This window comes from Girardinichthys multiradiatus, chromosome 24, assembly GCF_021462225.1.
Source record: "Girardinichthys multiradiatus isolate DD_20200921_A chromosome 24, DD_fGirMul_XY1, whole genome shotgun sequence".
NCBI classification, from domain to species: Eukaryota; Metazoa; Chordata; class Actinopteri; order Cyprinodontiformes; family Goodeidae; genus Girardinichthys; species Girardinichthys multiradiatus.
Genome location: NC_061816.1, coordinates 15,131,652 through 15,203,740, shown reverse-complemented (window position 1 = coordinate 15,203,740; position 72,089 = coordinate 15,131,652). Strand labels below are relative to the sequence as shown.

General features: G+C 39.7%; 1 pseudogene; it reads right to left on the bottom strand.

Moving 5' to 3' along the window:
- Positions 1 to 15,271: 15,271 nt before the first annotated feature.
- Positions 15,272 to 53,244, bottom strand: LOC124861194 (annotated as a pseudogene).
- Positions 53,245 to 72,089: the final 18,845 nt, after the last annotated feature.

The window sequence follows — 72,089 nt, the reverse complement described above, 5'->3', positions numbered from 1 at the left end:
CAAAATTAAAACCCCACAATATTTTTAATCAAAAGAAAGTCTGCCTCATGTCTTACGACTTGCTGTTAGCATGTGATTTCATCTGGTGAAGTCAGTGCAAGAAAATATTATTGACCTCAGATATATACAGGTGTGTGCTTAGAGCTTGACAACCTGTTTCTGTGTTAGACTCTTGTTTTGAAGTAAGAAGTCATGCTGTTATGTTGATCTAGTCAAAGCCCTATGTTCAGGGTAACTGACAACACTTGGTTAGGTAAGTAATGCAGAAGCTTTCACCTCTTTTTAAATAATGTATGTGGCAGCATGCTTGGGTTCTCTGTAGAAAGAAGAAGCAGTTTCAGAGTGACTGACAAGATGTGAAGGATTTGTAATCTTTAAGCCAATATCACATCCAGTTAACTGTTACCCACTATGGACGCCAAAGATAGCACCTAATTTGTAGCTTCACATTGGCACCAAACTAAACGACTGTTTCCCTGTATTTTTTTTCTGCAAATCTGAACTGTATTCACACATATCTAGTTCAAAAGTAAAGGTTCTTAGAGTGTTCATTGAACTTGGTAGAGCTACATGGAACAGAGATTATTTAAAATAAAGTTTGTGGATTATTTTAAACTTATACTTTGATTTCCTCACAAATATTGATAAAATTGTTCTCATAATATAATGGAGACTGGATGTATGATTGTAGCCCTACTTGGTTTTGTTCTGCTTTCAGTTAGTAAGTTTGTCAACTGGTTTCTGTTGTGCTCTCCATCACATTCTCTATGGAATATGCTACCAGTTTTCTTTAGCTTCTGGTAAATGTATTGTAAAATGTGATTGTTACTTTGCCCTCTGCAGCATAGTTGGTTGGTTAGAATCTTGTTTTATGTGAAGTTCACACACTAGATTTTTCATAGTACATTTAAAAATTTAAGTAGCTAATGATAAAATGGTACATGTACCCACAGTTTTACCAACTAATCGGTCTCACTGAAAATTGTAATGTTGCCAGTCTCACTAGCTGGCTACAGCATGTAGTAGTCACAGAAAGACCTGTACATTCTGCATTACTACATAACATTTGATTGATTCATCATTTAGTTGATTTGTCTTGGCTTGTACTTAGAATAGACTTCACTGTCATTCATCCATATGTTTCCTCACAACTAGATGCCATGAAATGGCAGGTTTTGATATTTAGTTGCAGTTACTTATGACATGTTCTTGCACAGGGCAAAGACACACAGTGGATGCAAGTCAGGTCTAATTAAGTCTGATTGCATCACATCGAATCATTGTGACATAATGACTTCACTTCTTGTGAATGGATTTATGTGTGTCCTAATTTGTGAAGATTCAGATAAGTTATTTGGTTACAACAGGCAGATTCAAATCAGTATTTTAATATTGTTAATCTGCTATTTACATCCTGCTCATTTACTGTTGTGTTTGGGGTTGCTGTTTTGTTAAACCACTTATTTCCTATTTGGTGTAAATGGCAGGTCCAACACCATAGTATGAGAAACATGCACATATTATGATGGCTAAACATGATTCACAATGGAGTGTGGTTGTAAACGTGTTTGATGGTCATCTGACAAACTGTCTTTGGCCATTAGACCTAAAAAGAACAGTCTTGTTTGTAACATGTTTTTTTTATTTTTCTTCAGGCCAGTCAGTGTGTCCTTTGGCAAGATGTAACCTCTTCCATATCTTTTATTTTATTTTTTTCAACAATTGGACTTTGCAACTGCTTCTTTTGCTTCCAGTGCCAGCAGGAAGCTATAGACCTTTGATCCCCCTGGAGCTGACTGTTGACTGACTGTGCCATTTAGACTATCCTTCAATCTCTTCAGATAGACGTTTTCTATTTTCTTCATGTATTTATTTGCCTTTATCCTTGAATAAGAGCCTTCTTTTTGACAAGAGTTTTCAAAAAGAATGCATGGACACACTGATTAAACTCCACATTGCTGGTATTATAAACAAGCCCTTATAAGTTTTTCAATAAATAAATTAGCTGCACAGAACATGCAGCATACATGTCATCAGTGTTGGTGTTGATTTGTATCTTGCTACACCAGAAACAATGATTTTTCTAGCTAGTGATGTTGGACTGTAATTATTTGTAACAGAACTATAGTTTTTTCACCTACTGCAAAGTATGTAGTCAGTTTTTCTATTTCACATAAGCTATAAGGTTATTTTTCATATAAATCAACCAATCTTTGCATCATTTTTAGAATAGGTCATTTAAATGTGTTTATTTGTATTCTGCACAGTTGAATCAAAACCTTTAAGCCTCATAAGAAAACATGGCATGAATTTCTGGAACATTTTTCAACAATTAAACACAGTGCAAAAGGGACCAAGACAGGAAGGAATACCCAGAGCTCATATTGGAAGATCTTCAGGGATCATTTTCCTCAAAGCAACAGAAAAACTTGATTATTTTCACATAAAGGCTTTTCAAGTACCAACAAGATTTCCGACAGAACAGCTGCATTTACTGCTACTCCTTTAAAAAATGACAGACAAACTGATGCACATGCAAGCAAACCTATCAGGTTGTAAAAAGGAGTACCGGTACATTAAAACAGGACCATTAACAGAGTACAAGTTAGGTTCTAAAGATGATCACTGTCCTTGTCTGTTTTTGTTTCAGCAACACCATCTACGCCAATCTCCATCAGGACTTTGACACCATCCGAGTCACATTTTTAGTCAAACATAAAAGTTTTGAATCCCTTCTAGCTCACTGCAACTTGAATGCTTCAGAATATATGATGAAATCTGTCAAATCTGTTTTTCTAAAGCCAGCTGATTAGCTTGATTATTGGGGCTCTTGTGATTTATAAACAAAGCCAAATTTGCAGGGTTTCTAAAAACCTCCAGTGGAAATCCAGACATCATTACCCAGTTGTACTTTTATTGTCGATACATTTGATAGTAAAAATACACCACTGGACAGTATCTCTAGGTAGGAAAGAATCAGTGGTATTGAATTTACATTTCTTTTGTTTATAGTTGTTACAGTTATTTTTGTTCAAATCCCAGTGGTCAAGTGATTTTCATAAATTATTTCCTTTCTCGGTAAAAGGTAGTTTTGAACACCAAGCAAGAGAGACCCGTAGATACTACTTCTACATTTATGTATTAGCAGTAGTCTTTAAACCTTCAAAGTAGCTCTCCAGTCCCTAATGACATGCCTGAGAAAGTGGTACAATCAACTCAAGTTAAATGATTCTTTCACAGTTAACACTTCACTTGTTAAAAGGGGCTTTTAGGGAACCTGTACACCACAAACATGAGAGCAAGAAGGTGAGACAACATCTCCACCTCACTTTAAGAAGGATTTGCTTTTTCCAGCACAGACTTCTTTTGGCTCGTGTTCAAAGAAACTCAGATGCTTTAGACTCCAAAGCAGTCCCCAGAGTGGAACAGCAGTTTCCTTGCTACTTGCTGTTATTCCATTTTTTATGTTTTCATCCCTATTCGATGTTTCATTGTTAGGTTTGGATCTTAATACAATATCAATGGCAAAGGAAGAAATTGTTATACAAAACTTAAGTTTTGAATAAAACAGTTTTTTAATAATCTTTAAATTGCAGTGAGCTGTATGTATTTTAAGGCAGAAGGGTCAGGGTGTTTTTTTCTTTCTCCTTCCTGTATTTGTTACTGAACTGCTATTTTGTTAATAAATGCTGCTGTGTGAGACATTACCAAATTCTAGACACACTTCCAACAACTCACACAGACAAGCAAACAGTGGTGGCTTGTGAAAAATATTCTTGGTGGGGCTGATGTAACAATACATTTCTCTACCTACTCCAATATATGAAATGGAATCAACAGTGAGACGACAAATACAATTGGACTGCATCCCTTTCATCATGCCCGTGTAATGCGAGTTCAAAAGCACCACCAAACTTAATCCAGTCAATGAGTTTAGATAAAATATGACGATTCTTCAACCTCTTCATTGTGCCTTCATACTGCAACGCGGTGTCCGTCATCTAGCTATATACTAATCATTCCGAGCACAGCTAGCTTGACAGTTTTCCATATGAACCCTTGATTGTTCATGCTTCTTAATGCATTCAGAGACATGATTCAAATCAATTTGTCCTAACTGTGTCCACGTTAAAATTACATTTGGCACTGATAAAAAAAAAATGCAGCGAAAACAGAAAGGTGCATTGGCTATTCCACAGCTGGCCAGCCACGACTTGCACTCAAACCAACTCTTGCAAAAACTCTGATTGCAGACTTTATTTTTTTCCTTAGTCTGCAGGTTGATGATAATGTTGGGCTTGTCGGGTCCCAGCTCCTTAACTTGGACACTCTGGACAGTGCCCCATGATGGAAACATACGAGTCAATCTGTGGGAATTCACTGGGGAATGAATATCAGTAGGTGTGAAATGTAGTTTATATATATATATTTCATAATGCATAGAGGCACACTTTAAAAAGTAAAAGTAAAACTGATATATAACAGGATTTGTAAAAATATATTTTACATTTCCCCCACTTTTATCAGGGAGGGCGGCGCCCTAGCGCCCCCTGTGGGCTGGCCACCACTGCAAGCAAATGTAAAAATCAACAAGAGAATGGCTTCACCAGAACATAATCAAAGTTTTGGAATGACCAAGCCAGATCCCAGAACTAAGAGCTAATCTGTGGAGTCACCTGAAGAGGGCTGTGGACAATAGAAGTCTTCACAATTTGACAGATTCTGAGATCTTTAGCAAGATATGCAAATATTGTCAAGTCATGATGTGGGATGCTGCCATACTCCAACTAAAGATTACTGAATGATGAGAATCAATGAAAATGTCATTTCTAACTTTAAGTAAAAGTGGTATGCCAACTTATGTAATCAGGTTGCAGCAGCTTCTTCATTATTAAAAAAATATGTAAAAAGGTTAAAAATGTTTTACCATGATCTGTGTTCTGTGTCACAACCTGGGATTTTAACATATGTGTAGACTATTAATATCCCTTGTGTGTGGGAGTTTGTGATTGGTTTGTGTGTATTTTAAATTTTTGTTTTGTTTATTGCTGTTATAGTTTATGACTGCTCTGAGGTTGTTTGATGACCCTGATGCCTACAAGCTAAGTAGTATTAACAGCATTGAGGACCAAAGCCTCAGTACATGGGTCTCGCGCTTAAACCCTTACACCACCAACGCCAAGCCCCATCTACAGATATCTTTAGTATAATGCCACAATAATCAGGTCATTAATACACACCTTCAACAAGAATAACATAATCAGAAATAGGAAGCACTTCATGTAACAAAAAAATACAGTTATTCACCTGTTGCCCCTGTAATAACCTCTGAAGATGGACCTACCTGCCCACTTAAAGAATTAGTGACCGTAAAGGTTCCATTAGACCCAACAACATCAACTATCCTGCAGTCAATCGCTTTAGAAACCACTCACATCCCATCTCCATTAGGGCTGAGGACAGAGAGCAAATTAGTCTTCATGCAGGGGGTAATGTTGAATGGAGGTTATGCCAGTAAGAGCTTTTTTCTATCAATTTATTATGAACATTGCAAGCATTGGGTCTAAACGTAAAACATAATCGGAGTGTTTTGTTATAAATGACATGCTTTCAAAAGGTATTTTTTGAAATAATGATGGTTTAAACCTAATCATTAAAGACTGTACACATTTTTCACAATGTAAAACCTTTTTTTTTCCAAGACTATTTTAAACAATCAGGTTTTGACCTTGATGCCAAGCCACATGTCCCACTGACTGATTATTTTTGCATTTATTGCTAGCTTTAATATGTTACGCTCATTTGTTCACTCATGTGCCACATATTAATTTGTCCAAATATACATTGCTCAAAAAATAAAGGGAACACTTAAACAACACAATATAACTCCAAGTAAAACAAATTTATGTGAAATCAAACTGTCCACTTAAAAAGCAACACTGATTCACAATCAATTTCACATGATGTTGTGCAAATGGAATAGACAACAGGGGGAAATCTTTGGTGATTAGCAAGACACACTCAATAAAGGAGTGGTTCTGCTGGTGGGGAACACAGACCACTTCTCAGTACCGATGCTTTCTGGCTGATGTTTTGGTCACTTTTGAATGTTGGTGGTGCTTTCACACTCGTGGTAGCATGAGACGGACTCTACAACCCACACAAGTGGTTCAGGTAGTGCAGCTCATCCAGGATGGTACATCAATGCGAGCTGTGGCAAGAAGGTTTGCTGTGTCTGTCAGCGTAGTGTCCAGAGCCTGGAGGCGCTACCAGGAGACAGGCCAGTACACCAGGAGACGTGGAGGAGGCCGTAGGAGGGCAACAATCCAGCAGCAGGACCGCTACCTCCGCCTTTGTGCAAGGAGGAACAGGAGGAGCACTTCCAGAGCCCTGCAAAATGACCTCCAGCAGTCCACAAATGTGCATGTGTCTGCACAAACGGTTAGAAACCGACTCCATGAGGATGGTATGAGGGCCTGACATCCACAAATGGGGGTTGTGCTCACAGCCCAACACCGTGCAGGACGCTTGGCATTTGCCAGAGAACACCAGGATTGGCAAATTCGCCACTGGCGCCCTGTGCTCTTCACAGATGAAAGCAGGTTCACACTGAGCACATGTGACAGATGTGACAGAGTCTGGAGACACCGTGGAGAGCAATCTGCTGCCTGCAACATCCTTCAGCATGACAGGTTTGGCAGTGGGTCAGTAATGGTGCGGGGTGGCATTTCTTTGGAGGGCTGCATGGTCCTCCATGTGCTCACCAGAGGTAGCCTGACTGCCATTAGGTACCGAGATGAGATCCTCAGACCCCTTGTGAGACCATATGCTGGTGAGGTTGGCCCTGGGTTCCTCCTAATGCAGGACAATGCTAGACCTCATGTGGCTGGAGTGTGTCAGCAGTTCCTGCAAGATGAAGACATTAAAGCTATGGACTGGCCCGCCCGTTCCTCAGACCTGAATCCGATTGAGCACATCTGGGACATCATGTCTCGCTCCACTTTAATTTTGTGTGTGACTCCGAAGCCAGGCCTCCATTGGTTAATAAATTTGATTTCCATTGACGATTTTTGTGTGATTTTGTTGTCAGCACATTCAACTTTGTACAGAACAAAGTATTCAATGAGAATATTTCATTCATTCAGATCTAGGATGTGATATTTGAGTGTTCCCTTTATTTTTTTGAGCAGTGTAGTTTGAATGAAAGCTTGAAAAATTTAAAACATTTTTTACTTGTAATAAGTCATCAGTCATCTTCTGCTATACCGCTTACTCCATAGTGGGTCATGTGGGAGCTGGTGCCTATCTCGTCAAGATACAAATTTGTGATATTATCTCATGCACTAGTGTGTGTCCTAAAATTGTATATGATCTACAATAAAAAGGCCTTAAGCGCTCACACTTCTACAACATAATCTGGAGACCCTGTATAAAATGCAATGTAATTGAGTTCATTTTGCTTATAGCTAAGCACGTAAATGAATTTGTGCTTTATTAAATTAGTTAAACCAATTACTTAAAGATATATAGTATATGTGCAATGCCCAAGAGGTGGGAAAAGCTGTTTTTGCTCCAGCCTCCAATAAAGGTTATTCCAGCGATGTGTAAAAATACTTTCTTACCTTAAGCAGGTTGGGTTATTTTCATTAAAAATAAAGTTTATCTTAGACTAACAGCCCATCTGAGTGAGGTTCATTGAGACCACGCATGTGCGGATACTTTGCAACAGAAAAATTGAACCTCTCACTGTTCCAACGTGACAAATTTCCTCACTAGGGGGCTCCCTGCGGGGTATACATCAAAGGAAGACCATGTACTAATGTGGAACGGAAAACACTCTGTGATGCTGCAGTTGGTGGGTTGAAAGTCAAGATAAGGGCAGTAGGAGTGCACACAGACATTAAGAAAGGAAAGCACCCCACAAGAACCTGGGAATGAAGGACATTTCACTTAATAGCATATGGGATATTTTTTTTTTAGTAAAGCACACAAGGACAACAAAAAATAGAAAAATGGATCAAGTATAGGCTTAGATTGTATTAAGATTTTTGTTTATCACAGATTGCACAGGTTAAGATGGTCATTTTAAATTCAGTTGAGCTGTGAATGACAAGGTGATGGATTCACTGGGTTAATAGCACTCAAATCCATCAATTGATAGAGATTTCACCTTTTTGGGCTAATAAAATGACAAAGTGTGGGGACAAATGCACTTGGTGTGATTATTACATTTTGCATTTAAACATAGAGTATGTCTTAAAAAATGAAGGCTGTGGCAGTTCTTGGAAGATAGAAGGAGAAGTTGCTCTTGGCAACCCCCTAATTCTGCCAACATACCCTCTCCCTGGTTTATGCCCATTTGGCAACAAAACAACAACCTTGTTACTGTGTAAGTTATTAGAAACATTAAACACAAACAGCCTGATTTGATACTAATTTGATGTAGGTTGACATATGTTTATTTTCTTAATTTAAGGTGCCCCATAAGAAATCTCTGAAAATGTCCCTTTATGTCTATTTCTATAATCAATTAACATTTTCTAAAACCTTAAGTTGTGGTTTAAAGAACTTATGGTCAGTGTGGAATAGTCCAGTTGAAGTTTGGTCAGTCTAAGTATAAATACTTTGTTTGAAACAGATTCCACAAGAAAACAGAAGAAGCCGTTTAATTTAACACTGAGCTGTACTCTGTAAAACAGACACCAACTTCAGTGTCTTTACCCACCCACAGTGTACAGCAAAATTCATTTTTTTAGGCCACCCTCCTGGACATGCCATGATTGGCAAAAAGCCATATAACCCTTATCAATAGCATTGTACATGTGTTTTATTCATTGCCACTGAGTACTCATTCTAACTCCTCTTAAATAAATTGGTTACTGAAAAAGAGCAGCCTGCGGTTTAATAAACAAAACTAAACAGGAACAAAACATAAAGTTGTAAATTGGTAGCTTGTTAGAGGCAAAACTAAGAGAATTGCAGCTCAATGTGTTACTAGTGTTAGTGAAAACCCTACGGTGGCCCAGCAGGTAAACAGATGCTCATCTCACCAGTGCCACGGAATAAGATTCAGACTGAAACAGGCCGAATTTGAAGCACAGAGGAGCACACATTACTAATTACTTATATTGTTCTCTGAGATGGGTGTACATGTCGCAGTCTGAATATGAGGTTTGGGTGGTATTCTGTAATTTGTGTAGAAACCAATGAACAGAAGTGCAATGCATATGATTGATTTAATTTTATTTAAGATCAGTTAAACAGCTTGGTTTACACATTCAAATACCATACTGACATAGAAAAATGGACTTTATCCAAACAATGAAAAAAGTTGGGCCATACAATAGAACTTCTTTGCTAGCACTGCTTTCTTTAATGTTAACAAGTGCATGCAATGGTTTGCCTGCGTACAGAAATTTATTATCTTACTCAGTGAACTGTTCAGACTTGGAGGGTAAAATTATACCACAAACATATGAGACCCTCAGTCCTTATGATTTTAAAACTTGACATTTAAGTCACTACATTCATTATACCAATCACAATGTTGGAAAAGACTGACCATACTCAGTTCTGACAAAATTTTATGTGAAAATAGCTTCTTATTTGCTTGAAAGGTCATTTTTACCTTTCACAAGGCAAGTACTCTCAGTACAAGGAACCTTAAGTAACCAGAACAGAAGCCTTGATTGGGACGCTATTTGGTACATTTGCAGACCAGTGTTGAGAATGTAAATGATTGTCCATTTAGAATACATACCAAAGAGAAACGATAAGTAATGACACTTAGAGTGGAGCTTATACCCGGGTATCAGGGTATTGCTAGAACATTTGACATTCAGTCAAAACAATGTTAAAGTCACTAGATACAGATTATGATATATTAGATGGCATTACCAGCAACTGACAATGGGTAAGGCTTAAACCTTTGGATTATATAAACCCATTTGATCACATTGTCTAATTACACAACATGTGGTGGCATACAGATGTCACAGTGGCCTGATGTTGGAACCAGTGGCTCACCCAAGTCAGACTACATTCAGAGAGAATCTTGAAAGGGGGTGGTGAACAAGCACCAGATACAAAAAAAAAACAAAAAAACATCTCTCTCAGTTGTGCCTCAAACAAGTTTTTTATTGTTTCTTATGCATCTGAGGAGATGCTGGCCCACTTGGTTGCTCCTGAAAACATGTAGACTATTTTACATAAATTTTTTGCGACTGCAATTGGTTAGTAGGGGCTTGCTCAAGGAGTCATTCATACAAGAACCGTGACTAAGTGGGATCAACTCACATGACAGGAATAATTTGCCATAGGTCAATGTGAACAGCCGTCAAAATCTCTTCTTGTGTCCCGTCTTGTGTCCCGTCAGAAAGAGGCATCACCTCCTACTGACAGTGGACCATCAGTGTGCTTGCACTGCCAAAACTGTTGTCTATTTGATCTGATACTGAATTATTGTATTATGACCTTTTGAAAGCATGGATGTTTTTGTTATTCACTGTGTAATTAACCTGGATGAAATATGGGGTAGTTACAGATAAAGCCTTAATCTTGTTCCTATCTTGAAAATCCTTAATGTGTTTTGATAATTCAAAGACTATAACCTTGGGCAGATTTTTCCTGATTTACATGATAACAGAGTGTTACATTTATCAGTTTGGCTACTGTAAGTCTCATGATTTTTCTTCACATCATACATTTGAACCATGCAGAAACACAATTACATTCCAAACAGAAATTATTTTAACATCTTTTGCTGCAATTATGTTCAATTTTACCACTTGGTACCAAGATGAGAGATCTTGTAAACTGTAAATCACAGTATGAAAGCCTGCAGCTTTTTATTAGAAAATGCAAGTCATATGTATCATTAGATGATGAGTGCAAGTGGTTGGTTTGATGGCCCCACCTTTTGAGTTGCTTAACTCATTCTAACAACCACTTAGTTTGGAGTATTGCCACTGCTCTGTTCACAAAATACAACTGACAGCTACTGGGATAATTGCATCAATGATCCAATTGTACGGCTGTATATTAGCGATGACGGTTGATAGAGTTACTAATAAAGCTAATTTGCTTCAACAGGCTCCCTGCAGGTATTCCTCCCACTTAATGGTCCCCGGCGTGTGTGCATATGAGGGCATGCATTCATAATGTGTCTTCAGGTTTGTTTCTGAGTGTGCTACTTCTTTTTTTTACATGTCTTTGCGATAATTTCATTTAAGTACTTGGTCATTGTTTGGTCAAGCGTCAGACACAATGATACAAAGGTCACTAAGTTCTTTTCAGATTTTGTACAACTAGTAATGATAGGTCTGACCTGGATGGAAAGTGATAAAAAAAAAAGTAAAGAAGTAATGTTTAAAAATATTCTGTAGAGGGCGTGGCTCGCGGCGCAGCGATAAAGTGTGTGACCCATATGAGGTTCTTGATGCAGCTGTTTGAGTCTCAGCCCAGTGACATGTGCCACATGTCCTCCCCATCTCTCCACCCTATTTCCTATCTGCCTACTGTCAGAAAAAAATAAAAAAATAAATGCCACTAGTGCTGCCAAAAAAAAGTCTGCAGAACAGTGATTTTACTGGGCAAATCCTAAAGGGGAGTCACTTTGTCCTTTCTTACTCTCTTTAACTGCATGCCAAAGCTGTCACAGCAAATACATGTTTTACCAGTCATGTCCCCTTCTTATTTAAACAGAGCATTTTATTACTATGTAAATAATATCCTACATTATTGTATACATGGTACATGTGTCTTGCTGCACCAAAAACTGTAATCACTGCTTCACTCGGTGTCCACTATTATTATAAGTATGCTCAGACTTGAAGGAAGACTTAAGTAAAATTCGTGTTTACATGGATGTCTGAAGGCAGGGTCATTGCTGGCACGCCGCCCCTGGGGTAAACGTTTCACTTCAAGTGCACATCAGTGAAGTTCACTTGAAACCTCCAGGCTTTCTAGTTCTTCCGGAGAGTCCCCTTTGGTGTTTGTTTCAAACAAGCGACCTTCAACACATGTTTCTAATGGCTGTACCCTGAGTTCAGCTCTTTTGCCCACATATGCAGCCTTAGGTCATCTGTAGAAAGAGAATACTTGGCTTTACAACTTCACAGCTGTTTGCAGTAAACAAATGAGATACATTTAAGTTCATTATAGCTAAAATTACAAGTTGTTTCCACAAAGTGGCACTTTTGATGACTACTGCTGTCTCAAAGCTACTCATCCCCTTTGTGTGGCTCAGAGTGAATAGTTGTCTTGCAATCTGAACATTGTGGGTTAAATTCTAGCTTCCTCTCTGCCATATGTTGTGCCCTTTGTGCAAGGCACTCAACCCCAATTTACCTACTGATCTCCGTATTGGTGCATGAATGTATGTGTTTGGGTGCGATTGGATGAATGCGGCTTTCGTGTTAAGCACTGTGAGTGATTGGTGTGACTAGAACAGTGCTAAATAGATTTGGTCAATTTATCATGAAAAGCATCTTTTCAACTTTGTACAGCATGTTTTTACTGATTTGAACTACTGCAAGTGATACATAGCCTGACATAAGAGAAATCTCACCCCACTCCACAAAGGCAAGGGCCAACAGTTCATTAACATTTATGGGTTTGCGTGCTGCCACCACCTTTTTCATATTCTGTCTGAGATTTTTAGTGGAGTTCCAGTAAGATGGCATTGTTACCCTTCCTCATATCTTCCAGGGTCAAGATTTGGTGGATTCTGAGAGATGCTTGTGAGCACTGTCTTGTTTGAAGGCCCAGTGACGCCCAAGCTTCAGTTTCCTTTATCTAAACTACATTTCTCTTAAGATGTCCTGGTTGAATCCATCTTGCCCTCCATACGCCTCAGGTTTCCAGTGCCAGAGAAATCAAAGCAGTCCCAAGGCACCGCTATGCCACTGCCATGCTTTACTATAGGCATAGTGTTCCTTTTAGCATATGATTTATTATGCTATTTCCAAACATAGCACTAATCCATAGATTTTAAAAGTTGCAATTTTTCTTAATTGCTCCACATAACTGAATCCAAAACATGTTTTGGGTTGTTTATAATGTTGTCAGCATATTGGAGCAGACAGTCCTTGTGCTTTTGGTTTTTGGAGTTAGAGTTCAGGCATGCAGTCCTTCATTGTTTTGCATTTACCTACTGTGAAAACTCCACCGAATCAGATGGCTGCAACACCCAGAGATCCAAGTTTATTTCTTGGAATATTGGGACTATTTTATCTTTTTTGTAGTATTTTCCTTGGATGTGCCAGGCGATATCTTCTTTACAACTTTTGGTCAATTGTCTTGAGTTTAAAAACATTGTTTGCTGAACATTACTAGCCTGATATGTCAAGGTCTGTTATCCAGAACCTTCTCAAAAGTGACTACTGTGATGTATGAGGTGAATGGGGAAGAATTTCAAAAATAATTGATAACAATGGCAACCTTCTGGTATAGAATAGAAATTGTTCTTGAATAAGTAAGCCATAAATAGACATGTGGAAACTTAAACTTGTAACTGCATACTCCACTGAATTAATCTGAGTACTTACAGTACTGTCCTAAGCACAAGGCTTCTTCAGTGCTCAACCTGAAACAAATACATCAGTACCAACTTGTTTCATCAAACTTTTCCATAAAAAAGTTGATAAGAAACAGGAAAGCTTTGACAAAAATACACTAACATACAGATGCATTTCAATAAATCAAACATACTTGAAAAGTTAATTTATTTCAGTAATTCAATTCAACAAGGGAAACTCAAATATACTGTAGACACAGAGTGAAATGTCAATAGTTTATTGGCTTGTGGCTCTGCTGAGGTGTCCAGGAAAGTCCAAGTTGCTTTTACAGCAACCATCATTTTTCGGTCAGATGTTGATTCATATTGACTGTAACCCATAGTCTGCTGGTCTGTCAAGCATGGGAATACCATTATCAATAAACCAAGTGTTTTGGTAGTATTGTTGGCAGTGGTAGCAGCTGCCAAATCCTACTGGAAACAAAATGAAATAAGCATTTTCATGAAGTTTGTCAGCAGAGGGAAGCATGAATGCCCTAAAATTTCCTGCTTGACCTCTGCACTGGCTTTGGACTTGATAGAACAAAGTGGACCAAGACAAGCAGTGTGCATGGCTCGCCAAATTATCGCTGCCCTTCAAAACTTCAGGCTGGATCTCCAACAGCTTGGATTCTTTGCCTCTCCACTCTTAAACTAGACTCTGTGACCCTCATTTTGAAATAAAATGCCAATTTTACTTTCACCTAAAAAGAGGACTTTGGACCAGAGAGCAAAATAAGACACTCCTGATTTTGTCCCAGACATGTCTCCAGTCACTCAGCTGGATTCCTGACCTTGTGAATCTCCCCCAAACTCTTAAATTGGCTTTGCATCACAATCTGATCAGGGTCATCCTTGTTGATAGTCTACGTTTTTCTCCAATTTTTGCCTTTGTACAGTAATATGCTTTAATACAGCACTGTGTTAAAAGCTAGCTTCTTTAGCAATTACTTTTTGTGACTTTCCCAACCTAAAGTGGACAGTAGTCCAGCCAGCGACACCAAGCAGTGAGCAGTCTTCCACCTGATTATATAGGTCATAACATTGCCATAGCATGATTTAATAGCTGGCTTACATTTAAAAGTTTGATTTCTGAATTAAAGAGCATTTTTTATTGGTTTTATGTTTTATCTTTTTTTTTAGACACTAAATTTGGGGTTTTATGTTAGCTGTAAGCTGTAATAATCAAAATTAACATAAACACTTGTTTCTATAAAGAATCTGCATGATGCAGAGGTTTCACTTTTTGAATTTAATTGCTGAAATAAATGAGCGTTTCATTGATATTCTAATGTATTGCACCTGTTTTGTTTGTGGTTTCTTTTTCAAACACCATTAATGCACATTTTCTGTGCTTGTATTGCTTCCAAATGTCACTTGTTAATCTTGGTCTCTGGGGTGTTTATTTTATTATGACGGTGCCCAGAATATTAATGGGTGCCCTTTATGATTCATGAGAACCTTGTTGTTAATGCATGGGGTTATTTAATGTCATTTTATGCAGCCACCCACAGTTCCAGCAGGTAAATGAGCCTTTTATTTCCTTGGTATTACTGGAGTTTGTTGACGTTGCCTTTCTTTGGATTGCTATGTCTATCACTACTAACCACCTCTCAACCACCACGGTGTCCTGTTGGTTAACAGGACATTGCTAACCAACTGTCTCAAGCATATCTGCTGAATCATGTGATTGGTTGCATCATGTGTGCCTGCTTGTCATTCTGGATCTTTTAGTACCACAGAGTCCTTTGCCACCACCTTGCCTTCCAGCAGGGGCGAACTGGCAATCTTTCCATTGGCGGCAGTTCTTGCTTGAATGGTGCCCTGGGTGAGCCCCTCTATGAGAAGAATTACATTCAGGATTCAGGATAGTTCTGCAGAAAGCATGTAAGCCAGTCTCCCTATTCTCAGCAGAAAGCTCAGCGTAGCAACTTCCCATTGACTATTCATGCATTAATGCAGTACAACTAATTTATATGTATATTTTCATCTGAAGCTCTTATTCCCCCTTTTCAATGCCACCTTGGCCAACTGCCAAAATCAAAACAGCTGTCCATTGTGGGGAAGTTCAGAATGGCCTTTCAGTCCAGGGTTATGGTTAATACACCCAAAATGTATACTAGGTTTGTTTACGCTTACGCATGCACGCACGGGCACAGGTGATTTCAGAGTGATGTGAGCAAGGCTGAGGTTAGTACTTAATTTGACAGCTAACTGAGGGTGGGCTGATAATAAATTACAGAAACAAAAGAAAGACATCAAAATTTAAGAGCTGATACCTGCGTGTTGTGATTATGAATCTGAATATATTATTTGATATTTAATATTAATATTTTAATATTTTATCAAATAATATTTTGGTCTGTTAAAGGTTGTCCTGTGAATACCAGCCTAGTAAGGCAGTGGTAATAGGACAAAATTGAAAGGGATGAACCGAGCTCTGACATTATTGAACAGCACAAGTCTGCACACACGGAATTAATTCACACAATTTCTTAAAATACTAGAATTTATTAACAAAAATAAGTCAACTCAAGTCAAACATACTACAATCAACAAACTCTTTACTATGCCAAAACAATCCAACTAAACTACCAAGCAGAATGAAAGAACAAGGTAGACTAATGGGCTATGTACAATATAAACAAGTTGATTAAAGATGATTGAAAATCATGACTGAAAGAGAGATGCAATATTACCATGCAATGTTATTTATGTTTGAGAACCAAGGATTATCTTGAAGAATCTGGAAGTGAAGTTAAGTTAGTATTGGAACCAACTTAGGCAGTAATCAGCATACCTTTAGACAACCCTTCACAATGCAAGATCAGATAAAATATTATTTTAATAAAATAATGTTTTAAAGAATGATCTGCTGAATAAAACCAACCTTCTGGATGACTAATTGTCAATGGTGTCTCATTAGCTGCCTCTATTTATTAAAATATTTAAAGAAATATTATTAAGGAAATGGTCAAATATTTAAGGGGGTATTTTGGAAATGAACCAAATCTTTCTGGAGAAATGGGCCTAAGTATGCAAGCACGTGTCCTTACCTGTTAGCAGTGAAAGCTAACAAAAGAAGCTTATAGCTTAGCACCAGAATCAAACACACACCTTTAAAATACCGTCAATAAAAGGGTTAAAATGCATAAGGGCAGACGGCGCGTTATGATCAATCTTCTGTGCTTAAAATCATTCCTTTAAATAAAGTTTGTCTTAACTTTAAAAACACACAAACATAGAACACAACCTGAGCATGTGTGCTGCAGATAGACTGCTTGCACTAAGATACCTGAGTTTCACAAACAAAACCAAACTTCATAAAATGAAAAACGTTCAGATCATAAATTTTTCTCTATTACTCTGCCCAAACCAAACCTCATATGAACCATGCTGAGGAGTTGTCCGGGCGACGTCAAAGTTTGAAGAAAGCTAACCTCCGTAGCTGTTTGATGGTGCGGCTCGCTCTGTCCGCTGACCAAACGGCAAGTTACTGGTGACCACGGTGATGCGTCCGTTGTTGTCCTTCGGAAAACTGCTCCACTCGGAGTCGTAGAGACAGCGTCTCTGCCGGGAACTCTCTATAACACAGCTTGATTCTGTAGGCCTCAGACAGAAAAGTCAAGCCAGGCTTGTACCTTAATTCCCGTTCATGAATGAATCTACCGGATACACGAACAGTGATTCATTTGTACTTATCTTAGTGCATATGATTGATGATCATATGACACTCTCGGATCCAGTTGAAGAGTTATGTGTTTTTGCCAGCAAAGAGACATTAGCACGATTTAGGCAGGTCATAAGGAGGGACAAAAACAGAGGGAATTTCATCTGAGCTACAATATTTTCTCATTCGACGCGTACCTGCCTGGCCAAATTAAAAGTAACTAAACATTTGAAAAAATCTACACATTGCTCTTGTTGCTATAGCTGGTTAATTTCTACAGCTCCACAAAACAAAGTGGAACTGATATAACCTGGAAAACAGTAGTCTGAACTTAAAGATTCTTTGTATTTTACCTAAAGCTCAAAACAGAGAATATTCTCCATAGACTTTAGAAAAAGCAAAGGATAAATGACTCTAAAAGCAAATACTATTTCTTACATAACCCTCTCAATATTTATTGTAAGAGCTGGATTGTGAGTAGGAGTTCTTTCTTTTTATCTCTGGCTCTGTGTAATTTTACCAAAAGTAACAGCTTTCTGCTTTGGCAGCAATATTGTTTCTATATAGTATGTATGTGTTTGCGTGCAAGGGAGACAAAGCGAGACAGTGGGAAAAGGAGCGTGCTTATTTCTTTTTTAGGTGTGTGGCGATACACTGCTAAATCACACCGGACATCAGGTTTCTGCACAGCTTTACACTTCTCAAGAAGTGGTAGAAAAATATTGAATGTTTTTTAGCCTTAAGGGCGACATTGCTTAGAAATTGTTTGGTGCTCATGGCTGTTTTTTAATTTAAATGTCAAGTGCAGTTACATATATCAATGTCAAGAATGAGCATTTTGTTTAACCTCCTTGCTGATCATTCGTAGGAAGCCACTGTGTAACCCTAAGCGTTAAACAAATAAATCTGTTATCAATACGGGCTTTAAGACATGTATGAAAGATGGCGGCACAATACTCTTCAATATTTGGCAGCTGTCTATTATTCTGTGTGTGTCTTTCTTTCACTTTTTAAATCAAGTGGCAGGCGTCCCTGTGCAGTACAGCCACACTGAACTTCTAAAATTCTTGGACTACAATAGTCACCGCACTTTTAACAAAACCTGTTGGGACTCCATACCATCGGATATTCTAAGGCAGTTGCCCACCACTAACCATTCCCTGCTGAAGTGGTGCAGAAGGCAGAAAAGGGGTTAAAGAGCAGAGCTAAAAGCTAGGCTGTTAACTAAACTGCACAAACCTGCTATTCCTAATTGTCTTCTAACCAACGCACAGTCACTCAACAATAGGATGGAGGAGTTAAATTGCGCTGTTTGGCTTACTGTGTGTTGGCAAAAAAAAGAAACTTGGTTGGACTCTTACATGCCATGTCGTGTTCAGCGCATGCAGAACCAAGTCTGATAAGAGACACAGTGTGTGCACATAAATAACAGCTGGTGCACTAATGTCACAGTCAAAGACATTTACTTCTATCTGGACATTGAGTATCTGATTTTACAGTGTAGACCTTTTTATCTGCTGAGAGAGCTCATGCCTTTCATTACAACAGTTGCTTATGGGGAGCCGCAATTTAACGCTAAGCTAGCTATGGAGCTGCTGCAGCAACTCCAGTAATAAACAGCTACTGGTGCACCCAAATTGCATTATAATTGTGACAGTAGACTTGAACCATTCAAACGGTGTTCTTGTATCAGAAGCCTTGGCTCAACAAAGAAGACCATGTTATTAAGCTTTCAAGTCAGGTGACCAGCCGGTTTACAGAGAAGCATGTCAGTCCCTGGTGACAGGTATCAAACAGGGAGAGCGAAAGTACAAACAACACATTGAGGGGCACTTTAAAAGCAATCACTCCAGGCACATGTGGGAGAGAATGAAGAACATTACTGGCTACAAAGACACCAGCACATCGTCAGACCATTCAACCAGCACATCATCTGACATCCTAAACCAGTTCTTTGCAACAGAGCCTATACTGATCCTGCTCTTCCAGAGGGAGACAATGTTGCCATCCATTTGCAGCAGCACCAGGTCACAGACATCCTTTGTGAAGTTCATGCAGAAAGAGCAGTTGGTCCAGGTGGCATCACAGGAAGGGTACTGAAGGCATACGCAGAACAGATAGCGGAGGTTTTCAATGTCATCTGCAACCTCTCGCTACTGCCATCCAAAGTCCCTTCCTGCCTCAACTCAGCCATTATTGTTTCAGTGCACAAGAAGAACACAGTGAGCTGCCTATATGTCTACTGCCCAGTTGCTTTAATCCCTATCATCACCAAGTGTTTTTAGAGACTCACTCTCTCACATTAAAACAGCCCTCCCTGTTGACCTCAGTCCTTACCAGTTTGCATATTGAGCAAACAAGTCAACAGTGAATACCATCATAACAGTCCTTCTACACAGCCCTCAAAAACCTGGACAACAGTAACACCTATATGAGGAAGCTGTTTGTGGACTTCAGCTCAGCCTTCAATGTATTTACACAGACTGATTCAGAAGCTGAGCAACCTGGGCCTTGGCAGCTCACTGTGCACTTGGATCCTGGATTTCCTTTACAAAACACCACGGTACGTCAGGCTGGGAGACCACATCTCCTCCACTCTCATCCTGAACACAGGCACACCGCAGGGTCGGGTCCTCAGCCCCCTCTTCTACTCCCTCTTCATACATGACTTTTCCCCCATCCACACCAGCAACATCATTGAACAGTACTACTACAGCAGTACTGATTTCAAAGAACAATGATGCAGCCTACAGAGAAGTCTGAGGCAATGGTGTGATAACATCCTGAACCTGAACACTTCCTGAACACTACCACAGAGATTATCTTGAACACTCCTCCCTCTCCATTGATAGAAAGGAGGTTGAGAGGGTGGAGAGCTGCTCCATCACTGAGAGCATCCTGACATACTGCTGTACAGTGTGATTGGGTTGGTATATGGCAGAAGACAAGAAGAACCTGTAGTGTAGTGAGAGCAGCAGGGGTGTGATCCAGACCACACTACCCCTCAGAGACATTTATACTGGTAGACTCCAGTGAAGAGCCAGCTGTATTATCAAAGACCCTTCACACCCTGAATACTTACTCTTCTCCCTCCTGTCCTCTGGTAGGTGCTTGCAGGTCACTTCTAGCAAAGACAGAAATAATGAACACGTTTCAACCCACAAGACTGGTGCACTTTGTCTTTGTGAACAGTTACTAAGACAGTTTTTCACTGTCCTTGCAACAGTGGCAAATATTTATTATAATGTATTGTATTCAACGTAGGATCTCTGTAAAAAGTGTTATTAGCGTTCCAAGGTCTTGTCTGATCGATCATTTCATCTGCCTGTGGTTTTCATACTACAGACAGTGTTATTTGTTTACCTACTGGGAGACTGGCACCATTACAACATGCTGAACTGGTGCCCGTGATTACATAGGGTTGTACAAGCAACTGTTAATGGATTACAATGACACAAAATAATTCTTACCAACACAATGATCCTTTGGCTTGTCTTGATGTTCTGAGGTTGCAAAGATAATTTCTATGAAATACTTCAAAAATACTTACAATTGATAAATGACAGAGATGATAAACAAGTATCCAAATGTTTGGAAACCCCAGATAAAATATTTTTTATTGTGAAAATAATAATGTTAAGAGTTGCTTCTGCATTTCAACCTGGAAAGACTCACAAAGAGAAGACAGGGATGCAATTAGAAAAGTTTATTAGTGCATGTTAATATCTTTGGCGCTCAGACCCCAGTGGAAGACGTGAATGCTGAGAATGACATGGCTTGAATGAACATCTTAGGGTTAGATTTAAAGATGTCCTCCCCCCTGGGATCCGATCCTGGTGGTGGAGTGGAGGCCTGAGGAGATTTGTAAAGAGTTTGGAAGCCAATTGGTGGAGATGGGGTGGAGGAGGGTCAAAGTTCAGCTGCAGAACGGGGGGTTCCATGTATGAAGATCTTTTTAAAGCGGACCCTTGAAAGATGATTGGCTGGGGAGAAATGCAAACTTGACGCTGATAGGTGAAGCAGAGCTGCATGGGGGAGTAATTAGACGAAGCTGGAGGTAATGGGGAGTCTTCTATGTTGAATTTTCGTTTAAACTCCGTTTCTGGGTTTCACAGTCTATAATAACATTGTTTAAGGTTAAGAGCATTATAGTTCTTGCTTTCAGTACAGTCACCATTTTAAACTGACAGCAGAACATTGGATGAACTGGTGGATGTGAGTCCTCCTTTCCACTTGACTAAGACTTTACCACAACATTCAAAATCAGCCAGAATGTGGATTATTACTGAAGAGTGTTAAAGATGTTTTCAGGGGTGCATCAAAAAAGCAAAAGGCCCTTGTAATCAGGATTAATCAGGCAAGAAAATGACCAGACTTTACTAATCATGCGCAAAACTTCCTTTGAGAGCTTTTGATGGTGATAAGTAAAAAACAAAAAAACAAAAAACACTTGGTAAATGGACTGAATTTATATTGCACTTTTCCACTTATAACAACCACTCAAAGGGCTTTACACTGGAGCCACATTTAACCAATCGCAGTCAAAAAAGGTCACATATTCTTTCACTGATAGACAGATCAATAGGCACCATGAAAATAACCCTCATTTTCTGTATACACCCTTTGTCCTCTGTGTCAAAATGACCCGTCTTCACTAAACCCCCAATATAAGCAGCTTAATTGAATTTTAAACACCAAATTTCATCTTGCATATTGTCATTGAGCTCAAAATGTGTGAATACTTGAGTTTTCCCTCTTCACTTGAATTTCTATTGCTTAAAAAAAAAAAAAAACGTGCAAAAAGGAGTTTTGAATACATTTTTATTCATCCCAATGACTCAGATTCATTTTTTTTTCTCCAGTGAACAATTTAAGACAATGTACAATACAAAAATATGAAAAATAGCATAACCCATTCAACTAATTAGCACATGTAGGGCAGTATACTAGTGCACAGCCCTTGCAGATATATATATTACACCTGCAGCACACAGTATGTGTTTTATAGTCCTTCTTTTGAGGGCATAACTGACATCTATTCCTCTTACATGCCCTAGCTGGGGAAGTGGCTGTGGTAGATGGATCCTCAGGTTGATCAGGAGCTCCTGCACTCTGAATAGCTTTCACAACTGCTGCTGAGGGTTCTGTGCAGGGGACATGCTTCCTTCTTTCAATGAGTGGAGTTACAAGTGCCTTTCCTAGCTGCTCCAGGAACAACCTCCTCTTGTTCTGCTTATGAGACATCCAAGTTGGGTTGATCTCTCTCCAAATCACAAAGGCATTGTAGGAGGAAACATCAATGATGTTGTGGAAGGTGACCAGGGCCCAGCGAACAGTCATTCTTCTGCAGCTATATGTTCCAATCAGCTTATCCAGGTTGTCCACACCTCCTTTGTTGCGGTTGTAGTCTAGGATGATGATTGGCTTCCTGTCCTCACGATCGCTAATGTTACCGTCTGTGTGCAGTCTGCTCAGAAGAACTACATTCTTGTTTTTCTTTGGGAGGTAGGAAACTAGAGTGGTGTTGGGCGTGAAGGCAAACTTTGAGGAGAAGACCTCTCTCTCCTTTGATGCAAGCAGTGCAGGTGGGAGCTCAGGCTTATTCTTTTGAACTGTACCAACCATGGTGATCTTCCTCTTCAGGAGCTGCTGCCCGAGTTCATTAGAGGTGAAGAAATTGTCACATGTCACATTGTGACCCCTCAGTCCCTCTGTCATATCAAGCACAACTCACATCCACTGGTTCTTCTCTGGGCATCCACTGGTCAGCTTCCCAGTATAGACTTGCATTTTCCAAGCATAGCTTGATTTGGCATCGCAAGCCACCCATGACTTGATCCCATATTTTGCTGGCTTGCTGGGCATATACTGCCGGAAAGGACAACGACCTTTAGACAAAAGACATTAGCATCAGTGATTAGTATCAGTGTCACAGAAAACAGTCAAACAAATCAATAGTGAAAATCACTTTTATTACAAATATGAAAACAGATTACCTCTAAATGGAACCAGTTGTTCATCCACTGTTACGTCAGGCCCTGGATTGTAGAGGTAGGGCAGCCGCTCCACCCACTTGTCCCATACCTCTCTTATGGCTGCAAGTTTGTCTGTCACACGTCTTGCTGGTCTTGACTCATGGTCATCAAATCGTAGCAGTCTTGAGTAGGTGTGAAAGACTTTGAGTGGCAATGTGGCTCGGAAAATTGTCCTTCCACTCTCAGCATCCCATAGACTAGCTGCAGCCTCACCTCAGGACCTGTATACACCTGCTAAGATTAGTAGCCCTAAGTAGGCCTGCAAGTCAATCTCATCCATCTTTTTCTAGCTGTCTCCAGATTTGTCATCCCCAGGATTATTTTTTCTATTCCTCTTGTGATAAACAGGTACAATGTAGAGACAATATCATGGGCATGAGAAATGGCATACCTTGTGGGTCATGGGGTCATCTTTATGATGTTTTTTTTTCTGCATGCCTGCCGTGTTGGTCATATGCTGCTGAGGACCATGTAATTTTGCCATTTTTTGAAAGGAAAGTCTCTCTTTCAGCTTCAGGGATTTCTTCTTCTTCTGAAGATGATTCATCATGCTCTGGGTTGTATTCCTCCCCATCTTTTTCTTTGGATACATCCTCCACTTCCTCTTCTGAATCAGAGTTGTCTTGCTGGACATCTGAGAAAATCAGCTCTACAGCGTCTTCAGCAGTATAACGCACACTCATGGCTTCAGCACAGACAGAATTTGGGGTCCTGTTATCTGCAGCACCTTTAGAACCTCTGGAAATAAACAGGTGGTCTTCTGAAGCCTACAAGAACACCACCTGATTTGCCTTGTTTACTTCTGCTACTGATTGATCTGCGACACATCCTTGAACCGTCACCTTAACGTGGTGGAGGGGTTTGAGTGCTCAAATGATCCTAGAGGCTATGTTGTCTGGGGCCTAAATGCCCCTGGTAGGGTCTCCCATGGCAAACAGGCTCTAGGTGATGAGTCAGACAAAGAATGGTTCAAGAACCCCTCATGAAGAACAAAATATTGAGGCCCGTGACGTCGCCCGGTACGGCGGAGCTGGGGTCCCACCCTGGAGCCAGGCCTGGGGTCGGGACTCGTCGGAGAGCGACTGGTGGCCGGGTTGCTCCTCGCGGGACCCGGCCGGGCCAAGCCCGAACGAGAGACGCGAGGCCATCCCCCAGTGGGCCCACCACCTGCAGGGGGAACCGTGAGGGACCGGTGCAAAGAGGATTGGGTGGCGGACGAAGGTGGAGACCTCAGCGGCCCGATCCCCGGATGCTTAGGCTGGCTCTAGGGACGTGGAATGTCACCTCGCTGGGGGGAAGGAGCCTGAGATTGTGCGGGAGGTTGAGAGATATCGACTAGAAATAGTCGGGCTCGCCTCCACGCACAGCGTGGGCTATGGAACCCATCTCCTTGAGAGGGGTTGGACTCTCTTCTACTCTGGAGTGGCCCACGGGGAGAGGCGGCGGGCTGGTGTGGGTTTGCTTGTTGCCCCCCAGCTCAGCCGTCTCGTGTTGGGGTTTACCCCAGTGGATGAGAGGGTTTTATCCCTGCGCCTTCGGGTTGGGGAGAGGTCTCTGACTATCATTTCAGCCTACGGGCCGAGTGGTAGTGCAGAGTACCCTGCCTTCTTGGCGTCCCTGTCGGGGATGCTGGATAGTGCCCCTCCCGGGGACTCCATTATTCTGCTGGGGGACTTCAACGCCGACGTGGGGAACGACAGTGACACCTGGAGAGGCGTGATCGGGAGGAATGGCCTCCCCGATCTGAATCCAAGTGGTGTTTTGTTATTGGACTTCTGTGCTAGTCACGGATTGTCCATAACGAACACCATGTTCAAACATAAGGGTGTCCATCAGTGCACTTGGCACCAGGACACCCTAGGCAGGAGGTCGATGATCGACTTTGTTGTCGTATCATCAGACCTTCGGCCGCATGTTTTGGACACTCGGGTGAAGAGAGGGGCTGAGCTGTCCACTGATCATCACCTGGTGGTGAGTTGGATCCGCTGGAGGAGGAGAAAGCCAGACAGACTTGGCAGGCCCAAGCGCATAGTGAGGGTCTGCTGGGAACGCCTGGCGGAGCCCTCGGCCAGGGATGTATTCAACTCCCACCTCCGCGAGAGCTTCGACCAGATCCCGGGGGATGTTGGAGACATAGAGTCCGAGTGGACCATGTTCTCTGCATGTATTGTCGATGCTGCTGCCCATAGCTGCGGCCGTAAGGTCTGCGGTGCCTGTCGTGGCGGCAATCCCAGAACCCGGTGGTGGACACCGGCAGTAAGGGATGCTGTTAAGCTGAAGAAGGAGTCCTATCGGCTGTGGTTGGCTTGTGGGACTCCTGAGGTGGCTGACGTGTACCGTGAGGCCAAGCGTGCTGCGGCCCGGGCTGTGTCAGAGGCAAAAACTCGGGCCTGGGAAGAGTTCGGTGAGGCCATGGAGAAGGACTACCGGTTGGCCTCGAAGCGATTCTGGCAAACCGTCCAGCGCCTCAGGAGGGGGAAGCAGTGCTTTGCCAACACTGTTTATAGTGGGGGCAGGAGACTGCTGACCTCGACTGAGGACATTATTGGGCGGTGGAAGGAGTACTTCGAGGATCTCCTCAATCCTGCCATCACGCATTCCGTGGTGGAAACAGAGGCTGGGGACTCGGGGTTGGACTCTTTCATCACCCAGGCTGAAGTCACCGAGGTGGTTAAAAAGCTCCGCGGTGGCAAGGTTTCGGGGGTGGATGAGATCCGCCCTGAGTACCTCAAGTCTCTGGATGTTGTAGGGCTGTCATGGTTGACATGCCTCTTCAACATTGCGTGGCGGTCGGGGACAGTGCCTCTGGACTGGCAGACTGGGGTGGTGGTCCCCCTTCATAAGAACGGTGAACGGAGAGTGTGTTCCAACTACAGGGGGATCACACTCCTCAGCCTCCCTGGTAAGGCCTACGCCAGGGTATTGGAGAGGAGAGTATGACCGATAGTCGAACCTCAGCTTCAGGAGGAACAGTGTGGTTTTCGTCCCAGCCGTGGAACACTGGACCAGCTCTATACCCTCTACAGGGTGCTCGAGGGTTCATGGGAGTTTGCCCAACCTGTTCACATGTGTTTTGTGGACCTGGAGAAGGCATTCGACTGTGTCCCTCGTGATGCCCTGTGGGGGGTGCTCCAGGAGTATGGAATCGGGGGCCCTTTATTAGGGGCCATCCGGTCCCTGTACGAGCGGAGCAGGAGTTTGGTCCGCATTGCCGGCACTAAGTCGGACCTGTTCCCAGTGCATGTTGGACTCCGGCAGGGCTGCCCTTTGTCGCCGGTCCTGTTCATAACTTTTATGGACAGGATTTCTAGATGCAGCCAAGGGCCGGAGGGGGTCTGGTTTGGGGACCAGTGGATTTCGTCTCTTCTTTTTGCGGATTACGTGGTCCTGCTGGCCCCCTCTAGCCAAGACCTACAGCATGCGCTGTGGCGGTTCGCAGCCGAGTGTGAAGCGGCTGGGATGAGGATCAGCTCCTCCAAGTCCGAGGCCATGGTACTCGACCGGAAAAGGGTGGGTTGTCCTCTTCAGGTTGGAGGGGAGTTCCTGCCTCAAGTGGAGGAGTTTAAGTATCTCGGGTCTTGTTCACGAGTGAGGGAAGAATGGAGCGGGAGATCGACAGACGGATCGGTGCGGCTGCCACAGTAATGGGGGCGCTGTGCCGGTCTATTGTGGTGAAGAGAGAGCTGAGCCGAAAAGCAAAGCTCTCAATTTACTGGTCGGTCTACGTTCCTACCCTCACCTATGGCCATGAACTTTGGGTCATGACCGAAAGAACGAGATCACGGATACAAGCGGCTGAAATGAGCTTCCTCCGTAGGGTGGCTGGGCACTCCCTTAGAGATAGGGTGAGGAGCTCGGCCATCCGGGAGGTGCTCGGAGTAGAGCCGCTGCTCCTCCACATCGAGAGGAGCCAGTTGAGGTGGCTCGGGCATCTATACCGGATGCCTCCTGGACGCCTTCCTCGGGAGGTGTTCCAGGCACGTCCCACCGTTTTTGCTTGGACTTATTTTTTTGTTTTTTGTCCCTACAATCAAACATCTTGTTAGTTACTCCAGTATTTGTGGGCTATCTGATGAAGCAATAAAGAAAACACTTAAATAAAATACATCTTTGCAATGTCAGGATACAATTGGTTTCAACCATTCAATTCTATGATTTCTTTACATGCAATTTGGACCTACAGGGGTTGGTCAATGAAACTGAAACACCTGGTTTTAGACCAAAATAGATTATTAGTATGGTGTAGGGCCTCCTTTTGCGGCCAAAATGTTCAATTTCACTTTCATGTTCATCAAACCAATCTTTCACCAGTCTTGCTGTGTGTATTGGTGCATTGTCATCCTGATACACGGCACCGCCTTCAGGATACAATATTTGAACCATTGGATGCACATGGTCCTCAAGAATGGTTCGGTAGTCTTTGGCAGTGACGCGCCCATCTAACACAAGTATTGGGTCAAGGGAATGCCATGATATGGCAGCCCAAACCATCACTGATCCACCCCCATGCTTCACTCTGGGCATGCAACAGTCTGGGTGGTACGCTTCTTTGGGGCTTCTCCACATCGTAACTCTCCCGGATGTGGGGAAATCAGTAAAGGTGGACTCATCAGAGAACAATACATGTTTCAAATTGTCCACAGCCCAAGATTTGAACTCCTTGCACCATTGAAACCGACGTTTGGCATTGGCATGAGTGACCAAAGGTTTGGCTATAGCAGCCCGACCGTGTATATTGACCGTGTGGAGCTCCCGACGGACAGTTCTGGTGGAAACAGGAGAGTTGAGGTGCACATTTAATTCTGCCATGATTTGGGCAGCCGTGGTTTTATGTTTTTTGGATACAATCCGGGTTAGCACCTGAACATCCCTTTCAGACAGCTTCCTCTTGCATCCACAGTTAATCCTGTTGGATGTGGTTCATCCTTCTTGGTGGTATGCTGACATTACCCTGGATACCGTGGCTCTTGATACATCACAAAGGCTTGCTGTCTTGGTCACAGATGTGCCAGCAAGACGTGCACCAACAATTTGTCCTCTTTTGAACTCTGGTATGTCACCCATAATGTTGTGTGCATTTCAATATTTTGAGCAAAACTGTGCTCTTACCCTGCTAATTGAACCTTCACACTCTGCTCTTACTGCTGCAATGTGCAATCAATTAAGACTGGCTACCAGGCTGGTCCAATTTAGCCATGAAACCTCCCACACTAAAATGACAGGTGTTTCAGTTTCATTGTCCAACCCCTGTATGTCCTTGGTATTAGATGATGTGCGTGGGCTATAAAAGGTAAAATAAAACGTTTTAAGTCATTTTTGGCAAGCCTTCGTTGCTTTGGCTGCTTATGAGGGGAGAGCTTTCTGTTTTGCTGAGTGTGATTTAGTAATTCCCTTTGCTGTGTTTTTTAACATCACAACCCTTCGCTGCTGATTCCTTTGAACACTGGTTTTAATATTGCTAAGCTGCTTTTGTCATCTGAAGTCACTCACATGTTTCAGCAGTCTAGGGCAACATGTCATGCTGCAGCAACCACCTTTTCTTTCACATTTATTGTGATGATTCAGTGCTGTTCCAGTCCAACTGTGTGGAGGAGGGGGAGCAGTGGCTTAGAATATTTTTGACCAGTGATCAGTTTTTACCATTAATTGCATTTGCATCCTTAATGCATTTTAATGGACACATTTTTCTGTTAGATAACTCTACTGTGGCACCATAACCACACTGCATATGACTCATGGACATGCTGTGGCCTCATTAAAACATACCTGTCATAAAAAGCTGTGAAATTATGTGTAGAGTCATTAAGACATAAAGCAAGAACATATTATTTATCCATATATGCTAAGTCATTCACTGCAGTGGCTGAGGAATATAGCCAGAAAATAACATGAAACTCTACAGCTAAGACAAAACAAATACAAACATTTGTAGAAATTTTGCTATGCAAAATTTTAGGTATAGGCAGACATCTAAATTGTTATATGTTTTCCTGAACAAAGACATACATGCAGACAAAAACATTTTAAATACAGCACTGGTAAAGGGAAAAAAAAACAACTGAAACTAAAGCAAGTCTTAACACTATAGTACAGCTAGCTGCAACAGGAAGATAGAACATTAACTACTTGAGTTTTAAGTTGTTTAAGATATTTTTCTGCTTTTTTTGTTCAAAGTTTTGAGATTGCTTATTCTTTGTTTAAGATTATTATTTGTGTGGCAATCACTTTGGCAAACAATTACTGTAGAGAGCAGGTTTTGTATTTTTCTATACCTATGGTACTCAGGAAATTTCTGTGATATTTATAATCATTGACCAGCAGATTTTTTTCTTCTGCCAGTGAATCATATCCTGCCATGGCAAGTTTAAAAACGTAAGCCTCTAACAAACTACTACACTACTTTAGCCATATTGAAACCTATTTTTATGTGATTTGATAAAAGTGTTGATTTAAACACATACCATCTTGTCTTTCAACATACCTTAAGCCTGTGAAAGGACAGTGTTTGGTAATGTTTTATCCTTGTTCTGCTTTTAGCTTCATGACTTTAAACAATATCTCCCTGTATCTCATTTTGTGCACTGCAATGCATGAAGGTGCAAATTTCTAGCAGATTTATTTAACAGCTTATAGTGAAACTCTACTTGTCGTTGAGCAAAAAAGCCAGAGTTGACACTGCAGCACAGGTAGCTGTGACCTTTCTTGGACGCTTGTCTAGTTTAGCTTTCTGTCATTTCTCTCGATGTCCACCCGATGTGTTGTCAGTGCTTGGGAAGTGTTTATTATTGTAATTCATGTCCTTGGAAAAATTTCCAAAGGATTTTCTTTGCCCTCAGGATGAAGGGCAAAAACAACCTAAAGCACAGTGTGGTTCATGAAAGTCTTTAAAGCAAGTAAACACATGCATAGGCAGTACCACTACATGAATACTAGGCTTGACATCTTTCTGGGCTGTTCTTGTGTACCTTATAGAACCTTGTGCACAATACTGCACACTAAAAGCCTTTTCATGTGCCTGTTCTGTAAAAAAAAAAAAAAAAAAAAATATATAATACTATCTTGATGTCTGTAAATATCATTAAATAAAATGTGAAACGTTTTTGTTATATCATGCCAAAAATGACACACCTTGTTAAGAACTGTCAAACTATGCAAGTTTATCGTAAATCCTTTTAACAGCCATAGAGATTAAATCACTCACGACTTCTTACTCCTAGGAAGGCTTCTCTGTCTTTTTTTCCTTCAAATTCATTTGGCTTCATGGGATAAATGACTGTTCAGCATTCTGATGCATTCTTATATTTATTACCACCCAAATATATTTAAAACATGTTTTTTTCCCCCTCAAAAATAAATATTTGTTTATTATACTGTCCTTTAAATTGTTAAGCTCTGATATATTTTCCGTTGCCTGATATATTTTCTTACACAACAGATTTTGCTGAGCCCATTCACTTTCATCCTTCTTTTTTACTATGCTTGTTCCGTGTATTGTCTTTTCCCTCCCAGCATGCATCTGGTAATGTTAAAACAAAGGGGACGGGACAGAGACTGTCTTTTAGAACAATGTAACCTCCTCAGCTTCTCGCCAATTGGCTGTGGTTAAGCCTTTTGTGGTCAAGTTCTAGGATGATTTTTATCCCCATTAAGATTAAGCAATTCTTAAAAGTTTTATTTATTTATGGTGCAGAATTTCACAATGAAATCCCTAGACAAGGACACTAACTTTAAGTCACTATTATAATAATAGTCTTTGAAATAGATTGTCCATTATCACAGACTAATAAAGTATGTGTAAAAAAATATACATCTGATTAATTGATCAATTGTTGAATAAATGTAGTCTTAGTGCAATAATTTATATTTCCAGCTACTTTTTTGGCCTGGTAAACTATTTTATTTAGTCATTTATTAACTTCTGTATATGTATTCTTAATTATGGCAGGAATGGTCCTCATAGTTCCATAGAAAAACAACAACCTGACAAAACTCATCTTTTCAACAGAGAAACATTCTCACTTAATTGTTGTTTTCTTCTGAAATAAGATGAGGCAAGCAAGTCTGAGGGTGGAGAGACAAGCATCATCATCAGACACCGGGCCAGATTAAATGCTGTGACGATCCAACCTGTCAGCATGCAGATGCCACAATGGAGCAAATATAAATCAACAAGCTCAGGTATTAATCCCACAGACAGCACTTTGAGATTGGCTATTTGGCAGGGAGCGTTTTTTGGCCCAAATCAGAGAATGTGAGGAAAAAGCTGACGCTGGGGGACAGCGATGTCAAGACAGAGGGACATAAAGCAGGAGAGGAAAACATGGGGGAAGCGAGAGAGGAATGTAATTGTCCCAGGCATCAGATCAGAGAGAGCATGTAGTAAAAAAGCTGACTGCTGCTATTTCTAGCTAATGAGGCGTTTGGCTGTTGGTGGCCATGGTTCGGTCTGAAGGTATTCTTGAAATAGGCCCAATAGGAATTAAAATAACAACACAGTGTTGAAGCAAAGAAAGCATTTAAGGTAATAACCATTCTGGAAAAAACTAATTTATGAGTTGTTTGCAGACAAATTGATAAACACAAATAATTAAAGTATAATGAATAAACTGAACTAAGTAATTACACAGTAAAAGAAGAAACAAGAAACCATTACACAACAGAGTAACAGGTATATTTGTGTTAGTTCTGCTGTAACAAGAACAGAATTTGAATGCTTGTTTTGATGCGTTGTTTTAGTAGTAATTTGTGATCTGGGTATATGACTGTCATGAATTTTAATGGACTCTGATGAAATTGGTGTACACTGCTGTGTTCTGAAGAAAAAGAGGCTTGAAAAGAAAAATGAAGATTGATGGCAAAGATTAAATCTATTACCATGTTCATTGTATTAATTTAATTAGAAAATGAAAATCTAGTGGAAACTGTTCTCAGAAGAGACTTAAATATTTTCTTTTCTGATGTAGTCCTATTTTACATGAACATATACTGTACAGTACATGAAAGTAGATTGATTTTCTTAGGTCTCAGGGAAACTTTTTAATACATCAAATCAAAGCTCAGACATCAGAACGTCGCCAAAAAAGCATCGGACGAAGCGCCCTAAGGCAAACACCACTGGACAAAATGCCATCAAATTAAATTAACTCAGGCTAAACATCCTCAAAAAGAAAAACAGACTTGCATAAACTGTCATCAGACAAAATGCTGTCAGACTAAACAGACATCCTCAGGCATCAGACCAAATGTCCTTCGACTTTAGAACATAAACAAAAAAGCAAGGAGTTGAGTCAAAACACACTTAGACTCAAGCTTTAAGAGAAAAGGCATTCGTATATAACTGCATAGGACCAAACACCATCAGACAAAATGCCACAACACTAAACTGACTCAAACAAAATAACATCAAATAAAATGACATCAGACAAAACTATGCTATGTCAGAAGGGATGGAAAGTCTCTGTAAACATTAGATTTTCAGTCTTGCCAGAGAGTTTCAGTTTGAATAAGGTCTGGGTTTACACTGGGTTGTTCTAACATATGAAAATGTTTTAAACAAAGCCCTTCTAATGTTCCACATGGATGTTGTCTTGCTGAAAGGTAAACCTTTGGTTCAGTCTGATGTCTGTCTCAAAGAGATTTTTATTTCAGAACTGCCCTGTATTTAGCTTTATCTATCTTTCTATCTGAGCAGAGAACATTTCTAAACCTGTGTCCTGTATCCTCTAAATGGCTTGCGGCAAATTGCAGCCAGCACTTCTTTTTGCCTCTCCTCCATAAAGGCCAGATTTGTATAGTGCATGATTAATCTTTGTCCTGTCAACAGATTCTCCCACCTGTATGGTGGATCTCAGCTGCTCCTCTAGAGTTACCATGGGCTTCTTGGATGCATCTCTGATTAATGCTTTTCATTTCTTGCCTGTCAGTTTTGGTGGACGGCCATGTCTTCGTAGGTTTGCAATTGTGCTACCCTTTCCATTATCAGATGATGGATTGAACAGCGCTGTGTGAGATGTGTAAACCACAGGGTACTTTTTGGTGTGCTGTGCTCCTTGGTCTTTGTGATGCTGTTTATTCACAGAACAGCTGGATTTACACAGAAATTACATTACACACATCTAGACTTTTGAAGGCACCTGGTTGCATATGTATGATTAGTTATTCAAAGAAATGTAACCAGTTTTTTACATACAAAATAATAAATGTCTTGCTTTTTGTGAATTAGCAGAGTTGTTCTGTGACTGGAACACAACAGATATCTAAAACCTCATTGTGGGAAATATTTTTAACAGATCTGCTGTTATCCTCACTAACAGATGGCAGTTATTCTTATATCCTTGAAAAAAAAAAGGAAATACAGTTGCTCTGTTAGCATCATTAGACGTGTTGACACTGAGAACTCTTCATCTCAGTCAAACAAAAACATCACAGTACGTCTGTTTTTAATGACAAAACCAGCTGCTAATCAGGAAGCTTTATGATGTGCTAGTATGCTGTATAGTTGTCATAACAGTCCTCTGATGTGCAGAGACTTCATTAGGAAACACACTTCATAACTGAAAGCATATTGGTGTTAAATTGAACTTTGCCTTAGCAGCTATTCTAAGAAATGAGTCAGCTGTCATGTAAAGCTTGACAGTCTCTGAATTTCCACTTATGCTTCAATGCTACTTTTAACTACAGTTAATAACATTGCCTTGATGGACAATATTTAATATGAGTTCAGTTCATTATATGTAATGAGTTAGATGATGCCAAGAAATACAATATTTTGCACAACAAAAAGACTGAAGAGAAACAGAATGATTCTCATGAAGAAAATAATTTTATAACCATACGGGATCCCTCAACAGATGGTCTTTTTATTTTTATTTTTTGGATTGAAAATCTTTTTGAGTGTCAGCCGCTCTCCTGCAGCTGATGACACCAAATAGGACCCAATTCACTACTGACCTCATTCTGCAACACAGAACGACAGTTTACCTGAGCGTAGCCTTGGTTCCCTGTCAGCTATATAAGCCACCCAGGCTTTTCCAGGTTTCCAAGGATTTTCGTTCATGGCACATTGACTGCATGACAAGGGAATTTTGACCCTAAATTATGCAGTGGATTTTTGCAAAAATTGTGATATGGAAGAAAGAAAGGAATTAGAACTGTAATTAAGTCCAGAGGAGGAGGAAAAAGAAAGTCTTTGGTCATTAATACAAGAAGCTCTAATGTGAATTGGAAACACTTCTTCATATTTTATCTTTTTAATTGAAGAAGATGAATTTCTACATTACTAATACAGACCAATTTTGCTATCCACATGACAAACTCATAAACAATATATATCTTTTTTAATTCAGGTTTGCTGCCTATTAAAATTAAATCTTATGTTTGTACGTAGAAAAACAGTGGCAGTGTTGCTATGTTTGCATTTACCTCTGTTACACCCTAATGCACATTAACCTTGGAATTTAATGTTGTATGCAGACAACAAGCGTAGAGTAAATGACAATTTAGTTTTACCTTTCTACACAATCTAATCTGAAACTAGGCTGCTATGGAATTTTATGTACATCTGTGGTATGGGTTAAAACTTTCATATGCAATAAATGGCACATTCATAGTGCCACTGAAAATATTGCTCCAGACTTGATAATAGATTCCTTAATTTCGTTTTACTCTATTCAGAAGCTCTGTCTGCATGAATGAAAGTTCACACACTTACATAAGCTGAATGCATAAGTGCGTGAACTTAGTTAAACTTATTTGCTGATTAATTCAGCTAATAGTTATCTGACCACTTGAGGGACTCATAGGCTGTGTATTAACCATTGAACTTTCAGCCTAATATTGTCAGGTAATCTTTATTGACCAAGTGATGTCATAGCCTAAAGCAGCATACTCTGTACTTACACAGTAGCACACTGTACACCCTTTATCTCAATGCGCACATCACATCATATGGAATACATATACTTCATAGATGTGACAAGACTTGATGTTATACACATTGTTTTTCCACATATGCACTCATGTTAAACATGTTTATATATAGGGTAAGGCCAAGAAACATGGAAAAATAAGAAAAACAAGTTACAGAAGTTTAAAAATAACTGACTTTAGTTGGTTGCTGATTTATTATTTTTTTGACACCTATATTTGTTTCAATATATGCTGTCTTTCCCCCTTCAAAAATGTACTTGAGCTGTCAAAATAAGCATAAATTTATTAAGTTTGTCTCCCTCACCAATCCACAGAAAACTTGCACAGCTTTATGTTCGTTATATTTCCATCAATCTTCTTTATCTTGCTTTCAAAGATTTTGTGCAGTTTCTTTTCCAACATCTGGGACAATTTATTACTTTTTATGAAAGGTTCACATTTAAGAAATGTTATTTTAATTCAAAAGAACAGTTACAGATATGACTGTCAATCACAATAAACTGTGAAAAATACAGAGCTTAGACAGGCAATCCAGAACATATAGGGTGCTATGACAACCAGCTTAGTTTTTATGTCAGCACTGTGTAGAGATGATCAGCAATCTGCAGCAACAGGTGGGGAAGGGGAAGCACGGTGTTACTCCATGCAGCAGGAGCAGACTTTGTTTCTTCAAGGACTTGAAGAGACAAATCCTGTTAGGCCTTCAAACCATATTACCAATTGTTTTGAAACAGTAACTTTAAGACCTTGGAGGACCTTGATGCTGGAAACCACCCCATATAAGGTATAAAATACTTCTGAACCCAAATATTCACCTGCATGAGCAACTAAGACAAAATGATGCAGTTTGATGCATAATGTGGCTAGCATTTGATACAAACGCTATCTAAAGTTTGACCACTTGAGATCAGTAATGCTTACACGCTCCTGCATGCTTTCCTTTAACATATGTAGCCCTTTGAAATATCCAAAAGATAAAGATTTGGGATACCTTCATTCGTTTCTTAAAATCATGACTTCTTCAGGCTAAGTCTAAGGAGGGTTTAGCTGGCACAAAGTCTTTGTATATCTCTTTTTGTAGGGTTAGGTGTAGGGTAGGTTTAGTAATAGCAATATACTATCATTCAGTATTGGCAGGGTTAGGGTTTGTTTAGTTTCAGCATTAAGCCACCATAGGCATCCTCCAAGCAGCTGCCCAGTACTGGTCTTCCTACGTTAGCAGAAAAGGGTAGCAGATGGTTTTCATGTTGCTTTTCTTAGTTCAAGAAATATACAGAACATTTACCTGAAGCAGTAAAGGTGAAGCAGGACGATGTGAGGACACATTTACTGTTTTTTGAAAATGCAGACCCTAATTCTCTAATACACTGCAAGGAAATATAGTTCCTAAGTTATAAGTAAGAATCACTTTGATTTTGATGCTCAAAGTACATTTTTACAGCCTGCACTTGTTATTTTACATGAGTAGTATTTTCCATGCCAGAGTTTGAATTAGAGTATTATTGAGTTCTTGTCCTGGGACGTTTACTTAGGCTAAGTGTGTGAAAGAAAAAAAAATTGACATTATCTCTTACCACTGGAACATCACAACCAAACATCTAAACAAGCATGATACATTTGGAAGTATGTTTTGTTTTATCACAAACAGAATGAAAGGGCGCAGAAACTGCAAGGTTCAGAGAAGGATAATTCATCCTTTTGGTTTATGTTTTAAAAAATGTGTAACATCTGAAACTCTACACTAGATTATTTCAAAAGATGCAAGGTGAAGCTTTTTTGTTGGCGTTTCAGGCCTCCTGCACAGCTAAAACAATTGAGCATAAAAAGTAGCACACCAAAATTCTGATAAAAGCAGCATGTTTTGCTGGAAGATTGAGTGAGTGAAAACCTTCCCAAACAAGAACTGAAAGACCTGGCAACAAACCGTGTTTACATGCCTTGATATATATTCCATAGCAGTAGGGGTCCAAACAGTTGGCACTTTTCCTGCATAAATACTTTGAGAGTGAAAAAAATAATACAAGACGTAATGCTGCTGAGAGCAATGCTAATGTGTCATCTTTAAATATATGTCCTTTGAAAGTCAGATGATCTTTTACAAGCTTACAGGAAAAAAATAAATGGTAGCTTGGCCTTTATAGTAGATAATGGTCCACAGATCTGTTTTCCCCCCTTTCTCTCTCTCTCTCTCTCTCTCTATTTTTGTTAATCAGAGCAGGAGGCTGCTGCCAAATCCCTGGTATAATCTATGTCCTTGTCTTCCTCGGGATACTGTTGACCCTATACACTTTTAAGCACTGCAGTGTTTTGTAACTAGATCAACAGCCAGACAGGCACTCAGGCAGACAGATGGACTATCAGGTGCAAGCTCTGAATTTCCTCTGAAGAGTCTGTCAGTAATTATCTGCATACTGTAGGTGTTAATATATGCTGTGGTCCTATGCCGAGGTGGCAAAGTGCTGTGTGAATACTAATCCAAGTTATCTCAATTATCTGCTCTGTCGAGATGATTTGTGTAGAAAATGACATTATGCCAACCCGAGGTGATTTGATAATACAAGTGGACTAGGAACACAGTGAGCAAATGCTGTAACAATTTATCTAATTGACAGACTATGACTCATTCTGCCTGGCACTTCATTTCAATTACTAAGTCAGAGTCTCTACTAGTGCTGGCAACGGACTAAGCGTTTGGTTTTTTTTTTTTTTTTCTTAATCCAATTTCACTATACGTATTAAATTTCATTTTATGATATTCTGGATTAGCTCTGATTGTAACTTAAGAGTACAGGTATGTTTCTGATCAAAATTCTAAATTCCTTTAGTTCATTTTAAATCTGTCAAGCTTTCAAAATAAAAAATAAATTTTGAAAACTGGTGTCCCAGCACTTTGTTTGAAATTCAACTGTTTTCACACACTTTCTTTCATCCTAATTTGTTTGTCCTTAAATCCACGATCTTCCTTTTTGAATGCCTTCATTTTTCTGTACCAACTTATTGTATGTTTTGTTCTTGCTACTCTGTGTTGTCCATTGTTGGCTTTGGCTGGGGCTCTAGATCAGTCAACAGGTGAAAAGCAGGGAACACATTGGACAGGTCACTGCCCCATTGCACAAACAACATAAACAATTGTGTAAACACATATGGTCAAATAATAATTCCCAGGCATCCTAACACAGTCTGGTGCCTAGTGCAGGAAATTGGAGTACCCGGAGAAGTCCCTGCACACACATGATGTGGCCCATCTTATTCCTCCTTTTAGTCAATTATGTAGTTGCTGTTATGTCATGCTTATTCTTTATTGTCAAAACTTTTTACATTATGAGTTTGATTTAGTTCCCTATCTTGAGCATGTACAAAGAGGGATTACAGAGCAGGTAGCCAAAGCTCTCCTCCCTGTCTATAGATGGTGTATGTCTTCGTTGCTGTTTTCTTGAAGTCATGACAGGGGTTAAAATAAGAAATGAAATGTGTCACTCAAAGATCATAACCCAATTAACTATACATACTGAGATAATGAATATTATTTTCCACATGAATGAAAGCAATATGTTTTACCACAGTTAAAGTTACTCATCTAGCTTGCTACCTTACATTTTTTATTTTCTCTGCTAGCGTACCTCATAACACTTTTGTTAAAGTGTGCTTTTAAAAAGAATCTTTATTTTTAGCACAGGATACATAACTTTTTGTCGTCTTATTATTTTTTCTTTCCATAGACGGTACACCTTATTGCTGGCAATGACTTTGCATGCATTGTTTTTCTGTATCATAGAAAGTAATCGTGGATCAGTGCTTTTGTGTTTAATGTGTCCTTTTCCTAGACCATTCCATTGATGGAAGTATTGTTGTACTCTTGGACCAGCACTTTAGGATTTTTTTTTCCTGTCACCTTTCTGTCCTCTTACAACCAGACAGTAACAGCAGACACCTGCTTCTACTGAGTTTGGTTCTGTTAAAAGGAAGTTGTTTCTTTTCACTGAGGCTACATGGTTGCTCAAGATAAGGGACTGTGGCAAAGTTAGTAAAAATGATGTAATCAGCAGGACAAATATAACAAATACCGTATTTTCCGCACTATAAGGCGCACTTAAAAACCATTAATTTTCTCAAAAAATGACAGTGCGCCTTGTAATCTGGAGCGCCTTATATATGGATCAATTGGTTAATTGGTTGATCCATACTGGTTGTACACGGCGCTCTGTCAAAATGTTTCAGTACGACTGGTAAACTACAAAGCCGCACCGCTTGCAGCATTACGGCTACCGTAGTCAGGGGTGTCGCCGAAGTAATAGCGGTAAACACCTGTACTGTGCTTACTCCTAGTCCAACACCACTTCTGTGTGTATAACGACCCCAAAATTGCACCTTTCAAGAGACACGCTTACGATGCTGAGTTCAAACTCAAGGCTGTCAGCTACGCAGTTGAGAATTCAACAGTTAACGCTACTATATTGTGAATGTACTAACGTTTGATTTAGTGCATCAAACTGTTTCTTTTACGTGTTTACTGAATCAGGGAAAAGTTTCCTTTCACGTTTTAACTAACGTTTGATTTCAACTTCAACTTCATAGACTCCAATGCATTCCTAACGTGTGGTTGACTCTATTCAATAGAATTCTATGTAGAGGAGACCTTACCATGAGAGTGAATGGAGTTATCAGAACGCTGGTTTGTAGTGTATTAATAAAGTTTGACTGACTGACTTATCTGACTGTTTTGTTGACATTCTCTGTAGCACAGCTCCATCTAGTGGATGCATAACGCAACCCCAGTCAAACGTTTGACTGCAGTAGCTTCTATTCTATGCGCCTTATAATCCGGTGCGCCCTATATATGAAAAAAGTTCTAAAATAGGCCATTCATTGAAGGTGCGTCTTATAATCCGGTGCGCCTTATAGTGCGGAAAATACGGTAGCTTTAGATAAATTGATATTACATGATTATTTCTATTTGACTGTATGGTCTGATTATTTGTATTGAACTGCATGTAACTGGATCCAAATCCAACTATCTGACCTGCATGATAAGTGCAGCATATATATATATATTTGCTTACATTATTGAGTTTTACATTTGATTGCTACATTTTATCTTGTGATGAATTGAAATACCAGCATCTTATTTTTTCTACTTTCCTCTATAAACTCCTTGGAGACACTTGAAAGCCTTTGTGAAACACAACCTAACTTAAGTAGTTTATTTATCATCCTCATTGGGGTATTCAGATTACTGTCCACATAATTTAGCATATTTCAGTTTGTAGATGTATATTATGAGAATATCTGTAGGCTTAGAAGCTGCTTTTGATTTCTGGACATCATTTATGTTGCCAGTTTTATTCCTCACGAGGGCACACAAACCAGCACTGTTGAAGTGGTCTTGTTGGGCATTTCATTTTGTGTCTGTCTTTTTCAAATCGCCCTCCTCTTGATACACAAAAGCAAATCAGTTGAAATTAAATTTGCATTCTAAATAAGCATCGGGAAAGTAATGTAGCTGTATCCTTACATTCTAGTCCAGCACAGGGACTATAGAGGGTACTTATTTCTCCAGGATGCCTTGTTGGATGCGAGCCCAGGCAATGGTTATCAGCCCGCTGGTTTGCCAAGGCGCTCCCGCGAGCAGTGGAGCAGCTCAAAATGTGAGTCCATAGATCACAGTCAAAAGAAAAAAAAATGAACAAGGGTACTTCAGCTTGCATGGATTGTCCATTTACTGCAGGGAATTAAAAGTTTAACAAAAAAACCAGATGATTTTTGTGTGGTTATTCTAAACAAGAAATGCATATTTCAGTTTTTTTTTATCAGAACATTATTTAAAAAGGGCTGGGGCTTAATAAATACAAAGGAAACAGACAACATGAACAAAATAGAATGCATTTGATAATGTATAAACACTTGAAGCAGTGGAAATTTACATCATTTTTTTCAACCCTTCCACAGCCTTTTATCACTCTGCTTGTGAAAACATAGCAGCAACCGTATGTGTTTTAAGTGTACCCCATGGATTTTTCTCTCTAACCTCCTGGTCCAAAGGAAATCCTGCTACCATCAGAGGCATGTCTCCCCTGCCCACTCAAGCTCTGGCAGCTCATTAGGTTCTATTTGCAGTCATGAGTGAGAAAATGCCTGCAGGAGATAGTCTTTCCAGTTGCTTGATTTTTACCACATAGAAGGAGAGGTTCTGTTCACTCTTTGTACCTGCTGGTTAAACCTTGAATGGCTGTGTCTATGTTGTGACGGTTTATGTATGGATGTATTCACTTATTTTATGCATTTCAGCTTGCATCACTCGCCAGCTTTCCTGCTTCCACCTGAACCTCCCAGATTCTATTTTCTGACTCTTTAGTTCAGTTATGCTTTCTGGTCTGACACATTTGAAAATGAAGGCCTTGGGTTCATACAGAATTATACAAGTCATAGGTCTTGTGGACCAAATAAACCTGGTTTTGACAATGTTTTGCTGATTTTCTCTCCTTGTGGGCAGCATATCTTATATACATGTGTACATCTAAGCCAAAAATAGTTCATATCTAGAAGATTTGGATTTTAACTTATTTGATTCCAACAATAAGGTTGTTTCTGGAGAGCGTCATCTCTTAAAAGATTAAAAGAAATTGAAAGCCGTGTCAGTTAAAAAGCTGCGGAGCAACTTTTTGCATGTTTCCAGTGGTATTTTCATGATTTGCTGATGAGCTCCAAGTCTTTGAGGTCGGTAGGCCCCCTTTCTCAGCGCTTTGCACCTTCTCAGGTGTCCCATGTTGGTAATAAGTTTTGTAAATGAAAGGTATGCGGCCACCCCATCTGCAAGGGTCCTGCATGGGTTGTAACACTACACAAACAATATGCTATGTGCTCATGGTTGTTCTTTGTCTATCAGCTACTTTCTAACTATTTACTGATCTGACGCAAATGGAAAGGAGTTTGTTCAGTTTGAGGACTCAAACTGAACAAACTCCTGTGGCCTGAGTGCTGTTGAATTGAAATAAAAAAAAAAATGTTTGGAGGTAGGTAACACAGACTAAATGATTTTTGGGTAGCAGCCAAAATTTCTGCATTATACTATGTGCTGCTGTGAAGCAAGTAATTGAAACATTCTCATTTCACAAGCAAGCTAGTTATTCAGATTGAATTCATAGTATTTGTAAGTTCATATGTGTTTTTCTGTTTGCTAAAATATCAGTCTTTTTACAGATTACATATTTTTTGTTTTTATAGAAAGAAAAAAAATGCATCTAGTATAGTTACTTTTTTTCTAGTATTTAAAATAAAAGTTCAACAGCTTGCTAACAATGGCCCTTTTGCAAGACATAAGTGGGTTGAGCTGTTATCGAAAATTGAGTTTATAGCTTCACTGTAAGCAAATGCAGAGTATTTCTAATTTTTCGGCCCACCATTTCTTTATGCACTGCTTGTCTTGAAAATCTGTCTTAAATATTAAATTTCCCAATCATGTCTTATCATATGTTCTAAAGCTCTTTTAGAAACTGTTTTCCTGTAGTTTTTTTTAATGCTTTATCAAAGGAACAAAAAGGGCAAGTAGACTGGCTTATTATTACAAATTATTATGCAGCATAATTATACCCTCATTCTTTTTTCTTTGTTATACCTTGGGATTTGGTACACAGTAGAAATCATTGTCCTGTATCCTCAATCTGACAATTTCAAAATCAAGCAACCATTAGCCCGATCACATATAGTTGTAAAATAAAAGCTCAGTTCAGATTTTTTTGTTTGACTTCACTGAGAGCCAGTTGTTCAGTTTACTGATTGAGCTGGCAGCCATTATGTTTCAAACACTGGATTGTTTGTCAAGGCAGAATCAATTAGCTTCCCTTGAAACAGGCTTGGCCTTGGTGCACGGCACACTGGCAAAAAAACAGCATTTAGCAAGATTGACCATTTTCTGATCGAATTCAGAATTAGAGGCGTGCCTTTATCTTTCGACCTCCAAACCCAATTGAATCAAAAAGGCTGCAAGATGAACTGTTGTGTGCTTCAGTAAACTCAAGGCAAGCAAAAATCAAAGCTTTTTACTGTCGATTTCTCTTAAAGTTTTGATCTTGGGCCAACAAGGCTGCATGTGGCTTTATCTCTTGGTAAAGTTATCTCTTTGAGAGTTGTCCAACCAGTGTGAATCATCGTTCAGCGCAGCACAGAGGAATGCATCATGCCTTAAAAAGTCCCATCCCTAGTGTAGCGAGACGCTGGGACTGATTTTCTGGGCAAGCAGATAGACACGTGAATAGGGATTTAAAAATAAGAAACTGAACAGGAAATTCAATCATTTTTCTCCAGTTGTGCATTGTTATGATGGCAGATATGTATGGCCCTGATTCACATGGGAATTTATAGACTTTTCTCTCAGCTGGAGCTTCATAGAAGAAAGCAGGTGCAAAACTACATGAAGGTCTTACCAACATAAACAAACATTGACTTTTTTTTATCTCACCAACTTGCAATAAATGTGTAAAACTCAAAACCATGCAGGCCTGTCTGTCTAAAATAAAACCTATTTATGAGATTCTGTAATCCTTGGTTGAATTATTGACCTTTGCTGCAGTGGCTGCTTACCAGACACTACACTGTTCTCATTCCAACAAAACCAAGCACAGACTCAGACGCAAACAAATGCAACCACACATTCAGTGCTGCTCTAGTAGGTGGACAGGATATCACACTCCTCTGCACTTTGGCACTTCTGGAAACTTGCACTTATAGGTACGAAAACACATTGCATAAGAGATGGATACTTAAAAACCCACACATGGTAAATCATCTGGAAAGTGCAGCAGGCTGAAGAACATTTTGTTACTTTTCTATACGAAGCAGGTAGCGGTCAGTACACAGTTAAGCGAGGTTGCAAGGTCACAGGGTGCAGCCACTTGGCTGGAGAATAGCCAGTGACGGCAACGTGATTGATGCTGGAATAAATATGAAGGGAAAATATATTTGTGGTCCTGCATCCCTGGCTAAAGTTGACTCACATTTACTTGACACATACAGCCAGCCTGCAGAGAAAGTGATGGGACACATGGAGACTTCCTGCTAAAACAAAAAAGAAGAGCAGGAGGAATGCAATGTACTGAAAGTGACTGGGGGATAAAATAAGCACTGTGTGGACTTTTGAGTGTGTACATGTGGTCAACACAGTGAATGTTAGGGTAAGAAACAAGTAGGGTTCAGTTGAAATGCTCATTTAGAGTTTCTGCAATATATTCACAAAAATCACTCAAAAATTAAAAGCATAATAAACATTGAGTATGTTGTTTAGCCACCTCAGATGTTTTTTATGCGCTTTTGTCATAGATTCATATTGTCTTATTGGTTTGCAAGAAGGTTGCCTATTAAATCAATCTTAAAACATTTTTCATGTAAACGTAGTTTTGCATTTAGAGGTGTATTAATTATCAATTCCCTGTATAAGAAGCCATCCTTAGCCCTACATAGTTTGTAGAAAGTCATGTTTGCTTTTATGCCTGATTTCAAGTATTCACATCAATTACGTATTTGACCCATCAGTGATTTTGTTTTTTATATTATATTGACTGCGTCGCAAGCCCAAAGCATGATCAACCCACCCCCATGTTTAACAGTAAGAGGTAAGCTGTTGTTGTAAAACTCTTGTAAGAATTGTGATTATTGATTAATTAATATTTATCGAGAATTATAATTTAAAATCATAATTTGAAAGTGTTTTATTTCTTAACCAAAAATCATTACTTACGAATCGAAAGGTTGGGGAACTTTGACCTTATTTTGACAGACAAATCACTCTTGCTCAAAATAAACACAAACGCTTTCTCTTTATCTACGTGAATATTTATTAAATCAACAGCCCTGATACACCTCGCTATTCTGATTCAATAATCTTCACCTAATCAAGCATGCAAAAGTTCTACACAAAAGGGGTAAAATAACTAAACAAGATAAAACAACATTGAGTGTGTATGAAAGTCAAACCAGCAGTTATGGCAAAAACAAGAGAAAATAAAGTACTGACCGAAGCTTTGGGAGCGGCCTCCACCAAGCTGCAGTGAATTTAAATGACTGATTTACATTACCGGTAATTGAATTGTGAAAGTGCTCTTGATTTATCGCACAAGTTAATTGGACCTCTGTGAACTACTCATCAATTTCATTGGTCTACTGTTACCAGGCAAAATGTTTTTGGCGGCATGAAAAAAAAAAAAAACAAGCATTAGCCACACCGTTGTATAGGCCACAGTGTTCAAAGTGTGGGAAAAAGTAGCGGCTTATAATCCAGAATATACGGTAATGAAAACACACGTGCAAGTTTCTTCTCCAGAAGGATGCGTGCCTCTGTTGCGTGGTAACCGGTCTCAGTTTCCAGCGTTATATAGTCCACTGTAACATCAGAGCTGCGTCGCCCCTTCCTATCAGTTGCAATACCTGCTGGGAGTTGTGGTAGTCGACCATACCGGGGTATGTAGTAGCAAACACATGGTCCAACACTCTGCACACTACAATACCATTTTCTAATTATGCCCATTCTGTATGTGTGTTTAAAAATGTCTTTCCAATATACATCATGTTTTTATTGTAAAATGTTTGAGAATTGCTTTCTAATAATTTCTGATTTATATAAAACAAACAAAAAAAAATATGTGAGAACAGAACACAAAACTACTCCTCTCTTAATTATTTATTGAGGACTCAATATTTGGTTGAACATGGACTCTTTCTCTGCTCAACTCACTGCACACACTAAGACACACACAATATCCCAAAGAAAGAGCCCCGATCATTCAGTGCATACAGGCTTTATACAATGGATGACGTGAAACAAAATTACAGTGATTGGTTATAAAAGAGTGGGGGTAGAAACCTTGAGTTAGACCCTACATATCAGTCTGTCAGAATTCTGTCCTGCAAAACACAGTTGACTGCTGTTTTTTGGCCTCTAAATAAGTATTCACACCTCTTTAGCAGTATTCACCCCTCCCCTGACAAGGCGATACTTGTTCTGCCAATGCTTCTACATTATATAATAAAGTAAGACTGCTGCCAAATTTGGCAACTAAAATATAAACTCTCCTGGTAGATGTAAAATATATTTTGGGAGAAACATGGAATCAGCCACTTCATTAGGGTTAGACCAGTTTTGTGTTTGGAACTGCCCTAATTCTTTGTTGCAGAGACTTTACAAGGTGTCGGACTCATTCAGTAGAACACCTGATCCATATTGACATAGCACAGAATAATGCAATTGCTGCAGGCTGGTCAGCTGCACAGCCATGATGCAAATCTTCTGTTCACTACATCATAAAGATGCTTTCTTAAATTGTCTTTGGTATTTTGTTACTGTTGCCCATGTGCTTCAAGTTTTGAAGTTTTATATGTTTAGAGAAAGGTATTCTGCATACCTTGATTTTAACGTTGTTGGACCTTCTGTTATCTTTCCAAAATCTCAAATCAGTCTGCCTTTCATCCTCTTATCTCTGAGATATGTTTTTCTCCACACATCTGCCATTTACTGTATATTTTATGTTTTTCAGACCACTGTCACTGAACCCAAGAGATTGTTGAGTTTGAACATTTCAGTAGATAAACAGTGACAGATAGACTAGTCTGGGTATTTTAGAAACTAACACCATATTATGTTCAAAGTCACTTAAACCCACTTACGTTCCCTTTCTGATGCTGAGTTTGAACTTTAAACCATCTTCACTACATCTAAATGCCTAAGTATAAAGAGATGCTGCCGATGGACCGATTTTCTATTTCTGTTAGCAGCAGCTGAACAGGTGTACCGAAAAAGTGGACTAGAAGGGTAACACAAAATGTTTTGTTGCAGACAAGTGTGATTGAGGCTGGAGCAGAACCTGGCAGAGTGTTCTGCTGTTGAAACCCTGAATGGATTGAATGAGGCTCATTGTTGACCCACAGTCAACTTCCAATTAAATATGCTTCTGTGGCACTCTTCTTCAGCAGTCATTTTCTTGGGCTCACACATCTTAACCTTAGCTATTCTTGTTAAGTGCCTTTTCTAAACTACATTATGATATAAGGAAATGGCTTCTTGAAAATCATCTTCTAGTCTTTTTTCACTTTGTGGCCATCAGTCATTTTAATATGTAAGGTGCTGGATGGCTGCTTGAAGGAGCCAAAGCTGCTTTGTGCTAGGACAATGTTTGAGTGTTTAGATTGTTTGCAGAGGCTCTGTTTACCATTTATAACATTGTGAATACATTTCACCATCTTCAGCCGCACTTTTGGCAGATTAGTGTCTTGGAGAGGATGACAAGTATTCAAACTCCTTCAACTGTTCCACATTTTTGTTGCATCACAACCACAAACTTCAATGTATTTTATTGGGATTGTATCTAATAGACCAATGAATAGATACTGTAAATGGTTTTCAGAATTGATTACAAAAAGGTCTTGCATGCATTTGAATTCAGGGTCATTGTCCTGCTGAAGAGTTACCCAGTTAACCTCCATCCCAGTCTGAAGCATTTTGAAAGCATCCCCACAGCATGATGTTGCCATCACCATGCTTCACTGTGGGAATGGAATGTTCAGGATGTTGGGTTTCTTATCGCTTTTTTAACAATGACCTTCTTCTTGCCAGTCCTATATAAATGTCAGACTGGTGGAGTGCGCTGGGTTGTATTCATGGATATTAAAGTAAAGAGGGCTGGAAACAGATTTTTCTTCCTAAAAGATGAAAAACCATGTATCCATTTCCATTCACTGTTGTATCACATAAACTCCCAGTAAAATATATTGAAGTTTGTGGTTGTGTGGAAAAAATGTGGAAAGGTTCAAGGAGTATGAAGACTTTTGCAAAGCATTGTACATGTTCCAAGCTGTTTTCACATTTTTCTTTCAAAACATTTCTTAAACATCATGCTAATGGCCTCACACTGACTTCCCCAAAGTCCAAAACATTTCCATTTCTTTTTTAACTCTTTTTTTTCATAGTTTTGTATGAAAATACTAAAAGTAGCTTGTACAATACACAACATTTTTGCCCGACATACTGCATTTCTGGTGTTAATCATGTAATGGTATGTTGCCTTATATTGTAAATGTTAGTTTTTTGCTTTTATCTAATTTTAAATAAATAAAAGAGCCATGGCAAATCTAAACATATTCCAGTTGACAAAAAGAAGATACAATAGTTCTGTCAGGTTCTTGTGGTGTTCTCTGGCCTAATTACAACTTGTAATGCAATGTTAATAATATGTGGCCTATGTGCTCCCTGATTAAAAATCCTCCCACACCGGCTTTTGAACTGGTGGAGATTTGAAAGGCTGCTCCTAAAAATGGTTCGTCACGTTGTAAATGTTTTTGAAATGCGTGCCCTTGTGACTTGATCAAACAGCTCGTTGTAAATTATCAAAGTAAAAGCCCCTTCAGTCAGACAAGCTACTTTGCCGAGGAGGGCATTATTAAAGAGAGGGCCCTCTTCAAACAAAAGCTTTCCAAAGATGTAGAGAATAGTGGTGGATGTAGGAGGCTAGTGAGGAAGAACATGTGAAGGACTGACAGCTTCTATTGAGTGAGATTCTAAGGCTGAAATCTTGTGGGTCCTACCCCCAAGATTATGGATTAAGACTGAGTTTTTTTCTTTGAATAGTTAATTTGTATTAAAATGACATAATTTCTCAAAAATGTCAAATATACTCATGGGTAACAAACCCACCCAAAAGCAATGGCCAGATTTGGATGTTATTTGGTACACAAGCAGACCAATCATGGGTAGGTCAGTGATTGAATCTGCAAGGAGGATGCACCACAGGCATTAATTGTAAACATCACAAGGGGAACGATAGTGTTAATGCCTTTAGCACTAGAGTTTCTAACAGTCAGTCTGAACAGTGGGGGAATATCAGCTGCAAAAAGAGCTCAAATCAGCAATCTACCACCACTGTGCATGAAAGTTGGTATCAGATGGTTGAATCTATGCTGAATTTGATTTCTTTCAGTGTTGCATTTGCATTATGATAAAACAGGTCTGCTTTGGTCTTCTCTGTCCAAAGGACATTATTTCAGAAGTCAAGTAGCCTGGCACCCTTTCCAACCACTCTCTACTTCTAATTGTACTTTCATGAAATTTTATATTTCTTTCTAATCAATGCAAGATCTGACCTTGAGGTGACATTTTTTGGATGTCCAATCCATTGAAGATTGCCAAAACATCTTTAATGTTTTCGATTTACAAATAATTGTCCTTACTGCAGAATAATGGAGGGCACATTGTTTAGAAATGGTCTCTTAACTCTTCTCAAATGGATGGATAACAACAGATATCTAATGTCACTGCTGAGTTCTCACTGCCCTGGCATTGTGGTCACACACACCTGTATGCTCCAGACTAGCAAATTGCCAAAAGCCCTTGTTTTATAGAGGTCGTCAAACTTGTTATTATCAGTTAATCAAGTGCATTTGATAAGCATTGCCTCCTAAATCATACAGAAGCCTTACGTATAGATATATATATATTTTTTTATCACATTGTGTTAATTGATATCAGCTTTTCTCTATAGACTAGGTCTCTGTCGTTTAGCACCATTTCATGTTGCAAGTTCTTCAGGTTATCTTAAAATGGATTTCATTTCTGCATCTGTTGTAAAACTCAAGTGTAGAACTTCTGCACATTACAATATTTTTGGTAAAATAGTTACATTCTTAGGTAGCACTTCAACTGATTATAATAGCTACATTTCAGTGAAAACATCCTCAGACCAGGCTAATTTCTGACTCCCAGCTGAAAAGATGGATAGTGTAACATATCCAAAAGGATTCCAAGAAGCTGTCCCCCATAAATATTAGTTTGCTCTTACTGTAAGTGCTTTTGGAGTTACCAAGACCTCAGAGTAAGAGGCCCCTTGGGTTTTATGGCTGTAATAAAATGCTTTAAGAAAGCAGAAATAATTTGAAGATACTAGATTGAAAGGGTTCTCTGTCTGTGCTCTCTTGGCCATGAAGCCTCAGTCTTATTCTCTATAACATAGCAAACATGGAGCAGATATATTCACACTGGGTCACATTCTGTATAAATGTTTTACACAACTCTGAATCACAAATCGTGTGTTTGCATGCATTTAATTAAGCCTTTTTCATTCTTATTTTTTTTTTGTTTTTTTCACAGCCCTAGTGTCCTCCAAATTTGTTATTTGAAATAGGTAGACAGGAAGTGGGGTAAGGAGAGGGCAGAAAACATGCAACTCATGTCGCCGGTCTCAAGACTCGAACCAGGGACAGCTGTGTTGAGGACTGAAGCCGCCATATATGGATCGTGCGCTCAACCGCTATCCCACTGTGCCGTGCCTTGCCCTTCATTCTTATTTTAATGCTGCCTTCAGCTCTGTTCTCTACTTGGAAAAAAAAAGACACATTCAAAGGAAAGCTTAAGATGGAATGTTGAAATAGTAAAGGTTTAATATGTGGGGATTTTTAATGTTTTCTGCAGCTATTGCAGTCTGAATAATACATCAGTCGTGTTCTTTGAATCAGAGTCAGTACATTTCTCTCTTCAATATTTCTTACATGTAATTTTATGTGCTTCTGTTTTTGCCCAATAAAGCCACAAGACTCCAACAAGAGAAAAATAATAACAAGAAAATAAATGCTCCTTGTTCTCACTTCTTAAAAAAATAACAATAACATAATTAAAATTCACAATTTAAATCACAAGGGATTATGTAAGGAATAAATCCAACACTATTTATGATGGACATTTTTAGAGGTGGTATATTCCACTCATGAGTTGTGTACAAGACTTTCTTATGATTTAACGGTCAAAGATCATTGCTGTCTCTTTTATATCAAAGTGAGATTTGAACAGCCAACCAATCGGTATTCATTTATTCAGTGATTTGGAGCTCTGCCTGCATCTTTTAAGGACATTGGAAGGAGGCAGCATGAGGCTGTGGGCAGCCTCCACCACAGCTGCCAATGAGCTCGAGCTACAGGGGCACATCTTGAATAAAGCATTTGTTTATTTCTTCATTTTGGTCCACAGACGAGTTGCTCCCGCTGTTTTAACAAATAGCTCTATTTCCGCTTTCGGTATTCCAATCCGCTGCATTCCGCTGTCCAACTGGTCATTAATAATCATTGTTTTAAATGATAAATATGGTTTTCAAATATTTTTAACACACACTACATTTTAAGGATTTTAGTTTTGCCTATGACAATTTTTGCATATTTAACAAATGTAAACACAATGAACATCCAAACTTGGGATCCCTTGCTGTCACAAGAAAAAAAAAAAGTAAACTTGCATTTGAGCTGGCGCTTTTAGATGTTTGATCTAAATAAAATGTAGCATTTGATCCCAGATGTGCATTTAATACTGCTGGTCATACATTTTGTCTATATTTCCTTGAAGGTCAAAGATGGTGCCTTACAGGATTCATGGATAAGAACTATCTCAAATATTAGTGATACTTTTGATAGGTTTTTTTCAGGGATCTATACTTGGTCCTTTTCAGAAAAGTCATGCATGAAGATCAAAGAACTCATGCAATACCAGCATTGTTTCTAGAACAGCATACCAGTATGTATAGTTTTACAGATGACAGGAAAACATAATTGTAACACTGCTGTCATACTGTTTCCTGTCTGGCCACATGTGCTGGCGTTTTGAAAAACAGGTATTATGTGATGTAACAATAAGGTAAATGAAGGGGATTTTCTAGACTGTCTAGTCCTGTTGTGGCTTTGTGTTTTTCGTTTTTTATCGTCCTGTTCCCAATAGTTTGTGTATGCTCGGATCAGTAATGCAAAATTCACATTAAGCAAAAACATTCCTTTTATCACTGCCTTGTTAATTAAATGGTCAACTGAACATCTGGGAATCAAATTGGAATGGTATATGAGCTCCCCCAGGTGGACAGATAATTGTCAAATGGATCTGTCAGTTTCACTTTCAGTTTCAAGCATTGAGAATCTTTCAGTGAGTCAAACATCTGTGAAACATGAGAATAAGTAATGTTATTATTGGGTCATTGATGCAACATGTGAACTGAAGTTGCATAAATACTGAAGAAGAGATGCACTTGTGCAGTTAACATGACATGTAAGAGCTGTGCGTTAATGCAGAGAATTTTTTAACATATCCAAAAAAGAATCAGTTACCTGTTGAATAAAATTTCTGGTGCTACAGTGTGTTTTAAGGTGATGCAGGGCCATTATGTTTCCATGGCATAATGTCCTTCAATACTAAAACGAAAGTAGCTGGGTAGTACTGATATAATGTCCAAGACAAAATCTAAACGTTTGCGCGCCCCATAAATCAGCCAAGTCAAGTGCATTTTACTGCTGGAAATCCAAAATAAATATTTTAAGGCCGATCTGACCCACATGCAGAGAACACGCAAACAGAGAAATGTTTAAAGAATTTATTAACAATTTGTGAAATGTCCAAGGAGCGAAGTTTGCAGGAAGGCCGTCTGACTGGAAGGGTAAACAACAAGGTGAGTTCAGATCGGGATACAGACTTGCTAATTCTGTGGTTAGGCTTACTATTCGGGTGGAGCGATCCGCCAGGGGGGAGATGGTTGCGAGTCTGGGACAGTGAGGTTGTGCTGATTCCGTTGTAGCTTCTTGACGATCCAGGAGGAACTGTAGGAGGGTGGACAGGGTTCGCTTAACCAGACAGAGAGGTATCCAGGGCGACCCGCTGCATCGAATGAATCCAGAGTCCAGACTGTGATCAGAGGTTTTCTTGAGATCTCCAACAAGGAGCAAGGCTGAGGTGCCTAAGACAAGGTAAACAGACTGTTAGTAAAAATCCTCATAAAACAATCACAAGATACAAGGTATATGGCCAGGGAGTACTACCACGAAGGGCAAAAACACTCAGGCGCAGAAGTGCAAGTGAGCCGCCCTCATATAATCCTCTGAACTGATGAGCCAATGAAGAACACATGTCACACCTCCGATCCTCCATCTCTGCAGCCCCTAGAGGTGGAAAAAGGAAGCAGCAGGCACGGAGACAACCAGACTCTTGACAGGTTTGATGCAGTGATTAAATGCAGTTGTGCTTAATGAAGAGTGCTTAGAATACCCTGGGTCATCTCTAAGAGGGACAATTTATTTATTTTTTTTTCATTTTCTTATTTTTTATAATTAATCTTTTTTTTAAATATAAATTTTTATTTCAAGTTTTACAAAATGTCAGGTGGTGAAATGACAGTGTGACTGATTCATCTTGAGATGTGCTTCCTATTGAGGGTCTCTCAACTGAAGGAGTCACATTGTGTGTGTTTGTTTTTGACAAAGTGAAATAATAATTGGTGATACAAATATTAGCCACATAGTTAAACTAAAAAGACGTTGGTGGAAATAATGAATGATTTAATGGCTTTTTGTTTAGTTGAAAAAGACTTGAGTTCCTAATTCGGAAGAATATTAGATTTATTATTCAGGAGACTTTGTGCTTGAACTGTGCTCACTGTGTCATCCACATGGCTTGTGGCAATTGTTAAATTGTAATTCTTGTGGCTTTCTTTCAACTGTTCCATTAAGGCCAGATTTGTGGACTGCCTGACTGATTATGGTTTTGTTGACAGATTTCCCCACCTTAGCTCTGGATTTCTGTAGCTCCCCAGACTTACAATGTCTTTGTAGGTTTGCAGTTGTGCCATTATCTTTACAATTTTCAGGTGATGGATTAAACCGTACTCTGTAAGATGTTCAACAATGTTGATTTATAACCTAACTCTGCTTTAATCGCCTCCACAATTTTGTCCCTGACCTGTCTGCCACGTGCCTTGATCTTCACGATGTTGTTAGGTCATTAATGTTCTATAGCAAATTTTTGAGGCCTTCACAGAACAGCTGTATTTACACCTACATTAAATTGGACTATATTTTCTAATTAGGTGACATTGATTTTAATTGTATGTATCATTTCCCTTCCACTTTACAATTATGCACTACTTTGTGTTAATGCATCACATAAATTCACAATAAAACACTATAATGTTTGTGGCTGTAACATCACAAAACAGGAAAAAGTTTAAGGGGTTAAATACTATTGCAAGGCACTGTAAAACCTAAATGTTGAACAAAGAATGTTCGCTTTCTATTTCAGCTTAATGAGCTGAAGAGACTAATTAGGCTTTTTACGCCCCTTCAGGAAATGGCAAATAAATAAATAAATTAATTAATTAGAGAATTAAAAAAAGTACAAGTTTCATCATGATGGTGAGCTACTATTTTAGAACAAGAGTTCATGTCCCAGATGAAGTACACAGAAAGTGCAGTGAACTCTCAATAGTTCTTTCTCCGGAGCAGTACATCTCCATATGACATGACTAGGAATGCCATCTGCCCATGAAAAGTATGACTTAAGAGGTCGATGAATCTGAACCATCAAACTTCATAAGACATCGAGAGTGAGATGGACGGTCAGAGGCAGACACATAATTCTTCTTCTGGAATCTCTGTAACGTCTGATGACCCAGAGAGTCCCACATTGTAATTAGTGGTTAAAAGGTTAATGAGGTGCCTCCAACAACAATTCGCCTCAGAGAAAACTCTTAGCACTAACACAAATGTAGAATTAAAACAAGCTAACTCTTAGTCACACATTTACAGCTAGATTGGAGTTGAAGTCGGCAACCAGCCACCTTAATCTCTCATCATAAAGACATGCAAAGAAGAACATCTTCTGAGTCCCTTAAGATTTGCAGTTTTATTCGAGCTTGGCTTTCCTCACTGACAATTAGACCTAATTATTTGTTAAACTTTAGGAAGCTATGGCTCAGGCTCTCCCTTTCGGATCAGATAAAAACAGTTAATTAGAAGCTCTAGCAAGAGGTTTTCAGTGCACGAAGAAATCATTTGCCAACTTTCCTTCCTTGTTCCCATCCAGAGCTAACACTTTCTTTACATACACATTAGAAGTACAATTTACATTTGTGCTTTCAAGAAAGTACTCAAAACAGGTATTTTACATCTATCACTGTCACACACATCCTTACGTAGAACTAATGCATCATGCAAGCACACTTGCATGATGCATTAGAACAATGATACATAGCACACTAGCAAGTCCACCTCTGTGTCTGCACCGGAATTCAGTTGAGATGTGGTAGAGATGATTTTCCCCTGAATAAATGCAGTCCTTGTTGGGAAAACTGCTTTTATACTCACACAAGTTGTCTTTCTCTTGTATTTAAATTTATTTCATAAGTCAATAATCATTTAAATGTGAAAAGAAGCAAAAACTGAGCAAATATGTGGGGGATGGGAAAGAAATCCAGAATCAGAAATAACTTTTTTTTTTATTAAAAAAAAAAAAAAAAAAAAGCAAAATAAATCACCTTTTAAAAGAAAACAAAATAAATAATTCATTCTACAGGAAATAGGGTAAGGTCTGCAGGTTGCAAGCTTTTGTTAGGAAGATAATTAACCATCAAGTATTGCATTAAAGCTTTAAATTTTTTGTCAGGCCTGAAGATGCATAAACACCCCAATCCTATACTGCAGGCTTCAAATATTCACTAATTACTCTCACTGTAGCTTCAAACACCTGAAATTAGTATTCAGGATTGCTTCAGAGAGTATATGATTAAAAGAGATAAAACTGTGGAAAGCTATGAGGAAATATCTAAGTGAAGTGTTTTACACATTTCTGTCTTAACATTTCTAAGCATTCTCTCCTCTTATAGATTCTTTACTCAAGTTTTTCTTGGTGCAAACTAAAAGTGGTGACAATGTAAAGTGTTTATGCCACTTTCCAGCAACCGTATTTGTGCTTAAGGATTAATTTGCATTTTCTTCAGCGCATTACTTTCAACTGGTTCAACCCAGTTTATGAAGCATTACTGGGATGGGTGTTAGCTGCTGGTAGCAGACAGTTTTCTCTGCTGTCTGTTTCTGCAGCGTCACTCTGCCTGCAGCATTGAGAGAGAACAGTCAGTTGCCGCATCGCAAGATAGTGCTTGTCAGGAAGTGGAACATTAAGGGCTTCAGTGTGTGAATGCTGTAGTTGTGTGCTGATGAGAAAGACGTTTCAGTGCAGGATTTTTCAAATGCCGAACTACACTTGCCTGGATGTAAGATTTCGAAAACGAAATGACAACCAAGACTTAAACTAAAGTTTGACATGTTTTAGGATTTAATACAAAATCTCTGTTTCCTAACTAATTCCTAGCTTGCATTATAGACACAGCATTTCTTGATCTTTTCCTATATTTCTTTTCTAGTTGCTCAGAAACTTCAAAGTATATTTAATTGGAATTTTGTGTTACATCAACACAAAATAGCACATAATTGTGAAGTGGAAGGAATCTGATGCATGCCTTTAACTTATTTTTACACAAAGACATCCGGAAAGAGTGGTTAGTTTCTGTTTTCAGCCATCTTTAGTCTTATACCTCTAAATAAACTAAATGCACTACAAAATTTAGGCCTTTCAAAGTACCATTGAACATTTGCCACAAGTCCTGTAGGGGAACAGAAAACAGGTGGAAGAAGTTGCTCTGGTCACATGAGAGATATTTTAGAGAAACGTATGTTGAGGAAAACTAAAATCCTGAACAAGCCATACCCACAGCGAATCATGATGGTGCCAGCATCATGAGGTGGGGATGCTTTTCTTTACGGTAAAATGGATGGAGACAATTTCAGGGTGATGTTGGTAGACAAATGCTTTAAATTTGTGTTTGTAATGTGAAAAACAAATTCACTTTACACAAGCAATTTAAACAATTTTAAATTGTATAGAGTATGAAATAGAACATTTCTCACTTTTGGACTTCTCTACTTCTCTTTTCCAAGGAGGACCCCCCCCACACACACACACACACACATACACACGCACGCACATACAGACACACTTATTTATTTACTTACAGTATGTGAAGGAAATATAGTCTGTAATCTGTAGAGACTTCCAATCTCCAACAAATCTCAAAGAGAAGAGAAGTTGTGATGTGAAAACATTTCTGTCACAGCACATTTTCCTCTGGAGCTCAACAGTAACTATCTCAAAGGAGCAGATGTGTGTAGAGGAAACTGTGGTGATTGCTATCTATTATAGAAAAGCTTTAAAAAAGGCCTTCACCAAAATAATAGGAATAATAAAAACACTTTCAAGCAGTCCTTCTGACTTGAAGAAACCTGAAGCAGGATTCAGATGCACGCTTCCAGTTTGGGTTTTGCATTCATTTTTTATGCCCCAATCTGTTGAACTATGTCTACAGGGTCCTTTCCTTAAATTATGAATGTATCTGAAAATGGAGCATTTCCCCCACTGTAATAGCCCATAAATAAATCACGGCCATGAGCATTCACCACTCAAGCTCCTTGTGCTTGTTGCGTTGACAGTTTTGTGTTGCGTTGACAGTTTTGCCCATAGAGTTCACCCATGATACAACCTTTTCTGTTGCCGCCTCAGTCTGATTATTTTTCAATCCGTCCCTTGTTATTAGGTCCTCTTTTGTTCTTTTTTATAACAAAAAAAAAAACATTCAGTGCTGTCCTGATGAAAGATGACCAGAAGTACATGTTGCACTGAAATCGATGCAGATGGATTATTGTAACTCAACCCCAAAGCGGTGTTACTTGATTTCATCGAGCAGTGTTACTTTGTCTTGTCAAATCATTACAGTGTACGGATGCTTGTTTAAATCAGTTTTTTAATGAGTATTTGTTACAAAAATTGCATTTTCCTTCTAATCACAGTTTTCTCTGGGAGCATGACTGTGTTTAATTCTTCACTGCTAATTAAACTTATATATTTGCTGAGACACTTCTCTGGTATACAGGATAATATCTCAAACGTTCAAAATGTTGTATAAATAACATTTTTATTATTCCCAGTAGATATTTCTGTTAATTCTCTTGTACAATATGGTGTCTTTCTTTCTTCATGTGCCCAACGTGCGTTTCCTGTCAACAGGGTCAAAGTGGAAATGCCATTTCGGTCGACTACTGCTGCGGTGATGAATCACCAGCAGTGTGCAGACAGTCAAGTGAAGATGGATGAGAGGGATGATGAGTGATGAACGATGGAGAGGCTCTGGTACCATGATAAATTCATGGCTTTGGATTTCTGCAGGTTTGTTTATAAGCAAATCTTGTAGCCATGTAGCTGGATGTTTTCATATGTTTAATGTTTGTTGCGATGGAAAAAATAATTAAATTGTTCCTGTCTCCCCTTACATATCTTTTAGAGCTGGCAGTCTGTGATATACAGAGTGGTTTTAGATGTAAATAAATCTAGCAACAAGGCTGGATTGATTGTCTTCATATTTGTTGTAAAAGACAATACTTTTTTTATGGTGAATACTGTCCATTTAACAAATTTTGGAGTTATATTTTAGAAATAATTCTTTTAAATGATAAAAAATGAAAGTGTAAATTTTGACACTAGGCTTGTGAGTTATATTTTATTATCATTACCTAATATATGTTGGGACCCAGCCATGGATTTCAACATTAAACTCCGGTACAGACTTTCATGGAACTTCCAAAATAAATTGCATTAACCTACTTCCAGCGAATTGAGCGGCCACACCTTCATTCAAACCCCTCCGCAGCTAAGGAGGTTGGCTGTAGCTAACCATTGTTCACTGTGGATGCTTTCTTCAAACTTCGCCGCCCCGGACAGCTTTTCCTCAGCATGGTCAGAGGTTAGGTGTGGGCAGAACAATAATAGAAAGATTTAGATTGAAATGATCTAAATGTTTTTCATTTTATGAAGTTTGGTTTTGTTTGTGTTGCACTCAGCTATCTGGGTGCTAGCAGGCTATCTGCAACCCACATGTTCAGTTTGTGTTCTTTGTTTGTGTGTTTTTAAAGTTAAGACAAACTTTATTTAAATGGTGATTTTAAACAGAAGGTTTATCATAACGCACTGTCCGTGCTTATGCATTTTAACCCTGTTATTAACCCTGGTATTTTAAAGGTATGTGTTTGATTCTGGTGCTAAGTTATCAGCTTTTTTTGTTAGCTCAACACCTAACCGGTAAGAACGCGTGCTTGCTACTAAAGAGTATTTAACAGGAAGGTTGTTAGTTTTCAAGGTAGTGAATAAAAGTCCCTAAACATCATTTTACTAAATTTGATAACTAAGTAAACACCATTAAGCCCCATTTCTCCAGAAAGATTTGGCTCTTTTCCAAAATACTCCCTTAATAATATTTCTTTAAATATTGCTTTAATAAATAAAGGCAGCTAATTAGACACCATTGAGAAATAGTCATCCAGAAGGTTGGTTTTATTCAGCAGATCAATATTTAAAACATTATTTTATTAAAGTAATATTTTATCTGATCTTGTATTGTGAATGGTTGTCTAAGTTAGTTCCAAGACTAACTTCACATCACTTCCAGATTCTTCAATAAAATCCTTGGTTTTATTCAGCAGATCATTCTTTAAACATTATTTTATTAGAATAATATTTTACCTGATCTTGCATTGTGAAGGGTTGTCTAAAGGTATGCTGATTATTGCCTAAGTTGGTTCCAAGACTAATTTAACTTCATTTCCAGATTCTTCAAGATAATCCTTGGTTCTCAAACATATATATTGCATAATAATGTTGCATCACTCTTTTTGGTCATGATTTCCAATCATCTTTAATCAACTTGTTTATATTGTACATAGCCCATTAGTCTTCCCTATTCTTTAATTCTGCTTGGTAGTTAGTTGGATTGTTTTAGCATAGTAAAGAGTTTGTTGATTGAAATATGTTTGGCTTTGAGTTGACTAATTTTTGTTAATAAATTCTTGTATTTTAAAAAATTGTGTGAATTCATTCCATGTGTGTGCAGAGTTTTGCTGTTCAATAATGTCAGAGCTCGTCTCACACCTTTCTACTTTGTCCTAATACCATCGCCTTATCGGGCTGGTATAAATAATATTCTCAGATTCATAATCCCAACATATATGTCCTTAATTACAAAGCTTAAAATATAACAGAAATTGCCTTTATTTGAATCATGAAAGGCTTTTAGGCTGGCTATGATATAAAAAAAAGTTTACCAAATGCACAAATAAAACTATTATACAGATTTTACAATCTGCAGATTATGAGGTTGCCACAACTGGATGTAAAACATCCTAAGGCCTATAGTGTTGTCAACAAGGGGTGCAGCTTGCAATTTCAAACTTGATAAAATAATTTGCATTAGTTCAATAGATATTTGGGCATTCAAAATCTCAGAGAATTTAGCCGTTTCACATGTGCAATGTGTAATACTGCAATAAAATGAAAGATTTTGATGACTGTTGGACTATAAAGTTAAAGGAGGGAAAAAAACAGCCACACCTGTGACCCTAAAGCCCTCAGGGAGCACTGTACTACAGAGGAGAGCAGTTCAGCTGAACCGCTCTGACACTGGTTGTCACGGTGTGGTTTGGGTTTGGGTTTATTCAAAATGTCAAAAAAACGTAACAAAAACACTGCAAGTACTAATCAGTTATATCCAAACACTTACACAGATACTGCAGGAAATCATGGCATGTACAGGGGCAGAACATGTAGACGTGAACGAGTTGTAACGCAAGGAACCCCCAAAGCATAGTGAAACAAACCAACTAATATACAGAGAGAGAACAAACGCAGGTAATCAAAGGAACTAAGGACAGGTGAGGCAAGGACGCAGGAATGCAGAGGGAACAGGTGAACCTAATACAACTAATTCACAAGACAATGAGCAGACCTAAAACAAAACTATAAACCAAGATAAATAAAACATAAGAATCAAGAATAAACATGAACTAAAAGAAACTGAGAACCTTGAGAGAACACAACAACCTAAGGCCTAAAGACTAAGCAAAAATAAACCATAAAGAAAACATAAATAAATAGGGAAGCAACACTTAGAGAACAAGGGCGAGAGGAGAACACACTGGGAGGGAGAAGGAAACCAGAACAGCCAGGAAAACAAAATACCCAAACATGAATACAAACCAAAAACTTCTAGCTAAAGTAAACAAAAACACAAAAACCCAAAACAAAGTCCAAAATGTCACATCCTGACACTGGAGTCCCTTGGAAAGCAGTTTTGAAGCAACACAGTCTGTTGCTTCATCCATTTGAGCAAAAGTTTATTGAACATAGAGGAAGTCATTTATCGAGTGTGTCCCCTGTTTTAAAGTATTGCTAACATAAAATATGTTTTGAAGGTAGTGATAAGAACTGCCTCCTTGAACTGCCACATTAAAGTGATGGAGGGGTTTGAATGCTCAAATGATCCCAGAGGCTATGTTGTCTGGGACTTAAATGCCCCTGGTTTGGTCTCCCATGGCAAACAGGCTCTGGGTGAGGGGTCAGACAAAGAGCAGTTCAAGACACCTTCATGAAGACCACACAATCAAGGCATGTGACGTTGCCCTGTACGGCGGAGCCGGACCCGGGGTTATTTCCCACGTGGGAAACGACAGTGACATTTGGAGAGGTGTGATCAGGAGGAATGACCTCCCCAATCTGAATCCAAGTGGTGTTTCATTATTGGATTTCTGTACTAGTCACGGATTGTCCATAATGAACACCATGTTCAAGCATAAAGGTGTTCATCAGTGCACTTGGCACCAGGACACCCTAGGCAGGAGGTCGATAATTGACTTTGTTGTCGTGTCTTCAGACCTTTGGCCGCATATTTTGGACACTCAAGTGAAGAGAGGGGATGAGCTGTCCACTGATCACCACCTGGTGGTGAGTTGGATCCGCTGGAAGAGGAGAAAGACAAACGTGGCAGGCACAAGTGCATAAGGAGGGTCTACTGGGAACGTCTGGCGGAGCCCTTGGTCAGGGATGTATTCAACTCCTACCTCGGGGAGAGCTTTGACCAGATTCCAGGGGAGGTTGGAGACATAGAGTCCGAGTGGGCCATGTTCTCCGTATCTATTGTCAATGCTGCGGTGCCTGTCATGGCTGCAATCCCCGAAAACAGGTGATGGACACTGGCTGTAAGGGATGCTGTCAAGCTAAAGAAGGAGTCCTATTGGCTGAGGTTGGCTTGTGGGACTCCTGAGGTGACTGGCAGGTACCGTGAGGCCAAGCGTTCCACAGCCTGGGCTGTGGCAGAGGCAAAAACTGGGGCCTGAGAGGAGTTCGGTGAGGCCATGGAGAAGGACTGGCCTTGAAGCGAATCTGGTAAACCATCCGGCCCCTCAGGAGGGGGAAGCAGTGCTTCGCCAACGCTATTTACAGTGGGGGTAGGGAGCTGCTAACCTCGATTGGGGACATTATCGGACAGTGGAAGGAGTACTTTGAGGATCTCCTCAATCCTGCCGTCACTCATTCCCTGGTGGAAGCAAAGGCTAGGGACTCGGGGTTGGAGTCTTTCATCACCCAGGCTGAAGCCCCTGATGTGGTTAAAAAGCTCCATGGTTGCAGGGCTTCGGGGGTGGATGAGATTTGCCCTCAGTACCTCAAGTCTCTGGATGTTGTGGGGCTGTCATGGTTGACACACCTCTTCAACATTGTGTGGTGGTCGGGGACAGTGCCTCTGGATGAGCAGACCGGGGTGGTGGCTCCTCTTCATAAGAAGGGTGACCGGAGGGTGTGTTCCAACTATAGGGGAGTCACACTCTTCAGCCTCCCTGGTAAGGCCTATGCCAGGGTATTGGAGAGGAGAGTCCAGCAGATAGTTGAACTTAGGCTTCAGGAGGAGCAGTGTGGTTTTCATCCCGGCCATGGAACACTGGACTAGCTCCACACCCTCTGCGGGGTACTCGAGGGTTCTTGAGAGTTTGCCCAAGTGGTCCAAATGTGTTTTGTGGACCTGAAGAAGGCATTCGACTGTGTTCCTCGTAGTGCCCTGTCGGGAGTGCTCCAGGAGTACGGAGTCAGGGGCCCTTTATTAGGGGCCATCCAGTCTCTGTACAAGCGGAGCAGGAGTTTGCTCCGCATTGCCGGCACTAAGTCAGACCTGTTCCTGGTGCATGTTGGACTCCGGCAGGGCTGCCCTTTTTCACTGGTCCTGTTTATAACTCTCATGGACAGGATTTCTAGGCTCAGCCAAGGGCCGGAGGTAGTCTGGTTTGGGAATCAGTGGATTTTGTTTCTTCTTTTTGCTGATGACGTGGTCCTGCTGGCCTCCTCTAGGCAAGACCAACAGCATGCACTGGGGCGGTTCGCTGCCGAGTGTAAAGCGGCAGGGATGAAGATCAGCTCCTCCAAGTACAAGGCCATGGTTCTCAACCAGAAAAGGGTGCCTTGTCCTCTTCAGGGTGGAGGGGAATTCCTGCCTCAAGTGGAGGAATTCCGGTCTTGGGGTCTTGTTCACGAGTGAGGGGAGAATGGAGCGGGAGATTGACAGACAGATCGGTGCAGCTGCTGCAGTAATGGAGTGCTGGTCTGTTGTGGTGAAGAGAGAGCTGAGCCGAAATGCAAAGCTCTCAATTTACTGGTTGATCTATGTTCCTACTCTCATCTATGGCCATGAACTTTGGGTCATGACCGAAAGAACGAGATCCCGGATACAAGCGGCTGAAATGAGCTTCCTCCGTAGGGTGGCCGGGTACTCCCTTAGAGATAGGGTGAGGAGCTCGAACATCCGGGAGGGGCTCGGAGTAGAGCCGCTGCTCCTCCACATCGAGAGGAGCCAGTTGAGGTGGCACGGGCATCTATACCAGATGCCTCTTGGATGCCTTCCTTGGGAGGTGTTCCTGGGAGATGGCTGCAGTGACTGTGGAAATGGACCAACATTAGCAGATGAACTTGGAATGCCAAATCATCACTGACTGTAAAAACGTTACACTGGACATGAAGCAATGTGCAAATGTAAACTGTCATCTGAAAAGACAACTTTGCACCACTGAGGAACAGTTGAGACTAAGGAATGTAACGTTTGTAGTCCATGTGAATGATTCTACCGGGCGTAATGTAAATTCTTGTTTCCTTCTCCAGCCTCAGTCAACTTCTTGCAAATCCCCCCCCCAAAATCTTGAATAGATTTAGCTTCTTATCCCTTTTGCGGCTCCGCTCAGCAGTCTTCTCCATGATTGTGTCACCTACTGACCCAGACAGAGAGACAATTTACAGCCTCAGGAAACCTTTGCAAGTTTTTTGAATAAATCAGCTGATAAGGGTGTGACACCAAGTGTTTCCAATATTTATTTTTCCACTATATTCTAATTTTCTGAGACACAGAGATCTGTTTATTTTATTATCTGTAAGCCTGCAATGTGTAATGAAATTGTGAGTTCCACTTTCAGAAAAAATATTGACATTTTTCACAACATTTAAATATTTTGAGATGTACTTGTTGATGTTGACCTAAATAGCTTCAGAATACCAGAGGCACACATTTGAAAGTTTCAATCCACTCATGCTGTCAACAACATGAGGCAATACTGTACAATCGCAACAAAAAAGCAGACAATGGAGTGACGGCACTGGAAGACAACAAACGTGGGCTCAACATGAAACAGGGGGGCCTTTACAGTGAGCTCAGCCTGAGAAGTGCTACTGTTTCATTTAAAGCAATGATGGGGAAGACTGCTGATTGACACCTTACATGTAACAAGCTGGGCTCAAGCTTTACTGCACTGATATGTATCAAAGCACTAAATGTGCACATGTGTGTGCTCAAATCAGGTCTAAACTAAGCTTCAGCAGCCTCTCTCTCCTCTATTTTTCACTTCATTTTTGCATTTCTGCTATCCTTCAGCACCATAACTCTGGTGCCCTTGAGTATTAATTATTTGTGCAGCTTGTGCTCTGATCTATCGTCTCCTGTTAGCTTCTGCATGGATGGTGCAAGTCAGGCATGTCTAATTCTTCACCACAGAGGATTCAGGATCTTTCTTTATGATAGGAAACACAAAGAAAAGTTTGAAAAGCAAAAAAATACCAATAGAAGTAGCATATTTGTTGCTTTAGATTTTGTTTGAATAGAAGAAAAGGATCAATAGCATTAAATCATTACACAAGAATTTCTGGCTTTTTTTAACCCCTGTTAACGTTTTGAGGACTGGCAGCACATCAGTCAACGAGAGCAAAAAGATTTACAGATGAACCTGCATTATTCACAATGTTGGGGACACTCCGAGGTCTTAAAGTAAGGCATGAACACACCGCCCTGGAGCAGAGTGACGCCTCAATTAGATGCTCATTTTAAATTAAATTAACATTACCAAATCCCCCGGGCTGGGTGCTGGCTGAGGGACTTTAAGACCCACTTTATCTGGAGATCTTCCATCTATGTCATGTGATGGATGAAAAGACGAGGCGCTGCCATTTTTCAGGGTACTTGTATTTAATGCTCCTGGACTAGTGATAGCATTTAATTCATGAAATGAATTGCGACTAAAAATGATTAGCAGGAAATTACACTACCTTTTCATCATCTGCAAAATGCTGACTGTGGACCTAGTATTTGAAGATTTACAACAGTTTAAATTTCTTTTTTTCTGTTTTACCTTTAGAAATTAAATCAGAACGCTCTGCTGAAGCCTAAAGTTCATAGCACATTAACAAAAATCTATAATCATCTGGATTTTGCCTGCGTGTCTGTGTTCTGCTGCTGTGCTTTGCTGTCTGCAGCTGTCAGGACTGGCTGCGCACAGTGTGAGGGTTTTTCGAGTGAACGCACATAACACCGAGAGATTTCTTTGTCACACTGTAAATCCCACCTTGTGCTAAAATTTTAAGAATGTTGGCATTTACTCCCACTACCTTACAGGGTCAGTCGTTTTTCTATAATGCATGATAGCCTAGAGGAAAATAATGTCAGGCTTTTCACATACATTTTCTATGCTGTAGTGAGGAAACTTACCTCCAGCATACCCCTTATTTTCATGTAGCATCTTGCAAAATTATTCTTGCCTGTTTAATGTGTACACAACTTAAATGTATTTTTAAGTTTTTTTATCATAGAGCAAGAAAATACTACACGTTTGCTAGGCATGCAGTGGTGTCCTGTTCCTCTGAGTAATTTCTTTGGATAAAAGACAGCGTGTCTGTGAACACAGGTTTTTAAATCTTGCCACAGATTCTCAGTTGGATGTAGATCTGGACCTTTCTTAAGTTATTCTCATGCATGGATATGCTTTGATCTAATCCATTCATTTGCCACTCTGTCTGTATGTTTAGGGTTGTTGTCCTGCTCAAAGATGAACCTCTGTCCCGGTCTCAAGTCTTTTGAAACATTTGACAGGATTTCCCTCATCATTTCACTGTTTTTAGATCCATCCATTTTTCCAACAACTCTGACCAGCTTCCCTGTCACTACTAAACAAAAACATTCCAACAGGATGATGCAGCCACTACTGTTTTTCAGTGTTGTTGTGACTATGAATCTGAGAATATTATTTAATATTATTATTAATTTAACATTAATATTTTATCAAATAATATTTCGGTCTATTAAGGGTTGTCCTGTGAATACCAGCCCAGTAAGGTGGTGGTATTAGGACACAATCGAAAAGAGTGAGCCAAGTTCTGACATTATTGAACAGCAAAACTATGCGCACACATGGAATTCACACAATTTCTTAAAATACTAGAATTTATTAACAAAACTAAGTCAACTCAAAGTCAAACATATTTCAATCAATAAATTATTTACTATGCTAAAACAATCCAACTAAACTACCAAGCAAAATTAAAGAATAACAAAGACTAATGGGCTATGTACAATATAAACAAGTTGATTAAAGATGATTGGAAATCATGACCAAAAAGAGTGATGCAACATTATCATGCAATATATATGTTTGAGAACCAAGGATTATCTTGAAGAATCTGGAAATGAAGTTAAATTAGTCTTGGAACCAACTTAGGCAATAATCAGCATACCTTTAGACAACCCTTCACAATGCAAGATCAGGTAAAATATTATTCTAATAAAATAATGTTTAAAGAATGATCTGCTGAATAAAACCAACCTTCTGGATGACTAATTCTCAACGGTGTCTCATTAGCTGCCTTTATTTATTGAAATAATATTTAAAGAAATATTATTAAGGAAATAGTAAAATATTTAGGGAGGTATTTTGGAAAAGAACCAAATCTTTCTGGAGAAATGGGCTTAAGTATGCAAGCATGTGTTCTTAGCTGTTAGCAGTGAAAGCTAACAAAAGAAGCTGATAGCTTAGCCCCAGAGTCAAATACACACCTTTAAAATTCCGTTAACAAAAGTGTTTATATGCATAAGCGCGCGTTATGATCAATCTTCTGTGTTTAAAATCACCCTTTAAATAAAGTTTGTCTTAACTTTAAAAACACACAAACACAGAACACAAAACTGAGCACGTGCTGAGCAGATAGCCTGCTAGCACCAAGATAGCTGAGTTAAACACAAACAAAACCAAACTTCATAAAATGAAAAACCTTCAGATAATTTCATCCTAAATCTTTCTCTGCCCAAACCCTAATCTCATGAATCGTGCTGAGGAGGAGTTGTTCGGGCGACGACGAAGTTTGAAGAAACATCCACTTTAAACGAAGGTTAGCTTCAGCTAACCTCCGAAGCTGTTGGGGGGAGATGGTTCGTTGTCGGGCCGACCAAGCTGCACGTTACCACGGTGATGTGGTCTTTGTTGTCCTCCTTGAGACCAGGAAACTGCTCCACTCGGCTTCGTAGAGACAGCGTCTCTGCAAGGAATTCTCTGGAACACAGTTTGCTTCTGCAGGCCTCAGAGAGAAAATGCTTGTACCTTAATTATTCTCGTTCTTGAATGAATACCGGATACACATACAGTGGTTCATTCATACTCAACTTGTGCATATGATCGCGTGATCTTATGACACCCTTGGATCCAGTTGAAGAGTTATGTCTGTTTGCCAGCAAAGAGACATTAGCACACTGGGTTTCTCTGTCCAGGTCCCTGTGTGACCCGCGTAGAAGAGATCGGACCATTGGAAAGGTGGGGGTTTTATACGGCCATTTTCCAAATGTGCTGGAAGTAGGTTAAATGCAATTTATTTTGAAAGTTCCAGAAAAGTTTGTACCGCATCTTTCATGTTGTATCCATGGCTGTGGATCCCAACAGTGTGGGTCTAGTGAGCTCAAGGTGTTAGTTTTCCACCATTCGAGCACATTTCGCATGTTTCATCTAAGCAGAAAACCTTTCAGATGTTTGTGGTGTGTCTTACAACTTTGTGGAACACTGCAAACTGGACTTCCTTTAGTTCAAGTATCTCGGGGTCTTTTTCATAAGAGAGGGGAGAATGGAGTGGGAGATCGACAGACGGATCGGTGCGGCTGCCGCAGTAATGAGGATGCTGTGCCGGTCCAATGAGCTAAAAAGCAAAGCTCTCGATTTACCAGTCGGTCTACTTTCCTACCCTCACCTATGGGCATACATTTTGGGTCATGACCAAAAGAGCGAGATGCCGGGTACAGGCGGCTAAAATAAGCTTCCTCCGCAGGGTGGCCGGGCACTCCCTTAGAGATAGGATGAGGAGCTCGGCCATCAGGGAGGAGCTTAGACTAGAGCCGCTGCTCATCCACATCGAGAGGAGTCAGTTGAGGTGGCTCAGGCATCTGTATCGGAAACCTTCCTCGGGAGGTGTTCCAGGCACGTCCCAGCGGGAGGAGGCCCAGGACACGCTGGAGGGACTATGTCTCTCGGCTGGCCTGGGAATGTCTTGGGCTCCCCCCGGAGGAGCTGGAGGATGTGTCTGGGGAGAGAGAAGACTGGGCATCGCTGGGGCACTTGGTCCCGCATGAAGCGGAAGAGTATGAGTACGAGATTGAACAGCACTACGTGAGATGTTGACTCTACAAAATAGGAACATTTATACTCAGATTAAATTGCATCACTTTTACTTAGTGGTGTCAGTGTAAATAGGGTTAAATACAAATGCATGCTACAACTTTATGACTTTTATAGGTAGAATAAAAAAAAAAATCTTAAATTTTTAAACCATGTATAATATTCATTCCACGTCAAAATTATTCAATAAGGCAATAGGTTGCGCTGGAATTTCAGTTATCATACTAAAAAGGGTGGAATACACACTTTTAAGGTTTTTATTTGTGAAAACTATTCAGAACTTGTATCAAGTTCCTTCCACTTCACAGCCACTTCACTACTTTGTGTTGGTCCATGACTCAAATTCCCAATAAATCTTATTGAAGTTTGTGGTTGCACACTCTGCCTGCCTTAGTTAGGAAGCTCAAGGTCTATTCCATTAATTAGAAAGCTTTCCTAACTCCTGTTTCAGTCTTACTTGCCAGCTTATACAGCAGTTATAAACGGCAAAGACAAAGGTTCAATAATTTAAAAGAAGATTCATCTCATTTGTTGTACTTGTCTGGCTGGAGATCCAATCACTCTTACTGCTGTGAGTAAGGAATGCATAAGGAATGTTTTGAAATCAAAATGAATGAGACATTCTCTGCAACACATCCTTGTTGTTCCCCTATATAGTGAATGAAATAAAAGACTATAAGGCATACTTAACAAATTTGACCAAAATTTGTCAAAAAACCAGTGATTATTCTTCTAGGTTTATGAGGGGGATTATCATCTAGGTTCCCCTGGGCCCTATATGGCACATGAGCGTATTGCAGTCTATGATGAGTTAAAGGAATAATGAATTATGTACAATCTATTAATGGAATCAGTTGTAGTCCAGCTCTGACACTTTTAGCACCTGTAAACAAACCCCGTCTTTTAATATTACATTGTGAAGGTGCTTTTCTTCATCTGATAACATTGTCTTAACTAAAACTCTTGGTAGATAAGTAAATTTAAATGGCTTACATAGCATTCAGAATTTTTCTCTTTATATACAGTCATTTCTGGGGCACACCAAACGTGAAACTTCTCAATTCAAAAATACACCTTTTAACAAATAAAACAGCATAATAAATGAAATGCGACTAATTGAAGACTGGCCTTAACTTGCCTACTCTTCCAGAGAAAACTTTGTTGATCATCCCTGGCTGGATATTGAATGATAATCAGCTGTCTATAATCTGCTGAATCACCAACTACCTAGTTTAAATTTATGGTATGAAATAATTTAGTGGTATTGTGGTCAGCATGACAAATAAAATAAAAATATCTGTCCCTGTTGCAGAAACACAATGAAGTTATAACTTTTAATGGTTATGAAACACATAAGTATAGGTTGCCATCCATGATGCTTTGTTGCCAATTACGTGATAAAGTTTATGCTGTTAACAAATCGAGTATTTGCTCTTCATTCTACATAATTATGCACTGACATATCACAAACATATTACTATTTGTCCATGGCAAATTCAATTTTGAAAACAGGATTTGAAAAGTTGTTGAAACAGGATTTGTGTGTCTGTCGAATATAGATTGTGACTTATAGTATGATAACATATACACCTACACTATTAATGGTTTCAGCAAGAAACGTTACTGTCTCAGGATTGCACACAGCCATACACAATGCCAATTTCCAGGAATATGGACAGCAATATAATGTAAATCATAACTGCTTCAACACCTGAGCCAGTTTTCTGCTCATTATTTCACAATAAAAACATTTGGATGTAGGGTATCAATCAGCACTATGAGCTTCAGTTACAACAGTTTCAGCACTGATGACTGTGATATGTCATTCTTTAGCACAATGGACATTTATTTTGACTTCATGCTTCTTGATATTTTAGCAGTGTGGACAGCAACAAACTGTCCTATGTTCCAGTATCATTGACAGTGACACTAACTGTTTTACTGTATATCCTCACCAAGGACATCAATGTAATTATGATATATATCATCGATGGTAAAATATGATTTATATTTCTGTGCCATGTACTTTTATATTATTACATTTCAGGACTATGCACAGAGAGAAACAAGATTCAGCCCAATGAACAGTGACATGTATTCTACAGGTCCTTCTCAAAAAATTAGCATATTGTGATAAAGTTCATTATTTTCTATAATGTAATGATGAAAATTTAACATTCATATATTTTAGATTCATTGCACAGTAACTGAAATATTTCAGGTCTTTTACTGTCTTAATACGGATGATTGTGGCATACAGCTCATGAAAACCCAAAATTCCTGTCTCACAAAATTAGCATATTTCATCCGACCAATAAAAGAAAAGTGTTTTTAATACAAAAAACGTCAACCTTCAAATAATCATGTACAGTTATGCACTCAATACTTGGTTGGGAATCCTTTTGCAGAAATGACTGCTTCAATGCAGCGTGGCATGGAGGCAATCAGCCTGTGGCACTGCTGAGGTCTTATGGAGGCCCAGGATGCTTCGATAGCGGCCTTTAGCTCATCCAGAGTGTTGGGTCTTGAGTCTCTCAACGTTCTCTTCACAATATCCCACAGATTCTCTATGGGGTTCAGGTCAGGAGAGTTGGCAGGCCAATTGAGCACAGTGATACCATGGTCAGTAAACCATTTACCAGTGGTTTTGGCACTGTGAGCAGGTGCCAGGTCATGCTGAAAAATGAAATCTTCATATCCATAAAGCTTTTCAGCAGATGGAAGCACGAAGTGCTCCAAAACCTCCTGATAGCTAGCTGCATTGACCCTGCCCTTGATAAAACACAGTGGACCAACACCAGCAGCTGACACGACACCCCAGACCATCACTGACTGTGGGTACTTGACACTGGACTTCTGGCATATTGGCATTTCCTTCTCCCCGGTCTTCCTCCAGACTCTGGCACCTTGATTTCCGAATGACATGCAGAATTTGCTTTCATCCGAAAAAAGTACTTTGGACCACTGAGCAACAGTCCAGTGCTGCTTCTCTGTAGCCCAGGTCAGGCACTTCTGCCGCTGTTTCTGGTTCAAAAGTGGCTTGACCTGGGGAATGCGGCACCTGTAGCCCATTTCCTGCACACACCTGTGCATGGTGGCTCTGGATGTTTCTACTCCAGACTCAGTCCACTGTTTTCGCAGGTCCCCCAAGGTCTGGAATCGGCTCTTCTCCACAATCTTCCTCAGAGTCCGGTCACCTCTTTTCATTGTGCAGCGTTTTCTGTCACACTTTTTC